At 43.8% G+C, this 66,424-nt stretch overlaps 1 protein-coding gene across 4 annotated transcripts; it reads right to left on the reverse strand.

The window, feature by feature from the left end:
* Window positions 1-36,848: 36,848 nt before the first annotated feature.
* Window positions 36,849-55,621, reverse strand: LOC132387315 (zinc finger protein 229-like). 4 transcript variants are annotated; one of them, XM_059959677.1, is made up of 6 exons: window positions 55,502-55,621; window positions 51,738-51,910; window positions 50,370-50,536; window positions 42,485-42,650; window positions 41,534-41,751; window positions 36,849-39,660 (listed from the first exon to the last, which is right to left on the reverse strand). In XM_059959677.1, the coding sequence occupies exon 6, from the start codon at window positions 39,250-39,252 to the stop codon at window positions 37,852-37,854; it is 1,401 nt and encodes a 466-aa protein (XP_059815660.1). In that variant the 5' UTR covers window positions 39,253-39,660; window positions 41,534-41,751; window positions 42,485-42,650; window positions 50,370-50,536; window positions 51,738-51,910; window positions 55,502-55,621; the 3' UTR covers window positions 36,849-37,851. The 4 variants fall into 4 exon arrangements, with proteins under 4 accessions (XP_059815660.1, XP_059815659.1, XP_059815661.1 ...); XM_059959676.1 differs by lacking the exon at window positions 42,485-42,650; XM_059959678.1 differs by lacking the exons at window positions 41,534-41,751; window positions 42,485-42,650 and having other exon boundaries at window positions 50,370-50,532.
* Between the last annotated feature and the right edge of the window lie 10,803 nt (window positions 55,622-66,424).

A 66,424-nucleotide genomic window follows, 5' to 3' on the forward strand; every position in this document is an offset into this window, starting at 1 on the left:
AGAGAGGCCATTCACCTGCTCAGTGTGTGGGAAGAGATTCACTCAGTCATCCCACCTACAGAGTCATCAGCGAGTTCACACCAGGGAGAGGCCGTTCACCTGCTCAGACTGTGGTAAGAGATTCACTCAGTCTTCCACCCTACAGTGTCATCAATGAGTTCACACTGGGGAGAGGCCGTTCACTTGCTCAGAATGTGGGAAGAGAGTCACTGATTCATCTGCCCTACAGAGACATCAGCGAGTTCACACTGGGGAGAAGCCGTTCACCTGCTCAGAATGTGGGAAGAGATTCACTGATTCATCCACCCTACAGAAGCATCAGCGAGTTCATACTGGGTAGAAGCCGTTCACCTGCTCAGAATGTGGGAAGAGATTCACTCAATTATCCAATCTACAGAGACATCATCGAGTTCACACTGGGGAGAAGCCATTCACCTGCTCAGTCTGTGGGAAGAGATTCACTGATCCATCCACCCTACTGAGTCATCAGCGAGTTCACACTGGGGAGAAGCCATTCACCTGCTCAGAATGTGGGAAGAGATTCACTCGGTCATCCTACCTACAGAGTCATCAACAAGTTCACACTGGAGAGAAGCCGTTCACCTGCACAGAATGTGGGAAGAAATTCACTTGGTCATCCACACTACAGAGTCACCAGCGATTTCACACCGGGGAGAAGTCGTTCATCTGCTCAGACTGTGGGAAGGGATTCACTGACTCTTCCACCCTACAGAGACATCAGCGAGTTCACACTGGGGAGAAGCCATTCACCTGCTCAGAATGTGGGAAGGGATTCACTCAGTCATCCCACCTACTGGAACACAAGTTAGTTCACACTGGGGAGAAGCCGTTCACCTGCGCAGAATGTGGGAAGAGATTCGCTCACTCATCCAACCTACATAGTCATCAGCGAGTTCACACTGGGGAGAAGCCGTTCACCTGCTCAGTATGTGGGAAGAGATTCACACACTCTTCCACCCTTCAGAGACATCAGCGAGTTCACACTGGGGAGAAGCCATTCACTTGCTCAGAATGTGGGAAGGCATTCACTCAGTCATCCCACCTACTGGCGCACCAGTCAGTTCACACTGGGGAGAGGCTGTTCACCTGCTCAGACTGTGGGAAGGGATTCACTCAGTCATCCAACCTACAGAGACATCAGCAAGTTCACACTGGGGAGAAGCCGTTCACCTGCTCAGTCTGTGGGAAAGGATTCACTCAGTTAACCCAACTACTGGAACACAAGTCAGTTCATAGTAGGGAATGGCCATTGTTATGAATCCCTAGGTTTCGTTTGATATGGACTGTCATTTTAAGAGAGATTTAGAAGGTGAATCAGTCTGACTTGCAGCTTGTTTACATCGCTCGCAGCTTGTTTTGTTTTAACCGAGGACACAGACACTCAGAGACAGATGGAGACGGATGAAAAATGGAAGGATTGAAACCAGGGAACTAGTGGCCAAAGGTCACTGTTTAGAACTTTCCTGTGCCCACAAGGGTGGGTTAATTATCCATTCACTGTACATCGAATGTGTGGTTGTCACCTTGTTTGATCCATAGACGTGTATCTGATTTGAGGTATCCTGTGAAGTCCACTTATGTGTTAACCCTTGCCTGGGTGTGACGTGGTCATTCATTTGAAGATGATACCCCTCATGACAAGTCACTTTCGGTGATAATTCGTATGTAGATTTGTAAAGATGATGGATAAAATCTACAGCAACTGGTCTCTCATTTTACCACTGTGGAACCTGTAGAACAGACAGACAGACAGACGTACTTTATTGATCCTGAGGGAAATTGAGTTTCATTACAGCCGCACCAATCAAGAATAGTGTAGAAATATAGCAATATAAAACCATCAATAATTAAATAATAATAAGTTAATCTTTGCAAGTGGAAATAATTCCAGGACCAGCCTATTGGCTCAGGATGTCTGGCACTCCGAGGGAAGATTAGAAAAGTTTGATGGCCACAGGCAGGATTGACTTCCTGTGACGCTCAGTGTTACATCTCGGTGGAATGAGTCTCCGGCTGAATGTACTCCTGTGCCTAACCAGTATATTATGGAGCGGATTGGAGCCATTGTCCAAGATGGCATGCAACTTGGACATCATTCTCTTTTACGACACCACCGTCAGAGAGTGCAGTTCAACCCCCGGAACATCACTGGCATTACGAATGAGTTTGTTGATTCTGTTGGTGTCTGCTACCCTCAACCTTCTTCCCCAGCACACAACAGCAAACATGATAACACTGGTCACCATGATGTCACCACAGCCTCGTAGAACATACTCACCATCGTCTGGTAGATGTCAAAGGACCTCAGTCACCTCAGGAAATAGAGTCGGCTCTGACCCTTCTTGTAAACAGCCTGTGTGTTCTTTGAGCAGTCCTGTTTATTGTCAATTCGTATCCCCAGGTATTTGTAATCTTCCACCATGTCCACACTGACCCCTTGGCTGGAAACAGGGGTTACAGGTGCCTTAACCCTCCTCAGGTCCACCACCAGCTCCTTAGTCTTTTTCACAGTAAGCTGCAGATGATTCTGCTCGTACCATGTGACAAAGATTTCCACCATAGCTCTGTACTCAGCCTCATCTCCATTGCTGTTCGACATAACTGCCTTCTCTCGACATTTACCCTGAATTACAAATATCTCTCTCATCACCTATTTTGTGGATGAACTGAACATTCATACTTTACCATCTGAAGATTTCAAGCCTTGTTTCCCCCGAGCTCAAAAGTTTGGGAGTTATAGTTACACACATATATATATATATATATATATACACATAACACTGTTAATTTTAATTTAATTTGCTTAAGTTACTATAGTATAAGTGGATACTAATAAGCATTGTGGTTTTCACATCAAAAACAGACCCCAGTAGTAGTCTGTTGCTGCTGGTTCGTTTCTGAAGCGTTACGGTTCGTAACAAAATGGGGCCTGCTTCTGGGATATGATCAAATTTGAGGATTGATTAATTATCAATTTCATTGGGGAAATCTCTTTTGATTTATTTCTGTTTGGAAAATTTGCAGCAATGGATGTTGATCGATGTCAGGAAGCGCCAAACTCTGTGGCATTAGAGGACGCCAGAAGGGTTGAGTTGTTGAGTATTGCTGAAAGGTTAAAACTTGCTAAGGTGAAATTGACAATGCGGAGATGCAGAGGATAACAGCTGAACATTATGTATCTGAGGGTGTGTTTAAAGTGGAGGAGTTGGAGGGGTTTCCTGAAAGTAAACCTAGTGAGCTTGAGCTCCAGTACAAGTGAGAAAAATTAAAGATGGAGGCTGCTGAAAGGCAGAAGCAGTTTGAGGCTAGAGAGGCAGAAAAATAGACAGAAAATTGTCTCATAAAGTGTAATAAAGGGAAAGGCTTAACATGCCTATTCTGCTGGGCTATAAATGTGCAGGAGCTGTGTGTGGTTCAGTGCTTTGCTCAAAGCCACTCACACTGCCTTGGCTGAGGCTCGAAATCATGACCTTCAGATTGCTAGTTCAACACCTTAACCAGTTGGCCACCCACCACACATTATGACGTAGTGAAGCAGGCTGTGCTCAAAGCTTATGAGTTGGTCTCAGAAGCAGACAGGCAAAAGTTTAGAAATTTGAAGAAATCTGAGCCAGACTTATATGGAATTTGCTTATGAGAAATTTGTGTGTATTGCCCGCTGGTGCACATCTGAACATGTAAATGATGATTTTAACAGCTTGAAAGAGTTGGTTTTAATTGAAGAATTCAAAAAGTGTCTCCCTGATGACATAAAGACGTATTTAGATGGAAATGCTGCTGCCACTTTGCAGGAGTCTGCTAGATTAGCAGATCAGTTTGCTTTAACTCATAAGGTTATGTTTACCCTGAATAAGAGTTTTGAAAAGAGTAGCAGAAATAACCAGGGTAAACCAGAAATTAATGCTTGGATTTGTCACACTTGTCAAGTTTTGACTAAACCTAATCAGATCATCCCAGTGGCCCCACTCCGGCCTATACCTGCATTTGGTGAACCCTTTTCCAAAGTTATAGTGGATTCTGTTGGCCCATTGCCAAAGCCTAAAGCTGGCCATCAGTATCTGCTAACTATTATGTGTACTGCGTCCAGATTCCCAGAGGCAATACCTCTCAGAAATATTAAAGCTAAAACTGTGGCGAAGGCTCTTACTGAGATTTTTTTTTACTTTATTCGATTTGCCTCAAGAAATCCAGTCTGATCAAGGAAGTAATTTTACATCTGGGTTATTCCAGCAGGTAGTTTATGAACTGGGAGCAAAACAAATTACATCATTTACATACCATCCGGAATCACAAGGGGCTTCAGAAAGATTTCACTATACCCCCAAAACAATGATTAAGACATACTGTGTTGAAAATGGAAACGACTAGGATGAAGGAATACATTTGCTTTTGTTCGCAGTAAGAGAGTCGGTTCAGGAATCATTGGGCTTTACTCCATTTGAACTCGTATTTGGACGCAGAGTGAGGGGACCTTTGACCTTGTTAAAGGGACAGTGGATTGATGGGGATGTACATGTTAACTTGTTAGACTATGTTTTAAATTTCAAAAATAAACTACACCAATTCTGTGGTCTAGCGATACAAAACTTAAAGATTTCTCAAAACAAAATGAAGTGTTGGTTTGATAAGCAGGGTTGTGAAAGAAAATACCGGGTGGGAGATAAGGTGCTTGCCTTATGTTGACGAATCCACTTCAGGTGAAATTCAATAGACCGTTTGAAATAGTCTCTCAATTTAACGATGTGAATTATGTTATTACAACACACAGCCTATGTAAACTAACACACCTGGCACACATAAATATGATAAAGCCTTGTTTTGACAATCAGGCACCATCTGTGAGTGTTGTTGTCAAAGTATATGAATCTGGCAACCCTGAGCTTGAAACAATTGACTCGTCTGAGACTTTTCACAAGCCAAACGTGGTCCCAGTTAGGCTAATGAACTCCGTTGTTCCAGAAAATATTGATAACAAGTTGGCTCATCTGCAGCCAAAGCAACAACAGCTGAAGGAATTAATTCTGAAGTTTAAAGATCTCTTTCCCGATGTTCGCAAGCAAACCACGGTCTCATTACTTGACGCAGATATTGGTCAAGCCAAACCGATTAAACAACTCCCATATCGCATGAACGTAGAGAATGTAAATTGGCTGAGCAATTGTTGTAAGCGTGGAAACAGATGCAGTAGGTCTCAGGGGCACAGATTATGGGATGGTAAATGCAGTAACAAAAACAGATGCCTATCCTATCGCTAGGATAGATGATTGCATCGATAATGTTGGAATAGCTAATTTCTTACAAAGATTGATCTGTTGACAGGGTATTGGTGTGTTCCATTGACGGACAGACATAGAGAAATTTCTGCCTTTGTGACACCATCTTGGTTGTATGAATACAATGTTTTGCCTTTTGGAAAGAAAAATGCTCCAGGAACATCCCAGAGAATGATTAATTTTGAAATTCGAGGGTTAGAACACACAGATGCCTATATTGATGACTTAGTCACAGGGAGTGACACTTGGGAAGAGCATATCTCTGATTGGTAAGAAGGCTCTCAGAAGGTTTCTGGGAATGGATGGATATTATCGTAAGTTCTGTAAGAACTTTGCTGCTCTCGCTCTTCCTCTGACTAATCTCCTGAAGATGGGTGAAAAGTTTGTTTGGACTGAACCTTGTCAGGAGGCATTTGATCGATTGAAAGATATTATTTGAGATTAGGCCAATCAATGTAGTATTCTCAGCAAATTTAATTAGCAGATTGGAGCTGTGGGTGGCAACACAAGTCATGGGTGCACAGAGAGTAAAGGAGAGGGCCAAAGAGACAACCCTGTGGGGTATGTGTGCTGAGGGTCAGAGAGACAGAGGAGATGGAGCCCACTCTTACCACCTGCTGTTGATCTGACAGGAAGTCCAGGATTCAGCTACTCAAGGCAGGGTGAAGGCCGATGTCTCTGAGCTTCTTGTCGATACTTCACGCCTTTGTATTGCTACTGCTCTGCCCATGACTGCAAGGAGCTGCAGAGAACTTTGGAGAGCAGAGAACATCAGAGAAACAAGCCTCCATCCATGGACTCTCCCAACACTTCCCCTCCCTCGGAAAAGCAGGCCATGTACACAAAGAACCTCATAACCTGGACATTCTTGTTGCAAACCCGTTCCCACATTGGCAGAGAGATACAAAAGCCTTAAAGGTGTACCTGGTGTACCACCAGGCTGAAGGACGGTTTCCTGTCTGCGGTTATAAGCCAAATGAATGATAAAATGGACTCGGCCTCACAATGTAACTAGACGTGACCCTGCACCATATGTCTATCTGCACTGCACTTTCTCTGCAGCCATAATACTTTGTTACAGTTATTTTTTTGTTGTCTATGAGCTCAATGTACTGTTGTAATGTATCGATCTGTGTGGATGGTACATCAGGCAAGATTTTCACTGTAGCTCAGTACGTGATGATAATAAACAAATACACCACTTTAATTGTGTGGAAATATTAGACAGACTGAGCTTCTGCTCCGGAACTTCAGAAGGAAACTGTCCAGTTGTCATTTCTGTGGAAAGCAAATATATGGAAAATGCTTCAATCTCACATTACAATCTGCAGTAACTGGGATCAGGTGACCGGCGGTGGGTCTCCCATATCAATATCAGAATCAAGTTTAATAGCACCAGCATATGCCATGAAATTCGTTGTCTCTGCGGTAGCAGTAGAACCTAATTCTTAACAAAAGATCTTAACAATTGTGACTTAAAATGTTTACGGTCCATCTCCCTCCACAGATGCTGTCCGACCCACTGAGTTCCTCCGGCAGTTTGCCCTTTGGTCTGTATAACCCGTGTTAATATGGGGAGCGGGATTTTACACCATATTCCAGGGTTAGGTTTAATGGACTTTTCAGTGAGACGACAACATTAATCAGGGGTTTCATCACTGAATCCAGTGTTGTGGGATGTAAAGTCCCCTGTTATGTGTACGGCTGTGCCGTGTTGTTGGTGGAGTGGGCAGCGTGGTGTTTGTCTCGATTCGGGTCACAACACCAGAATTGCCAGCGGGATCCACACACAGTGTATTAGTCAACAGAAAACCTCTCGTCCCTGCAGTCTTTGTCTCCTGGTAAACTCAACACCCTGACAGTGTGGACCATAGATACCCCTTCCTCTCAGAGTCAGGGGATCATTCAGACAGCTGATCGCTGAGAGGAATTATATTTATTGGTCATTAAAGTTCGCCCAGATTCATTTGGACGGATTTGATGTGGAGTTCGGGGTGTCACAGTGACAGGCCCGGACGGCCGAACTCTCTCCGTTGTCCAAACATGCTTCCAGGTGAGGCGACACTTCACCTGTGAATCTTCCGGGGTCGCCCGTTGTGTCCGCTGCTCCCGATGCGGCCGCCTCGACACTGGTGACACCGGCTCCTCCGCAGTTTTGTCGGGTAGGACTGTTTTTTTAACGGGTGTCGATATTTTTCTTCCATTTTGTGCGGGAGGGAGGGGTTTTGGGGGTTGATGATCGGGATGCCGTCCTTTCTGATGCGGGGGGTGGGGAGGGAGTTTCATTTTTTTCTCTCTCTGAACGACTTTCACGATTTCTTTGTTTCGTGGTTCTCTGAAGAAGGAAAAAAAAACTCAGCGTTATTTATGAATTCCTGCTTTGATAATAAATTAATCTTTCAACCATCCACTCCCAGCGGGACTTCCCGGTGTCCAAACATTTCAATTCCGATTCCCATTCCCGTTCCGACGTGTCATCCCATCCCTTGCCAAGATGAGGCCATCCTCAGGGTGCGGGATCAGCAACTTGTATTCCGTCTGGGTGCCCCCACCCACCCTGATGGCATGGATATCGATTTCCCCTTCCGGTGAACAAATTTACCTCACACCCCACCCTCCCACTCCCTCTCATCCCCTCTGTCTTTGTACGTCCTCTCACCTGCTTATCACTTCACTCTGGGTCCACTGCTCCATCCCTTTCTCAATATATTGAAGTGTACCTGTGAGTGTCGATACACAAAATATCCTCACACGTCGGGTGTTACATGGTTCGACCTTTATACATCCTGTTTAGTGTTTAAATATATAAAAAGTTAAGGAAGCTAGAATCTTTACATAAATTATTATCGCAACTATACTAATAGAAAATATTGTATTTTGGAAGTGACAAATGTTAATGGGAGGAGAGCAACCATTTGGGAGGTTTGGAAATGCATTTCATCTCGTTCATTGTCTCACTAAGTTACTCTTTTTCCTATCAACACAAAGAGAAAAAGAGCCTCTTTTCAATCAACTACAGTTGGTGGAGCGAGGCCAAGGAGTTAATCAGCTACAAATGATATGAAATGACGTAAAACTAGCTTGTAGCCTAGATTTATTTTTCCATTTGGCTTCCAAAACAAAACTAAATTTATCCAGGTGTAGAAGAGGATTTTGGATGATTAGCTTGTGTATTTTTCTTTCATTATTTTCGACTCTTAAACATGGGTTTCGATGTTCATTCCGTGCTTAATATAGCTCCTTCCTGGAATCCAATGGTATCCATTGGAAAGAGCGGAAAAATGCTTGCATTTGTGTACAGGTATTTCCCAACTTCCTTGGACAACGGTACGAGCGAGAAGGAATTTCACAAATACCTAAATAAAAAACAGTCACAGCTCCAGGATTTCACCAAAAACAATCAAATATCCTAATGTTATTAGTGGTATTTCTCCCCACCAGCCAACACCCCAGCTTCTGTAAAATTCGCTCTATTTAATATCCGGGGTTGTTAAATTCCGCGCTTGTTTATATTGACTTTTTTACAGAGGTGTCAGAGCGGCGCTGCTGTGAGCTCTTGTAGCACTGCACCCCTGAGTGTATGAGACAGTACAGTGTTAAATGTAAAACCCTGAGCAGTGTCGATGGTCAGAGGGATCTTCGACTCCAAGTTCATCGCTCCCTGAAAGAGACTGCACAGATTGATCGGGTCGATAAGAAGGCAAATGGCATGGTTGTCTTTATTAGTTGAAGCACTGAGTTCAAAAGCCATGAAGTTGTGTTGCAGCTTTGTAAAACTTGTTAGCTCACATCTGGAGTGTTTCATACTGTTCTGGTCGCCCCCATTCTCGGAAGGATGTCCGGGCTTTGGAGAGGGCGCAGAAGAGGTTTACCAGGATACTCCCTGGATTAGAGGGCATGAGCTAATTCAAGAGGCTGGAAAAACTTGTGTTGTTTTCTTCAGGCTGGGGTGAGACTGGATGGACGTTTATAATATTACAAGAGGAATAGATAGAGTGGGCAGAGGGTATGTTTTTCCTGAGGGTTGAAATGTCTGACACATTTAAGGTGAGAGGAGATGTGAGGGGCAAGTTTGTTTATTTCCACAGAATGCTAGGAAGCTGTAAACTATGCCTGGGATGTTAGACCCCACCAGTCACGTGATCCCATTTGCCCCTCCCATTTAACCATAGATGTAACAATCTCTTTGTGCATGTTCTCAATCTCCAGGTGGGTGGTCACGCATCCTCCATGTTGTGTTGGGGAAATCTGATGTTGGCCACTGAGTCCCGTTAACTTTCCCCCAACTGGCCTCGTTTCCTGAAGCTCCTCACATTTGACCTGGAGCTTTATGGGTGTTGTGTCTTCTCCCGGACTGGGGTGGGTGAGAAAGGAGAACGTCCCAGGTTGTGGGGATCTTTGATTTCACTGCCTGCTTTAGCGAGAGACTGGGAAGTCTCGGGTTGAGAATGTTTCCTGTGATGTGCTGATCTGGACACAAGGACACACAAGCAACCTCTGCCAAGGCTCGAACTAGCAACCTTCAGATCACTAGACCAACGCCTTAACCACTTGGCCACGCGCCAACACATGTGATAGTAGAACACTAAAGAAAGCACAATGTTTCCCTTTAAATTATCCTGGTACCAATTTGTTTGTTATTCCTGGAAATGTGTTCAGTACAGTTGTTGCTAACAAGGTGTACATAAGTAATCTCAGGAATGATCGGCTTTATGTATGAGGAGCATTTGATGGTTCTGGACCTGTGCTCAATGAAGTTCAGAGGGATGGTGGGGGTGGTGGAGGGATGTATGGTTAAGTAAACCTACTGAATGCTGAAAAGCCTGGATACAGTGGACATGGAGAGGATGTTTCCATTAGACAGCGAGTCTGTGATCTGACAGCACTGTCTCAGAGTAAAGATGCTTCTCTTTAAAACTGAGATGAGAAAAAATAAATTGGCCTTAAGGTGTCTGATCTGTGGAATTTGTTGCCACAGAGGTTGGTTGAGGCTCCAATTTGGATATATTTGTGACAGATTAATATATTCATGATTGCTGAGTAGCTTCAGGTTTACAGGAGGAAGACAGAGATATGGTGTTGGAATAAAAATCAGCCGTGGTTGAATGATGGGCAGACCAGATGTATCGAATCACCTAATTCTGTCTTATGTCTTACCATGACTGAATGATGGCTCCTTCTTATCCCATATCGTTCTGTGAGATGTGAGGGACAATAAAAGATTGTTCACTGAGATCATTAAATCTGCCTTCAGTGTTTAAATTTCAGTGAGTTTTGTTCTTAGTAACATTAAGCAGAAAAGTTTAGTTCTCCTTTTCATTATTAATGTGCTTCATTGTCTCTCTGGTTAAAGTTAGACCTGTGGTGAGAGATTTATTGGAAGAAAAACACCAACTGGAGGCAAACCACGACTGAAGACGAGGGAACAGCAACAAGTGTACCAGCCCGAGGACTGAGAGCACCGACTGGAGAGAAACCAATCTGACTCGGAGATTCCAGTGATTCAGTCAGGAGAATGTTTGGTGAGTCTCGTTTACTCAAACACTGGTCCTTTAGATATTACATACCTGTACAAAGGAAGGTAGGTAATAGTGGGGAGTGAGACTGAATGTGCCCAGAAGAACCAGTTATGCCTCTGTCAGACCCAGTTGCAATCAGTCCCGGTCTGGTAATGTGCTTCCAGCAGCCCAGCCCTTTGAAACCACTCCCATTCCCTCACAGTGGTCACTCAGTTCAAGATCTTACATCCTCTGATGCAGCTTTTGGTCAGTTCTGAGTGGGGAGAGGGAAAGAGAGGGGAGTGTTTATACTGACTGTCTTTCAAAAACATTAATTGTTTGAACTTGCTGCAGACTCTCTACCCATACCCTGTACTTTCTCAACCAAATTATTGACATAGATGACAAGTAGCAATGGGTGTAACCCCAGGGAACGTCACTAAGCACGGGACTCGAGTCTAAGAAACAGTCTCTCACCATCACCCTCTGATTCCTACCACCCAGCCATTCCCAGGCTCTGGGGCTCTGTAACAAACTCAATGTTAACAGGAAGATTAGTCAGTGATTAAGATGATGAGAGAATTGTGGCCTCCTGAAAGGACATGCGAGCTAAGCTGTCTGATTCATTGGACCAGATCCACCCTCGTTGACAACGTAATTTACCCCTTGCCCATCCACCCACGTCATATCACTCACAGTACCCCAACCACCCTCCGTCCCGCCAGTGGCCCCACACCCTTCTGACCATTCACCCCACACCGACACATAGACAGGCCCCCTTCACCCACGTCCACCCTCCCAGCTTGGGGAACCAGAGCAGACTGATCCTGTGATCCCGACACAGTGCAAAACTAAAACCAGGGATGTAAGACTGGAGAGCCCGGAGCCTCCAGCTATCCGGCTCGGTCCCGGCCCTTTGCCACTTGCAACCGGCCCTGGATTTACACAAACCCGAGATTAACCCCTTCCTCACCGCCACCTGAACAGGAGAAACACCCGCATCAGCTGGGGTTGAGCTGCAGTTGGTTCCGGTATGTGTTAAAGCTCCCCGCTGTCGGATATGGAGACCAGAATTGTACGCGGTAAAACCATATAACAATTACAGCATGGAAACAGGCCGTCTCGGCCCTTCTAGCCTGTGCCGAACGCTTACTCTCACCTCATTCCACTTACCTGCACTCACCCCATAACCCTCCATTCCTTTCCTGTACATATACCTATACAATTTTTTTTTAAATGACAAAATCAAACCTGTCTCTACCACTTCCACTGGAAGCTCGTTCCACACAGTTACCACTCTCTGAGTAAAGAAGTTACCCCTCGTGTTGCCCCCTAATCTTTTGCCCCTTAACTCTCAACTCATGTCCTCTTATTTGAATCTCCCCTACTCTCAATGGAAAAAACCTGTCCACGTCAACTCTGTCTATCCCCTCATAATTTTAAATACCTCTATCAAGTCCCCCCACAACCTTCTATGCTCCAAATAATGAAGACCTAACTTGTTCAACCTTTCTCTGTAACTTGGGTGCTGAAACCCAGGTAACATTCTGGTAAATCTCCTCTGTACTCTATTGACATCTTTCCTATAATTTCGTGACCAGAACTGTATACAAAACTCCAAAATCTGGCCTCGCTAATGCCTTCTACAATTTTAACATCACATCCCAACTCCAATACTCAATGCTCTGATTTATAAAGGCCAGCATACCAAAAGCTTTCTTCACCACATGGGATTCCACCTTCAGGGAAATATGCACCATTATTCCTAGATTTCCTCACACTGTCTACAAGCTTTCTCTATTTGTGAACTAACCACTTCTCTCCTAGTCTCTTCAATTTGATTCCCACCCCCCAACCATTCTAGTTTAAAGTCTCCCCAGTAGCCTTCACAGATCTCCCGCCAGGATATTAATCCCCCTAGGTTTCAAGTGTAACCCGTCATTTTTGTACAGATTACTCCTGCCCCAAAAGAGGTCCCAATGATCAAGAAACTTGAATCCCTGCCCCCTGCTCCAATCCCTCAGCCACGCATTTATCCTCCACCTCATTCCATTACTACTGTCACTGCCGCGTGGCACAGTCAGTAATCCCGAGATTACTCCAGCCCTCCCTTCTTGCTCCCTCTCTCCCTCACTCTCAATTCTCCCTCACCCCTTCCTTGTCATCACAAGGATGTTGCCAGATCTGGAGGACTTGGGTTATAAGGAGAGATTGAACAGGCCAGGACTTCATTCCTTGGAATGTGGAAGATTGAGGGGAGATTTGATGGAGGTATACTACAATTATGAGGGTTAGAGATAGGGTAAAAGCAAGCTGGCTTTTACCACTGAGATGGGGTGTGACTATAACCAGAGGCCATGGGTTAAGGGTGAAAGGTGAAACATTCAGGGGAACATGAGGGGAAACTTCTGCCGGGTGAGATTCCAAAGAGATCACCAGCTCGAAACCCAGCACGGATGGAATGCGTGCAGGGGAGCCGGCTGGATTCGAACTCGGGACCTTTCATCCTGAAGTCTGGCATTGATGCCACTATGCCACCAGCCAGGTCAGGAGATATTGACATGGCATTGAAACTGTGGCACTTTATATTAACATTACATAAAGGGAAACCCCAGCTGCACGTCAACAAAGGCTATTTACGTGAGAGGGTTTATTTACCTTGGGGCCAGACACCCTTTCAGCTCAGTGGGAAGAGGGACTAATTCAAATGGACAGAGTCAAACAGAGCCAAGTCACAGATTGGAGATGGCATAAGTGTCCCACTCTTATAGACCATCAGAGAGTTTGAGGGTCGTTCCAGATACCAGTACTGTGCCCAGTTAGAAGGTGATTTCTCTCTCCAACTTGTGTTGAGCTTCACTGTAACAGTGTGATATCGGATCACACCTTGGTAACTCAAGTGATCTCATCTCAAATGTTGTCCTTCACCCACTGATGGATTTTTAAATCTTCTCACAGGTTAAAATCGACCAGGAATTTGTCTATGGGAATTCAAACTCAACACACCAGTTGTGCTGTTTCTGTCTAGATATTTAAGGAGCAAGAGATTCAATCAGCCATCCTTCCTGCTCAGACTTTGCGGAGGGATTCACTCGGTCATCTGATCAATTGACACGTCCATCATTTTACACGGGAGAGACCATTCACCTGCTCAGACTGTGGGAATGGATTCACTCGGTAATCTCAACTGAAGCTACACACTGGGGAAGTCCATTCATCTATTCTGTGAGTGGGAAGGGGTTCAGTCGGTCTTCCCACCTGTGGACACACCAGTCAGTTCACACGGGGCAGAGGCTGGTCATCTGCTGAATTTGTGGGGAAGGATTCACTCGGTCATCTGATCTAATGGCTCACCAGCGAGTTCACACCGGGCAGCGGCTGTTCGCCTGCTCAGACTGTGGGAAGGGATTCACTTGCTCATCTAAACTGAAGGTACATCAGCGAGTTCACACTGGGGAGAGGCCATTCACCTGCTCAGACTGTGGGAAGGGATTCACTTGCTCATCCACACTAAAGGCACACCAGCGAGTACACACAGGGGTGTGGCCGTTCACCTGCTCAGAATGTGGGAAGGGATTCAGTCAGTCATCTGATCTACAAAAACACCAGCGAGTTCACACTGGGGAGAGGCCGTTCATCTGCTCAGACTGTGGGAAGGGATTCAGTCATTCATCCACCCTACACAGTCACCAACGAGTTCACACTGGGGAGAGGCCATTCACCTGTTGTGGGAAAGGATTCAGTCATTCATCCACCTTACAGAGACACCAGCGAGTTCACACTGGGGAAAAGCCATTCACCTGCTCAGAATGTGGGAGGGGATTCACTCAGTCATCTGATCTACAAAACCACCAGCGAGTTCACACTGGGGAGCGGCCATTCACCTGCTCAGTCTGTGGGAAGGGATTCACACAGTCGTCCAAACTATTGGCACACCAGTCAGTTCACACTGGGGAGCGGCCGTTCACCTGCTCAGACTGTGGGAAGGGATTCACGCTGTCATCTAATCTACTGAGACACCAGCGAGTTCACACTGGGTAGAGGCCGATCACCTGCTCAGTCTTTGGGAAGAGATTCTCTCGGCCATCTCCACCAAATGTGCATGATTGTCAAGTCAAATTTGAGTTTCAGGAAGGTATCAAGGAAGAGCAAGAATTCACTGGCAGAGAGGACGGAACCTTCTGCCTGAGGGCGGTTTCTGCCCAGAACATTTGGGCGGACCCCGCAACGTCACAGTGGCAGTCCGAGAGCAGCGTCACATCCCGCGGTAAGATGCCGAACTTTAAATAATTGTTGATACTGTTTCAGGGAAAGGAACACTGCTGTCACTGCGTTTGGTTTAACTCCGCCATCGGGATCATCGCATGCAGGCACTTCTTGAAAATGGCGCAAGGCTTAAGAAGTGCTTGCGAACCTTTGAGAGAGTTCACCCAGTTTGGAACCATAACGGTCCAGTAGAGAAACGGAGGTGCACGTCCAAAATTGTCTCCGAAGTCCGAGAGGCAGCCAGTTTTTCACCTAATCCTAATGCTGATGCTACTGCTACTGCCACTGCCTTATGACTATCCTTGACTAGACTAATGACTGACATGACTGATTATTTATGACTACTGACTAATAACTAAGAACTATGAAATGCCACACTTGTGAAAATAAAAATAAAAAATGGAAAAGAAGGAAAGTTGTTTGGTCATTGAATGGAATCCGGTTAAAACCTTCGGGTATTCAGTCCCGTTCGAGTGTGGAAGCTGCACATGTGCAAAGGGAGCAGTGAAAATACTGCTTGACAAAACTGTTTGACTCGGAAACTGGAGGACCAGGAAACAGAAATCTGTGAGCTTTGAGCTGGGACAGCAAGAGCAATAAACTGTAGTCCTGAAAAAGGAAGGAAGGAGAAAGGAGGATGCTGAAATACTAACACCAACGGCGTTGGGCTTTTCCTCTAATTTTCCCACGCCAGCCATCAGACTGAAACCGACGGCCCTTCCCAAGTTTACTGGCAGCAGACGTGATTTTCACAGGTGGAGAAAGGACTGGGAAGCACTCCAGAGGCAGGGAGAGCCGACCGGTGCAAGAGAGGTGAAAAAGATTCAACTGCTGGACAGTCTTGACCACAAAGTCAGAAGAGACCTTCGCCTCAAAACTTATAAAACTGCAGATGTCATCTTTCGTGTTCTAGAAAACCGCTATGGAAATCGAGCGTGGAAATCGGAAATGGATAGTATTGGTGCAGCATGCGAGCCAAAATGCGGGGGTTGCGGCTGCGGAAACTGCCAGCCGGGCGGCAAAGGAATGACTCTTGCTGAAGAGAGGGAACTTGTATACAAATTCATATACAAAAAAAAATCAAAGCAATAGTGATAAGGGAGAAAGAAAGGCATGAATATTGACTTCTCTAACTTCCGTTAATGCCCCTCCTCCCCTTCTTACCCCATCCCTGACATACTGAGTTGCCCATCATGCCACCTGTTCTCTATCTCCCTCTGGTGCTACCCTCCACCTTTCTTCCTCCCTAGGCCTCCTGTCCCATGATCCTTTCCCTTCTCCAGCTCTGTATCACTTTTGCCAATCACCTTTCCAGCTTTCAGCTTCACTCCACCCGCTCCGGTCCTCTCCTATCATTTCACATTTCCCCCTCCCCCACCTACTTTCAAATCTCTTAGTACCTTTCCTTTCTGTTAGTTCTGACGAAGGGTCTCGGCCAGAGCTTCTGCCTATAGATGCTGCCTGGCCTGCTGTGTTCCACCAGCATTGTGTGTGTGTTTGAATTTCCAGCATCTGCAGATTTCCTCGTGTTTGCACAATACTTCACATTATGGATCATATATACAAAAAAGTAAAATCAAAGCAATAGTGATAAGCGTGGACGCTGAAAAGGCATTTGATTCGGTTAATTGGAAATTTCTTTACAGAGTTTTACATAGATTTGGTTTCCATAACAATTATTAAAACTATACAGGCACTATATGACAACCCTACTGCTAGGATTAAAATCAATGGATATTTAATCAAATAGTCTTACCCTAGAAAGGGTCACAAGACAGGGTTGTGAATGGTCAGCACTACTCCTCGCGTTATATCTGGAACCATTAGCTCAATACATCAGACAAAATGGGGAATTACTAGTAAAGGGACAGAGCATAAATCGGCTTGTTACGTGGATGACATTTTGATCTCTTTACCTGATTGATGCAATCCTTTGAACAATATGGTCAATTATCAGGATACAAGATCAACATAGATAAAACCCAATTACTTTCATATTACTACAGCCCAGCAAGAGAAATTGAAAGTAGATAACCCCGGGCATGGCAAACAGGGTCTTTCAAATATTTGGGCATCATTATGCCAAAAGATTAGGCAACATTATCAGAATGTAATTATCAGCCTTTATATAAAAAGAACATTAAGGAATATATAGCAAGATGGAACCTGATTCCTTTCTTTTAGTTTCAGTTCAAGGAGTGAGTCTATTATAATGAATACACTGCCCAGACTGTTATAGCTCTTTCAGACCCTACCAATAGAGATTAATCAAAATCAATTCAATGAATGGAACAAGATGTTATCAAGGTATATTTGGCAAGGTAAAAGGCCTAGAGTTCATCTCAAAACTTCGCAATTAGCAAAGGAAAAAGGTGGATGTGGCCTAACTTCTCTTCGAGGTTATTATTTTGCAGCACAGTTGAGAGCTGTGATATGCTGGAGCAACCCATCGTATGACGCTCAATGGAAAAACATTGAGGAGCGGGTACTTCCCTTCCCCATACAAGCAATTTTGGCTGATAATAACTTGCAAAGGTACATAAATACTATTAATAATCCATGGGTGAAATTGACTCTTAAAATATGGAAAACTACTATAAAAGAATATAATCTCGAGGGAGATACTGCAATTCTTAAATGGTGTGCATATGACTCGGATTTTACACCAAATAAATTGGATGCTAGATTTAAGGACTGGACAGCTAATGGAATAACAGTTCTTTGCAACATAATGAAAGAAGGAACACTGTTCAGCTTTGAAATGCTGAAAGAGAAACATTTAGAAAAACAAGATTTTTATCAGTATATATAGATGCGACAGTATGTTAATAGGATGCTTAAAATTGTAACCAAGGCAAGTACGTGCATGTTAGAGCTGTTTAGAAAAGCATATAATTCAGATAGCGGTAGTAGAATTATTTCAAGCATGAATAAGGATTTGTCAAATCTTAAAATACATTTGACTTCATACATTAAAACAAAATGGGGGAAGGAAGGAGGGATAATTATATGTGAGGAAGAATGGACAACAATATGGAGGTATCAATGGAAGTGTACCAGTTCACAGAAATGGAGGGAGTTCGGACGGAAAAACTTGATAAGATATTTTATTACACCCTCTTAGGTATCCCATTATGATAGTAACCTCGCGGTTTGCTGGGGAAACTGTGGAAATCGAAATGCAAATCATTATTATATTTTTTGTGACTGCCCTGTTATCAAAGACTATTGGAGGGGGATACACAATGCCCGACATGACATCTTTAAATGTGAAATACCTTTGGGGAGTAAGACCATATATTTTGGATATATACCTCAAGAATGGTTGCAAAAATATAAATATTTAATGAATATATGGTTGGCGGCTGGTAAAAAGACTGTTACTAGGAAATGGTTATCACAGGAGAGCCCAAGGTTAAATGCATGGATGGAAATTACAATGGACATTTACAAAATGGAGAAGATAATCATAATCTGGAACAATTTGCTTCATACTGGGAAAAATGGTTTAACTACATAATGCCTCATAGGCCCGATTTTATTCTCACAAATCATTTAATATGTTGTTAAAAAAAAATCACTCCCTACTTGTACATAGTTTCTTTTCGTTTCGTTTTGCTTGTTTTTTTTTCTTTCACTCTTTTCTATAAGTGTATACCTCAGATATATTCAATGCTGAGATTTGTGACATATATGATTATATGATATATATCTACAATGTCTGAAATACAACTTCTGGAAATGTTTCTTTGACGATGAACTTCAATAAAAAACAACAAGAAAAACAGATAAAACTTTTAAGTATATATTTTCATCAAAAATGAACAGGATTCAGCACTCCATGTGTGTATATGCAATCGTGATAAGAGATACAGACCAGAACACGTACATGTGAGGCCAACTCAGAACAATAAATCATCACTCTGGAAGAAAACATTAACCAGTGGAATGAGTATGACCCTCCATGCGAGACATCCCAACGATCTGAGTAGACTAGATGGTGACAAGGAAGCCTTGAGCACCGGAGTGAGAGTTGGTGACTCTCCCCAAAAAACAAAGGGGTTCCTTGCAGAAATAAAGGACGCTTGACAAAAGGGGGAAAACATCAAAAAATACATGAAATATTAACAAACGAGGCAGTTAGTGCAGAAAATGCCAGAGAAAGCAGACACAACCCAACACATTCCAGGATCCTGCAACAGTTTTACTCAATCTGATTACTCACAAAGGTACAAACAAATGGCAAATATCATTCACCAAAATCTTGCTTTAAAATACAAACTCATGAATGCCCATCACTTCACAAAGGTACCATAAATTCAAGCCCGATACAGTTTTAGTGTCAAAATCTTACATATTATATGATAATCAATACATTATTTCAGATAGGACAATCCATAATAACCATCCAGCTATAATATTACGGGATAACCAAACACGATCAACTCCCCCAGCAGATTAAACCATTCCCAACACATACATGTTCCTCAACCAGTGGAGCACCTCACCACAGTCATTGTTTGTGCCATCAGTCAGACAACCAAATTATATTCTCTGTCAATCAGCTTCCAAATGTTGCTACTCTGTCATTCGTTGCCACGCCCCGCTGCTGCTTCCCTTCTCATCATACGTTCAGAATCCAAAGCCCCACTCTCTGCCCTGTGTAGACTTCCCTCGGGTTTCTGACCCTGCTTCGTTGAACATCCGACAGGTGGTTCCCCATTCTGCTTTCAGTCTTTAAAGGACAGGGGTGTTTTCAACAAATTTTAGAAGCAGGGAAAATGACCCATAATACGGAAATGAGTCGTGAATAAGGAGGTTAACTAGCAAAGTCATTCTTCATCAGTCCAGAGATGAGAGGGGCGAAGAACATGTTGGCGAGAACTGCAGTCAGCTCGTCTTCTTCAGTCTGCAGATAACTCAAGGGGAACCTCTTCCCCCAGAAAGTGGTGACTGCAACCCATTTCGCAGGGAGAACGAGAGGGGAACAACAGGGGAGGATTTAAAAGGAGAGTCGTGGAACAGAATCAGTGGTAGGGTTTAGCAGGCCTGAGTTGACTCTCTGCTGTACACTAGCACTGTTATAAATTCAACAGATTCCGAAGACTTACTAATGAGGCCGACATTATGCAGGTGTTCCAAACTATAAGTGTACAGAAACGGAGAAAGTGCGCAGTTGAGAGAATTCGGCCTTTTCTCCTTGGAGCGACTGAGGATAAGAGGTGACCTGATAGAGGTGTACAAGATGATGAGAGGCATTGATCTTGTAGATAGTCAGCGGCTTTTCCTCAGGGCTACAATGGCTGCCACGGGTTTAATGTGCTTGGGAGCAGGTACAGAGGAGATGTCAGGGGTAAGTTTTATACTCAAGAGTGGTGGGTGTGTGGAATGGGCTGCCGGCAATGGTGGTGGAGGCGGCTACGATAGGGTCTTTTAAGAGACTACTGGATAGGTACATGGAACTTAGAAAAATAGAGGGCTATGGGTAACCCTCGTAAATTCTAATGTCGGGACATGCTCAGCACAACTTTGTGGGCCGAAGGGCCTGTATTATGCTGTAGGTTTTCTATGTTTATTTTTTTCCTTTACCCCACTTTTGTGGAATCAACAAACAGAGAGGACTGGTTTAAGGTGAGAGAGGATTGATTTAATAGGGATCCCAGGGGAAAATTATTAATCCACTCTCCCTTCCGTTTCATTGTTTAACTAACACGATGAGTGCACTCTCAGGTTGGAGGAGCAACACCTCATATTACTTCCGGGTAGCATGAGCATCGATATCTTTAACTTCTATCTCCACCTTTTCATTTCATCAACCCACACGCCAGTCTCTTCCATTATGTCTCCTCACTTCTCTCTTCTCCACGGCGGATCGTCTCCCTCTAGTTGCCCTTTACTTTCTTCCCCATTGTCCGCTCTCCTCTCCTATCAGATTCCTCCTTTTCAGCCCTTTGCATTTTCCACCTGCCACCTCACAGCGCCTCACTTCATCTCCCCCCCCCCCCACTCACTCACCTTCACTCTTATCTGGCTTCACCTATCATCTACCAGCTTGGACACTTTCCACTCCCCGCTCCATCTTATTCCGGCTTCTCCGCACTTCCAGTCCTGATGAAGGGTCTCGGCAGGAAATCTCTGTTTTGCTTCATCCCCTCTATAGTAGCTACCAGACCTCCTGACTTCCTCCAACATTTTGTGTCTGTGACTCTGCATCTCCAACATCTGCAGAAACTCAGCGGGACAGAGTGCAGTATGCAGAGACTACATCGGGTCTCACTGATGTCGAGGAGGCCACAACTGGAAAACCGGAAACAGTGGATGACCCCAACAGTCACGATGCTGAAAAGTTGCCTCAAATGGAAGGACTGTTTGGGACCCTGACTATTGGTGAGGAAAGTGGTTTCGGGCAGGTCTGGCACTTCACCCACTTGCAGTTAGCTTCCAGTCCACTTCACTATCGTTGTAAACCTCTCCCTTCTGTGGACAACACTGCCACTTGGTGGTGATTTGCCACAATAACAGGACCACCGATTTGTGGACATCCACAGCTTATATACTGTGCACGAATTGATTGTATGTTCATAAAGTGACGCTCGGCATTGGATGCCTGCATATAAGATGACAGACGGGAAATGATAAAGCAGAGGTGTTTAGTGTTGTGGAAGGGTGGGTTAGAGGGTAGAGATATTTATCAGCCTTACTGCTTGGGAAAAGTATCTGTCCCGGAGGCTGGTAATCCTGGTAAGGATGCTGAGCATCTCCCCACCAATGAGAGTGAGATGAATCGACCATCAGTGGGATGGGTGGAGATAGATTATGAAAATTAGGTTGGTGCTTGATCTCAAGAGAGGGAAATTGGAAAATACTAATGAGGTGCTTTTAGAATTGCTTGTAATTGTGCCCTCTTGAAAAATGTTAATTCTGGAATGGGTGTTGTCCAAAGAACCAAATTTGATTAGGGAGCTTATGGTAAAGGAACCACGTGGACATTGTGATCGTAACATGTTGCAATTCACCCTGCACTTTGAGAGAGGAAAGGTACAACAAGATGCATCATTATTAGTAGGGTGAGGGGAACTACGGAGGCACGGGACAAGAGCTTACCAAAGTTGATTGGAAAGGGACACTAGCAGGGATGATGGCAGAATTGCTATGGCTGGAGTTGTTCAACTTGACAGCCTCAGGGTTGAAGAGAAACACATCATATTCCACCTGCAGAGCTCCAACAGGAAGGCATGAATATCGGTTTCTCCTTCCAGTAAAAAAATTACTGCCCACCTTTCCTTCTACATACCCCCGAGTAATGTAACTTTACACATTCTGACCACTGACATCTGGGACTTCCATATTCCTGCCAGTGTCTTCTACAGATAAGAGTGATGTACGATACTTATTCAGTTCATCAGCCATCATCTTTCACCCTCACCCCATTAATACCTCTCCAGCATCATTTTCCATTGGTTTGATATTCGCTGCTGTCTCTCTTTTACACTATATATGCCTGAAGATAAAAATAGTATCCTCTTTAATAATACTGGCTAGCTCACCTAAGTATTCCATCTTTTCCTTCTTAATGATTTTAGTTGCATTCTGTTTGCTTTTAAAAGCTTCACAATCCTCCAACTTATAGTAATTTTTGTTCTGTGCCCTCTCTTTGTTTTATATGTTGTCTTCGGTTTCCCTTATCAGCCACGGTTTTGTCAACTTACCTTTAGAATACCACTTCCACTCTGTGACTTCTGAATTGCTTCTAGAAATTCCAGCCATTGTTGCTCTGTTTCATGTTCTTTTCAAATCAATTTTGACAATTTTTCTCTCATGCCTCTCTAATTCTCTTTATTCCACATCGACTTTAGTTTCTCCTTCTCTAATATCGGGGTGAATTTGATCAGATTAAGAACACTTGCCCCTGAGTGTTCTTTGGACTCAAGTGACCTAATTAATTCCGGTTCGTTACTGCACCCAATCCAGAATAGCTGATCCCCAAGTGGGCTCAATCACAAGCTGCTCTAAAAAGCATCTTGTAGGCATTCTAGGAATTCCTCCTCTTCAAACCAACACCATCCTGATTTTCCTAATCACCTGCATGACAATCCCCATGACTATTGTAACATTGCCCGTTTGGCACTCATTTTCCATCTCTCATTGTAATTTGTGGACCACATATTTACTACTGTTTTGGGGTCACTATAAAATTCCCATCAGGGATTTTTTGTACATTTGCTGTTCCTTAATACTACCCACAGATTCTACACTGCCCAACGCTATGCCACCTCTTATCTAATGATTTTATTTAATATTTCACCAACAGAGTCACACAACCCCACGACCAGCTTGTTATTTCACTAAACATATAATATCTGGGAAACAAGAGGACTTGCAGGTGCAAGAAATCGAGAGAAATTCACACAAAGTGCTGGAGAAGCTCAGCAGGTCAGGCAGCATCTGTGGATGGGAATCAACATTTCGGGCCAAGACTCTTCTTTGGGACTCTTGATAACCACGTATCTGGGAAATCAACAAGCAAAGACAACAGAAAGTAGTGCAATATTGAGAAAACCTGTGACAAAATTTATTTCAAGGCTTTAAAATCTGCGGAACAGAGCTCAAAAATCAACAAGTACAACAAAGGCAATAAACACTTCCATCAATACCGACATTGACTTTTTTTAAATGAAAATATCTTAGTCCCATTTCGATCATAAAATTTACAAAGTTAAGTAAGAACAGAAATGACAAGTTTAGAAAAGTCTATTTACACTCAAACCCACTGAGATTAACACTACCTTGGACAGAAGGAGGAAGAAGAATAACGCACATGAGAAAAAAAATCACATATGACCACAAGACACAGGAGCAGAATCGGCCATTTGGCCCATCGAGTCTGCTACACCATTTCATCATGAGCTGATCCAATCTGCCCTTTAGTCCCATTCCCCCGCCTTCTCACCATAAACTTTGATGCCCTGACTACTCAGATACCTATCAATCTCTGCCTTAAACACACTCAATCACTTGGCCTCCACTGCTGCCCGTGGCAAAAAAATGCCACAGATTCACCACCCTCTGACTAAAAAAAATTCTCCACATCTCTGTTCTGCATGGGCGCCCTGCAAACCTTAAGTCATGCCCTCTTGTACTAGGCTCCCCCAGTCACTCCTGAAATTGCATTCAGCAATGGGGATGGACTAATATCCAGCCTGCAGCTTCTTGGAACTTTCTCCCCAATGTGAACCCAGTCGTGTGTTACAAGGTTAGATTATTGAGTGAATCCCTTCCCATATTCACAGCAGGTGAACGGCCTCTCCCCAGTGGAACACAATGATGCAGCATTCGTGGAAACGGTTGAGTGAATCTCTTCCCAAAGTCTGAGTAGACGATCATTGTATAACCGGTGTGAACTTGCTGGTGTTTTAATAGATGAGATGATCGTGTGAATGCCTTCCCACATTTAGAGGTCGACGGCCTCTCCCCAGTGGAACTCACTGGTGTGCCAGCAGATCAGCTAACTGAGTGAATCCCTTCTCACAATCTGAGCGGGTGAAATCCCTCTCTGCTGTGTTGTTACGTACTCGTGTCACATGACAGTGGAGCCCTTGTCATGTGACTGGGGTTGAAGCTGTACTGGACTTGAAGTGATGGTCTTGTGATGGTGGAATGATGTCATTTTCCCGCCAGTAGAGATCATGTGACGGGTTTTTTTTTACAGGTTATAAAAGGTAGACCCCACCCTGTGAGGAGGGGCAGTTCGTGGCTGGATTTGCCAGGTTGACTTCATGCCACTGCGTGTTTTAAGAGATGACGCAGTTTAGTTGAAGGATGAAGTTTTTATTTAATGCCTAAAGTTTAAAAGGTTATTGCCAGCAGGTTCTTTATGATTCTGTTAGTTCGAAATTAGAGGAGAGTGAAGATTCGAAGTTGGAAGTTAAAGATCGAGGAGAATCGCTTTCTACGGTGAAACGGGGGCGACCTTTGTTCGATCCTTATTTGGAAGGATTTCGTTGACTATCTTCGTGTTAATCCCTAGGTTTACCTAGAAAGGATTGAAGGTAGTGGAGAAGGAAAGGTCAGTGCCTTTAAGCCGTTCTGTTTCGTGAATTCTTCGTGGGAATTTCGACGTCGGGGATCGAAGCAAGCGACGTGAAAGAGAACTTAAATCGTCCTGTAAAGTCTCTCCTTTTAAATGGACTGTGAGCATATCGAACTTTTGGCAATACCACTTTAAAGAACTGTTTTTGGAATATCACTTTATGAACTGTTTGGGCTGCCGCTCAGCAGCTGTTTCCGGTTACGGTAGTGTTTGTTTACTTTTGGGGGGTTGGTTTTCTGTGTTTAATAAACGTGTTGTTTGTTATAAGAAACCCTTGCCGATCTCATATATTTATTGTTGCCTGAATACGTAACATTAAATATGGGGGCTGCGTCTGGATCGAATCATTTGAGTTTGAATGCTTGCTGACTTTTATATCGGTGTTTTGGAAACGGGGATTACTCGGTTCTTTTGTTTGGCTTGTTGTGGTATTCGGCAGCAATGAATATTGATGAGTTTCTGGCTTCGCCAGCTGCGGAGGTGTTGGTGAAGGCGAAAAAAACTGAGGTGTTTGAGATAGCTAGTAGATTGCGACTTAAAGGTATTTTGCAGACTACTTCTAAGGCTGTAATACAGAGGAAAATCGCGTCACACTATGTGGATTCGGGTGTTTTTGATGAATCGATTTTAGAGTCGTTTCCAATAAGTAATCTGGAGATGCAGTTGCAAATCGAACAAATGAAATTGGAGAGGTGTAAATTGGAGGCGGAACAAAAGCAGAGAGAATTTGCATATGCAATGGAGGAATTAAGGTCTGGAAATCAGTCTTCTGATTCTAAAAAAACGTTTGTTGCTAGTCAAGAAATTAAATTGGTCCCTCCATTTAGTGAAACAGAAGTGGAAAGGTATTTTCAAAATTTTGAAACTATTGCTCGGATGTCAGAGTGGCCGAAAGATAAATGGTTAGTGTTGTTACAGGGTGTAATTAAAGGCAAAGCACAACAAGTTTACACTGCTTTAACAGCTGCGCAAGCACTTGATTATGATATTGTAAAGAGGCATATTTTAAACGCATATGTGTTAGTCCCAGAAGTATATAGGGAAAGATTCAGAAGTTTGAAAAAGTCTGTGGAAAAAACTTATGTGGAATTTGCCTATGATAAAGCTATGTGTTTTGAGAGATGGGTTTCTTCTAAAAATGTAAATGGGGACTATGATACATTGAGAGAGCTGATTTTAATGGAGGAATTTAAAAGAAGCATTCCTGTTGAAGTAAGGACCTACTTAAATGAGAAGGATACTGATAAATTGCAGGACTGTGCTAGATTAGCTGATGAGTATGTTTTGATCCATAAGAACAAATTTCCTCAGGGCAGAATTTTTAAGAGGAAAAATAACACAGAGACTCCAGGTAAATCTGAAATTAAATCGGAGGTTAATGAGAAAGTTGATGAGAAAGGAAAGCCTGTGAAGGAAAGACAGTTTGGTCTTACTTGTAACTATTGTAAGAAGCCGGGCCATGTAATAGCTAACTTTTACAAATTGAAAAAGAAAGAGAAGGAAGCAGTTCCAGATGCTTGTGTGCAACATACTGAAGCACCTGTAAAGTTACAGGGTTTGATAAAAACAAATGAGGCCTTGTTAGAGTCTGACCAAGTTAGAAAGGGATATGATCATTTTGTAACTGAAGGGTTTGTATCCTTGAAGGAAGGATCTACTCTGGTGCCAATAAAAATCCTTAGGGATACTGGTGCTTTTCAATCATTGATGTTAGACAGTGTGTTGAAGTTTAATGAAGAGTCTGATACTGGTGAGGTAAATTACATAAGAGGTGTTGGAAGTGATTTTATGCCTGTACATTTACATAAAGTAAATTTAAAGTCGGGGTTAGTTACTGGATTTGTTAAAGTAGGATTACAGCATAGCTTACCTGTGAAGGGTATTTCTTTATTGCTAGGTAATGAATTGGCAGGTGGACAAGTTTTTCCTGAAGTGCATTTGACAATGGAGTCAGAGGAACCAGAGATGAATTCTAACACAGATTCTTCCTGTGTTGTGACTAGAGCTATGGCTAAAAAGATTGATGCGCACAATGAGGTTGTTATTCAGGACTGTTCAACTCAGGATTTGAGTTTTGAGGATGTGTCAGAGACTTTCTTATCTTCGTTGTTTGAACAAGATTCAGGGAGTAAGTCTGACTATAAAGATTTATCTTTGTCTCGGAAGGAGATGATAGCAGAGCAGAATAAAGACTCTGAGATTATAAAATTAAAAGAGCAGGTTTTACTAGATAGTGAAATTGATAAGGTGCCAGTAGGATATTACTTGGAAAAAGGAGTGTTGATGAGGAAGTGGAGATCGCCTACAATTCCTGCAAGTGAGGATTGGAATGTTGTTTACCAGGTAGTTGTTCCAAAAGCTTATCGAAATGAGATTTTGACTTTAGCTCATAGTGTGCCTTTAGGTGGACATCAAGGGGTAACGAAAACTGTGGACAAGATTTTAAAACATTTTTACTGGCCTGGTCTAAGAAAAGATGAGGCGATGTTTTGTAAAACGTGCCATACTTGTCAAATTGTGGGTAAACCAAGTCAGGTTACACCAGTAGCTCCATTACAACCTATCCCAGCATTTGGTGAACCATTTTCTAAAGTTATTGTAGATTGTGTTGGTCCATTACCAAAGACAAAAACTGGTTATCAGTATTTGTTGACTATTATGTGTACTTCTTCTAGGTTTCCCGAGGCAGCACCACTTAGGAATATAAAAGCTAAGACTGTGACAAAGGCCCTTATAATTTTTTTTTTACTTATTTTGGATTACCTAAGGAGATACAAACTGATCAAGGCAGTAATTTTATGTCTGGATTGTTTCAACAGATAGTTTATAAATTGGGAGCTAAGCAAATCACTTCGTCTGCATACCATCCAGAATCGCAGGGTGCCTTGGAGAGGTTTCATTCTACCCTCAAGAATATGATTAGGACATTTTGTGTGGAAAATGAAAGTGACTGGAATGAGGGTATAAACTTACTTTTATTTGCAGTAAGGGAATCGGTACAGGAATCTTTAGGTTTTAGTCCATTTGAACTTGTGTTTGGGCATAGAGTTAGAGGACCTTTAGCTTTGTTGAAAGAACAGTGGATTAATAAGGAGGTACACACTAATTTGTTGGACTATGTGTTGAAATTTAAGGACAGGTTACATAAAGCTTGTAGCTTAGCTAAGGAAAATTTAAAGTTGGCTCAGGAGAAAATGAAGACTTGGTATGATAAAGACGCTAGGATGAGGATGTTTAAGCCTGGAGATAAGGTGTTGGTTCTTTTCCCAGTGCAGACAAATCCTTTACAAGCTAGATTTCATGGTCCTTATGAAATTGTGTCTAAAATCAATGATGTGGATTACGTGGTAAAAACTCCAGATCGTAGAAGGTCAACACAACTTTGCCATATAAATATGTTGAAACCATATTTTGAGAAACAATCTGATACTGTGACTGTTGTGGTTAGTGAGAATGAGTTTGATTTAACTAGGAACATGATAGATGATTCATCTGACTTTCATTCTAAATCCAACATTGTTTCTGTTAGGTTACCAAATTCAACCATTCTGGAAAATATTGATGAAAAATTAGCACATTTACAGTTAGAGCAGAGACAACAGATGAAGGAGTTGATTTTTAAATATAGGGAGTTGTTTCCAGATGTTCTGAGAAGGTCTACTATAGCTTCACATGATGTAGATGTTGGGGATGCCAAACCTATTAAACAACATCCATATAGGATGAACATGGAAAAATGTGAACTTGCTGAGAAAGAAATTGAATATATGTTAGAGAATAATATCATTAGACATTCTAACTCGAATTGGAGTTCGCCATGTGTTATGGTGGCAAAGCCAGATGGTAGTATTAGGTTTTGTACGGATTATACGAAGGTGAATGCTGTAACGAAAACAGATGCATATCCAATTCCTAGAGTAGATGATTGTGTAGATAAAGTTGGAAAGGCAAAGTTCCTTACAAAGATTGATTTATTGAAAGGGTATTGGTGTGTTCCATTAACGGACAGAGGTAGAGAGATTTCTGCATTTGTAACTCCATCTGGGTTATATGAGTATAATGTTCTTCCATTTGGGATGAAGAATGCCCCAGGTACTTTCCAGAGGATGATTAACTTTGTGATTCAGGGATTGAAAGATACTGATGCTTATATTGATGATTTAGTGACAGGAAATGATACTTGGGAAGCACACATTATTGCGATGGAGAAATTGTTTGAAAGACTTTCAAAAGCTAACTTAACTATTAATTTAGCAAAGAGTGAATTTGGACATGCCACTGTGACTTACCTTGGTTATGTTGTGGGTCAAGGTAAGGTAGCTCCTGTTCAGGCAAAAGTTCAGGCAATTTTAGAGATTCCCACTCCAACGGGGAAAAAAAACTCTCAGAAGGTTTTTGGGAATGGTAGGATATTATCGGAAATTTTGTAAGAATTTTGCTAATGTTGCCCTTCCATTAACTAACCGTCTGCGGAAGAATGAGAAGTTTGTATGGACGGTGCCTTGTCAAGAAGCATTTGAAAAATTGAAAACAATGATATGTCAACAACCTGTGCTTAAGGCACCTGACTTTGGAAATCCTTTTTCATTGGCTGTGGATGCTAGTGATGAGGCTGCAGGAGCAGTATTAATGCAAAGGAATGAGGGTGATGAGGTTGATCATCCAGTAGCTTACTTTTCTAAGAAATTTAATAAGCATCAAAGAAATTATTCGACAATAGAGAAAGAATTGTTATCTCTTGTTTTAGCTTTGGAATATTTTGAGGTATATGTTAGTACAACTCAGAAACCACTTATTGTTTACACTGATCATAATCCGTTAGTTTTTCTGAGTAAGATGAAAAACAAAAACAGGAGATTATTAAATTGGAGTTTGATGTTACAAGAGTACAATATTGTGATGACTCATATTAAAGGTAAAGATAATGTGGTTGCTGATTGTCTATCTCGATGTTGAATGTACACTGTAATTTTTTTTATGGAGTGTTTTTTTTTTCAATTGTAACACTCCTACTGTATTGTGACTTATAAGCTGTTATACGCTGGTGTTGTGTATTGTATATGTTATAAAATTTATACCTTTGTTTTTCTTGTAAGCAATTGTAAAAATTTTTTGTTCCTGTCAGACCAAAAATGTTTTTTTGGAGGGAGGTGTTACGTACTCGTGACACATGACAGTGGAGCCCTTGTCATGTGACTGGGGTTGAAGCTGTACTGGACTTGAGGTGATGGTCTTGTGATGGTGGAATGATGTCATTTTCCCGCCAGTAGAGATCATGTGACGGTTTTTTTCTACAGGTTATAAAAGGTAGACCCCACCCTGTGAGGAGGGGCAGTTCGTGGCTGGATTTGCCAGGTTGACTTCATGCCACTGCGTGTTTTAAGAGATGACGCAGTTTACTTGAAGGATGAAGTTTTTATTTAATGCCTAAAGTTTAAAAGGTTAATGCCAACAGGTTCTTTATGATTCTGTTAGTTCGAAATTAGAGGAGAGTGAAGATTCGAAGTTGGAAGTTAAAGATCGAGGAGAATCGCTTTCTACGGTGAAACGGGGGCGACCTTTGTTTGATCCTTATTTGGAAGGATTTTGTTGACTATCTTCGTGTTAATCCCTAGGTTTACCAGAAAGGATTGAAGGTAGTGGAGAAGGAAAGGTCAGTGCGTTTAAGCCGTTCTGTTTCGTGAATTCTTCGTGGGAAGTTCGATGTCGGGGATCGAAGCAAGCGACGTGAAAGAGAACCTAAATCGTCCTGTAAAGTCTCTCCTTTTAAATGGACTGTGAGCATATCGAACTTTTGGCAATATCACTTTAAAGAACTGTTTTTTGGAATATCACTTTACGAACTGTTTGGGCTGCCGCTCAGCAGCTGTTTCCGGATACGGTAGTGTTTGTTTACTTTTGGGGGGTTTGTTTTCTGTGTTTAATAAACGTGTTGATTGTTATAAGAAACCCTTGCCGATCTCATATATTTATTGTTGCCTGAATACGTAACAGTGTGAACTGACTGATGAGTCACCAGGTGAGATGATGTGGTGAATCTCTTCCCACAGTCTGAGCCACACAACCCCATCAGTTCCATTATCCAAGTCATTGACAAACTATGTAAGAAGTAGCGGTCCGAATACTGACCCCTGAAGACCACTAATCACCGCTGGCCAACCAGAAAAAGGCCCCTTTTATTCCCACTCGCTGCCTCTTGGCTGTCAGCCATTCCTCTATCCATGCCAGTATTACTTCTGACATTTATCCTGTTAAGCAGTTTCATGTGTGACACCTTATCAGATGCTTTCTGAAAATCCAAGTAAATGATATCCACTGCCTCTCGTTTGTCCATCCTGCTTATGACTTCCTCGAAGATCTGTAACAGACTTGTCAGGCAAGATTTCCCTGTACAGAACCTATGCTGGCTTTGACATTATATCATTCGTCTCCTAGTACCCCAAAACCTCATCTGTTATCATGACTCCACAATTTCCCAGCCACTGAGGTTAGGCTAACTGGACTATAATTTGTTTTACTTTGCCTTCCTCCCTTCTCAAAGAGTGGATTGGCATTTGCAATCTTCCTGTCCTCCGGGACCATGCCAGAATCAAGTGATTCTTGACGTGTCATGACCAATGCATCTGTTATCTCTCCAGCAACCTCTCTCAGGACTCTGGGATGTAATCCATCTGGTCCAGGTGACTTATCCACTTTAAGAACCTGAGTTTGCCTAGCACGTTTTCCTTTGTAAAAGCAATGGCACTCACTCCTGTTCCCTGACACCCATGGATCTCTGCCACACGGGTGGTGTCTTCCACAGACAAGACGGATGCAAAGTACCTATCAAGTTCATCTACCATCTCTTCCCCATTTGTACCCCATGAACATCATTTTCCAGTGGTCCAATATCAACTCTCGCCTCCCTTTCGTATATTTTATAACTGGTTGATATTATTGTATAGTTTGCTGTCTTATTTCACCTTTCCCCTTATAGCTTTTATTTTAAATTTGCCTGTTGTTGGATATTAAAAGCTACCCATTTATCCAACCTACTACTCACTTTTGCTACCTTATATGCTTTTATACAGTCCTTAACTTCCTTTGTCGGCCACGATAGCCCAGCCCCGCTGTTTGAGAACTACGTCTGTGGGACATATCTATCCTGTACATTATGAACTATTCCCAGAAACGTCAGCCATTTCTGCTCTGGCGTCATCTCCACCAGCATCCTCCAATCCACCTGGGGAATCACCTCTCTCATGCCTCTGTAATTCACATTCATTCCATTGAGATATTACACATGTGACCTGTGCTTCTCCCTCACAAATTGCAGTAGGAATTCAATCATATTATGATCACTGCCTTCTAATGGTTCCTTTACATTAACCTGCCTAATAAGATCTGGGTTATTACACAACACCCAATGTAAGATAGCAGTTCCCCAAGTAGGCTCAACCATCAGCTGCTCTAAAAAGCCATTTCGTTAGCATTCAATACATCCCCTCTTTTGCGATCTCACGCCAATCTGACTTTCCCGATCCTCCTGCAGATTGAAGTCACCCACTACAGTTGTGTCATTAAATTTATTACATAAAAGCCAAACATTCAGCAGTACCTGGGGCAGAAGTGAGGATACATGCTTTTACCAAGGAGAGGAGGTGTTTTTGAAGCTGAAAGGCCTGAAGGTAGATAAGACACCGCAGAGTTCAGAAAGAGGTAGCTGAAGAGATTGTGAAGGCATTAGAGTCATAAAACACTACAACACAGGAAAATGCCATTCGGCCAGTCTAGTCCGTGCGAAAGCATTAATCTTCCGAGTTCCAATAACTTCCACCTGGACCATCGCCCTCCATATGCTTCTCATCCAGTGACCTAAGCAAACTTCTCTTAAAGATTACAATCGTCCCTGCACTTGCTCAGCAGCTCGGTGCACACTCTCCCCGCCTCTGAATGAAGAAGTTCCCCCTTAGTTTTCTCTTCAAGTGATGAGTAATGATCTATCACAAATCACTAGATTTTGGAACGGTTCTGGTGGACCAGAAATTTGCAAATGTCACTACACAATTTAAGAGGAAAATTATTGGACAGTTATTATTGTTGGACAGTTATTATTATTGGACAGTCTGACCTTAGTGGTCAGGAAGATGTTAGAGTGTGCTAAGAGTGTGTTTTTTGGGTACTGTAATTGGGGAAACATGATGAAGTAGGCCAAAGTCAGCCGGATTCCTTCAAGGAAATCTTGACTGACAAATCTCTTGGAATACTTTGCGGAAATAACAGGCAAGGTAGATAAAGCAGAGGCAGTGTATGTTGTTTGCTTGGATTTTCAGATGATCTTCAACAAGGTACCCCATGCAAGGCTTATTGAGAAAGTAAGGAGGCATGGGATCCAAGGACACATTGCTTTGTGCATCCAGAGCTGCCTTGCTCACAGAAGACAAAGAGTGGTTGTATACTGGTCATATTCTGCATGGAGGTCGGTGACCAGTGGTCTGCCTCAAGGATCGGTTCTGGGACCCCTACCCTTCGTGACTTTAATAAATGACCTGGATGAGGAAGTGGAGGTACGGGTTAGTAAATTTGCTGATGACACAAAGGTTGGGTTAGGTTGCAGGGGGATATTGATAGTCTGCAAACCTGGGCTGAGACGCGGCAAATGGAGTTCAACCCAAAGAAGTGTGATGTGTTTCATTTGCTTCGGTCAAATATGATAGCATATAGTATTAATGGTAAGCCTCTTGGCAGTGTGGAGGAACAGAGGGATCTTGGGGACGGAGTCCACAGGACACTCAAAGCTACTATGTAGGTTGACTCTGTGGTTAAGAAGCCATACTGTGCGTTGGCCTTAATCATCCGCAGGCTTGAGTTTAAAAGCCGAGATGTAATGTTGCAGCTATATAGGACTTTGGTCAGACCCCATTTGGAGTACTGTGCTCAGTCCTGGTCGCCAAACTACAGGAAGGATGTGGAAGCCATAGAAAGGGTGCTGAGGAGATTTACGAGGATGTTGTTTGGATAGGGATAGGTTGAGTGAACTCAGTCTTTTCTCCTTGGAGTGATGGAGGATAAGAGGTGTCCTGATAAAGGTGTTCATGAAAATGAGAGACATTGATCGTGTGGATAGTTAGAGGCTTTTTCCCAGGGCTGAAAGTGCTAGCACGAGAGGGCATGGTTTGAAGATGCTTGGAAGTAGGTACGGAGGAGATGTCAGGGGTATGTTTTTTTTACATAGAGAGTGGTGAGTGGTTGGAATGGGCTGCTGGCAATGGTGGTGGAGGCGGACATGATAGGGTCTTTTAAGAGACTCCTGGGTAGGTACACGGAGCTTAGTAAAATAGAGAACTGTAGGTAACCCTTGGCATTTCTAGAGCAAGGACATGTTCGGCATAGCTTTGTGAGCCAAAGGGCCTGTAACGTGCCGCAGGTTTTCTATGTTTCTAAGGTGCTGCACGTGAGGCTGCTTAACAGGATCACAGCTCATGGAATTACAGGGAAGAAACTTGTACTGACAAGGGAGAAAGAGTCAGAATAATGTGGGCAATTCTGTTTTGCTGTCGGTAACTAATGCTGTTCTGTAGGGGTCAGTATTGAGACCGCATCGTTTCATGTTAAATCTGAATGTTATGGATGACGGAATTGATACCTTGGTGACGAACATTGCAGTTGATCCAAAGATCAGTACGGGACAGGTAGTTTAGAGCAAAGCGGGAGTCTGCAGAAGGACTTCGATAGGTCTGGAGAATGCCAGCAAAGTAGCAGTTGAAATACAGTGTATGCAAGTCATGTACATTTGGTAGAAGTAATTGGGCGTAGAAAAAAAATAAATGGGAGAAGCTTGAAAAAATTAGAGGTGCATAAGTGCTTGTAAGTCCTTGAGCAAGAGGCCCTAAAGATTTGCTTGTAGATTGAGTTGATTAAGGATGACAACTGCAATGTTAGCAATATAAGAGCAAGGATGCGATACTATAGCTTTATAACGCATTGGGCAGATCACTGTTGGTGTATTGTGAGCAGATTCCGACCTGTACTTCCGACTTATTATCTGAGCAAAAGATGTGTTCGTATTGGAGTGGGTCCGGAGAAGTGTCAAAGAATGATTCCAGGAAGACCAAGTGTGGATGACCTGGATGAGGAAGTACGTGGGAAGGGATTCACTCAGTCATCCAACCTACAGAAATTTATCAATATTCACTGCTGCTGATTTCCACACACAAATAAATCAAAAGGGTTATGCCCAATCAAATAGATAATTAATCGATCAATAGCCCCCAAACAACACGGCCTAGCCGGACACATAACAGGGAACTTTACATCTCACAACACTGGATTCAGTAATGAAACCCGTGATTAATGTTCTTGTCCCTCTGAAATCATAAGAAACGCACATTGAGGTGCATTTTAATACGAGCGCTTCCCCACAGGTGATGTCACACAGACCCCCCTCGTGGCTGACGTCACGCATGGGCTTCACACACTGGGATCTGCCCTTACGTGCACAGTGTCTTACGTCATCCATGCGCTGCTGAGCTCGGGCTTTAACAGTTTAATAGCTGGGCTAATAGTCACGTGATCAGCCGTCCCCCACAGCTGTCAACTGAGGATTCAGGGGCTGCGCTATTCCCTCTGATCCAAAGCGATGTCAATCACTTGTTACCACCAGTCGCAGAGGTGGACAAGTCCAGAGGGTGTTACCCCCGCTGAGATAGCCTCCCGCTCCGGCCTCAAACTCCACATCACAGTGGAGTAAATGTCCGTTTTTTGATTTATTTCCATTTCCCTCCAAGGGAAGTTGGGGTGTTTGTGAAGCGTCTGCTGCGGCCGGAGTCTGATGTGTCGCCGAGAGGTAGGAGGAGACCACTCGGCCCATCGGTTTGATGCCAGTTCCCTGGGGAGGGAGAGGAGGGATTTTATTGAATGGAAAAAGATAGTGTGAGAGGGGGCGGGCAATATGTTTGTCCCGGTGGAAATCTGTGGAAATATCTGAGCCCACAGTGGAGGCGAACAGAGGGATTTACATTGGGGGGGGGGGAAACACCAGCAGACGGTTGACCTGCAAGTGGGGCCAATGACGGGGGTAGGAGGTGAGTGTTTGGGGCAACACGGGGCTGCTGAAGATGAACATTTTTTGCACAGATGATTAACCAAGTGGTTAGAGAGTATTTGTTATAGAGTGTGCAATAAAGTTTCAACAGACTCATCCCTGAAATGGTTGGGTCATCATATGAAGAAAGATCAAATGTGATAACCCTTTCATTTAGAGAATCGAGGACTGAGAGGTGAACACATTGAAATGCCCAACATCATTACCGGTAGAAACAGGGATCCCAGTCTCTGAAAAAGGGGGTGGATGCCGATATTTTATAATAAAACCCCTATTGTTTTACCTTTACCTCCTCTCCCATTTTATGGTTGCCTTGGTCCTTCACACCCCCTTACCTGCTTAAGATTCAGCCCATTAGCAACAGTCAGCAATTCATTCTTTTTGGCTTTTCTTAATGCCTCAGGGGTTGGCGCTTCCAGAAATTTATAAATGTCCATTGCTGCTGATTTCCACACACAAATAAATCAAAAGGGATTTCCCCAATCAAACTGATAATTCATCGATCAATAGCCACCAAATGTGTTCATATCCCAGACGCAGGCCCCAAATTTGTTATGAACCACAATGCTTTAGAAACAAGCCAGCAGCAATAGACTACACCTGGAGTCTGGTTTTGATGTTAAATCTGTCTTTATTAGAATCTACTTGTAATATTGCAACTTAAACAAGATAATCAGAAGTTAATAGTGGTACATTTATAAATGTGTGTAAATATAACTCCCAAACTATTGAGCTCGGGGGGAAACAAGGCTCGGAGTCTTGAGAGGGTAAAGTATGAAAGTTCAGTTCAACTACAGAATAGGCGATAAGAGAGAGAGATTTGTAATCCAGGATAAATGGCAAGAGAAGGCAAAAATGTCGATATTATGTAGATAATATGTAGATATGTAAATGTGTACATTCCTCAGGTTCCATGGTGGTAAAATGAAAGAACAGTCACTGTAGAATTTATCCGTCATCATTCCAAATCCACATACTGATTATCACCGAAAGTGACTTGTCACAAGGGGTATGTTTTCAGGTGAACTACCACACCACAGCCAGTCAAGGGTTAACACATAAGTGGTCTCCACAAGATATCCCAAATGAGATCCACTCCCATGGATCAAACAATGTGACATCCACACATTTGATGTACATGAATCGATAATTAACCCAACCTTGTGGGCATAGGAAACTTCTAAACAGTGACCCTTGGTCACTAGATCCCTGGTTTCAATCTTTCCATTTTTCCTCCTTCGTCTCCATTTGACTCTGAGTGTCTGTGTCCTCGGTTAAAACTTAACAAGCTGAGCGATGTACACAGGCTGCAAGTCAGACTGATTCATCTTCTTAATCTCTCTCTCTTAAAATGAGAGTCCACAGCAAAGGAAACCCAGGGATTCATAACAATGGCAAGTCCCCACTGTGAACTGACTGGTGTGCCAGTAGTTGTGATGACTGAGTGAATCCTATCCCACAGTCTAAGCAGGTGAATGGCTTTTCCCCAGCATGAACTCACTGATGATTCTGTAGGTGGGATGACTGAGTGAATCCCTTCCCACAGACTGAGCAGGTGTATGGCTTCTCCCCAGTATGAACTGACAGGTGTGCCAGTAGTTGGGATGACCGAGTGAAACTCTACCCACAGTCTGAGCAGGTGAACGGCTTCTTCCCAGTGTGAACTCGCTGATTCTGTATGTGGGATGACTGAGTGAATCCCCTCCCACAGACTGAGCAGAGGAACGGCTTCTCCCCAGTGTGAACTCGCTGATGTCTCTGTAGGTGGGATGACCGAGTGAATCTCTTCCCACAGACTGAGCAGGTGAATGGCTTCTCTCCAGTGTGAACTCGCTGATGTCTCTGTAGGTGGGATGACCGAGTGAATCTCTTCCCACAGACTGAGCAGGTGAATGGCTTCTCTCCAGTGTGAACTCGCTGATGACTCTGTAGGCTGGATGAATGAGTGAATCCCTTCCCACAGTCTGAGCAGGTGAACGGCTTCTCCCCTGTGTGCACTCGCTGATGTACCAGTAAGGTCGATGACAGAGTGAATCCCTTCCCACAGACTGAGCAGGTGTATGGCTTCACACCAGTATGAACTGACTGGTGTGCCAGTAGTTGGGATGACCGAGTGAAACTCTTCCCACAGTCTGAGCAGGTGAATGGCTTCTCTCCAGTGTGAACTCGCTGATGACTCTGTAGGTGGGATGAATCAGTGAATCTCTTCCCACAGACTGAGCAGGTGAACGGCTTCTCCCCAGTGTGAACTCTCTGATGTCTCTGTAGTGTGGATAACTCAGTGAATCCCTTCCCACAGACTGAGCAGGTAAATGGCTTATCCCCAGTGTGAAATCGTTGATGTCTCTGTAGGTAGGATGACAGTGTAAATCCCTTGCCACATTCTGAGCAGGTGAATGGCTTCTCCCCAGTGTGAACTTTCTGATGTCTCTGCAGGTCAGATGACTGAGTGAATCCCTTCCCACATTCTGAACAGGTGAATGGCTTCTCCCTAGTGTGAACTCGCTGATGATTCTGTACATGGGATGAATGAGTGAATCCCTTCCCACAGACTGAACAGATGAATGGCCTCTCCCCAGTGTGAACTCGCTGATGACTCTGTAGTGCGGATGAATCAGTGAATCCCTTCCTACAAACTGAGCAGGTGAACGGCCTCTCCCCGGTGTGAACTCGCTGATGTCTCAGTAGGTGGGATGACTGAGTGAATCCCTTCCCACAGACTGAGCAGGTGAATGGCTTCTCCCCAGTATGAACTGACTGGTGTGCCAGTAGTCGGGATGACCGAGTGAAACTCTTCCCACAGTCTGAGCAGGTGAACGGCTTCTCCCCAGTGTGAACTTGCTGATGACTCTGTAGGTTGGATGACTGAGTGAATCTCTTCCCACATTCTGAGCAGGTGAATGGCTTCTCCCCGGTGTGAACTCGCTGATGTCTCTGTAGGTTGGATGATGCAGTGAATCCCTTCCCGCAGACTGTGCAGGTGAATGGCCGCGCCCTGGTGTGAACACGCTGGTGTGCCATTAGGTCAGAAGACCGAAAGAATCCCTTCCCCGAAATTCAGCAGATGACCAGCCTCTGCCCAGTGTCATCTGACTGGTGTGTCCACAAGTGGGTTGCCCGACAGAATCCTTTCTCACACACAGAACAGGTGAATGGCCTTGCCCATTGTAAACTTGCTGATATACTTTCAATTGTGATAACTGAGTGAATCCATTCCCACTGTCTGAGCAGGTGAAAGGCCTTTCTCCTGTGTAAAATGACGGGCTTGCTAGATGTTCAAATGACCAAGTGAATCCCTCCGCATAGTCTGAGCAGGAAGGACGGTTGATTGAATCCCTTGCTCCACCTCTTAAATATCTAGACGGAGACAGCAAAACTGGCGTGTCGTGTTTGAGATTCCTGGAGACAAATTTCTTCTCATTTTTTATCCTGTAAAAGATTGACAAAATCCATCAATGGGTGTAGGACAACATTTCAGATGAGATTACTTGAGTTGCCAAGGTTTGATTTAGTATCACACTGTTACAGTGAGGTTAAACTCAAGTTGGAAGATAAATCATCTCCTGACTGGGCAGAGTGCTGCTATCTGGAATGACCATCTATTCCCATATGCATTTCAAGTTCCAACTCCTTACAGTGCAGGGTTACAAACTGCAGCTGGATGCACATCTTGGGAGTGAGGGCATCAGGGACACTACAGGTCTTCCCATCTACCCTCCATACCCTCCAATACACCCTCTAACTTGTAATAACCAGTGTGTACATAAATCTTGCACTGTGCATTTTTTTTTTACCCAGTGACAAGATGTGCACAGTGAATTTTTATAGAGAGGTATTCATTTTAAGAGCTGGCAAATCACTGTCAATAGGAACATTGATCTCCTCTGGGTTCGATCCAGTTCATCTGCACTCTCACACAACCTATGTAGCTGGCCTGTAATGGGTAATGAAGGATTTTCTCACCAAAATTTTTTGCATATTGTCCATATGAGGTTTGCTTGCTAAGTTACACTTTAAAAAGTCAGATTTCCAAATATCACTCCACTTCTACCCATTTGCAAATTCTCCAGCAACTACTGCAACACCAGAATACACACGAGTATCACCAGTATTCCCCTGAAGCCTCCCCCATTGACTGACAGTGGTGAACTCAGTGATGGCAATGCCAATGAATATGAAGGGAAGGACAGGAGTCTGTCTCATTGGAGTCTGGCACATTTGGGATGTGAAAGATACTTGCTGCCCATGACAAAGGTGTTTGATATCATTACATACCCAGAGAGAATGGGACAAAACATGTTCTCACGGATAGAAAAGTCCAGAACAAGAGGAGGTAGAACAAGCAACAGACACAAAATGCTGGAGGAACTCAGCAGGCCAAGCAGCATCTATGGAAAAGAGTACTAATGCTGAATTCCTCTAGCATTTTGTGAGTGTTGCTTGGATTTCCAGCATCTGCAGATTTTCTCTTGTTAGTGATTGGAGGTAGAACAAAGGTGATTTTCTCAACTGGTGATGTAAAAGATTTTGTTCCCTTTCTCTGAGTTGCTAATCCTTGCCTTTATTATAGCTGGAGCTCAGCTCTATCTGAGAGATCCATCGGTTCCCATTCCCTCAGCAGCCGGAAGCTCCCCGGGGCCCATGTATGGATTGTGGTGCTGAGAGACAGGGACGAGAGCAGGACTGTCCCGGGATTGTTGGCCATGGTGTCCGGATTTCACAGGAATTGTCCTGAAGTCAGTGTTTAAGATAAAAACACAGAGAATTGCTCTTATCTGTACCCGACATTTTCAAGGCCTTCTGTGTACTGCACGCATACGTGATACTCAGGGATGGCCTCAGCCTGACGCCTGCATATTTCATCTGCACTTTAGAGCCAGCAAAATTCTTAACGCATGGCCCTCTGACACATCACGGTGCCATTAAACATTTCTGCAAGCACTGGTTCAATGACCATACCTCATTTTTTTTTATAGTGTGTGTAGAAAAAATCTGCAGCTGTTTTAACACAGAAAGTGGCTCCCATAAACAATATACTCAATATCAACGTGTATCTAATGCCAAAGTACAATGCTGTTATAAAACACAGGAGATTCTGCAGTTGCTGGAAATACAGAGACACACACATGCACAAAAAGCTGGAGGAACTCTGCAATTCAGAGAGCAACTAAGCAGCGAAGTACACAGGCTAGGCATGCTGAAGGGGCTCGGCCTAAACATTGTCTTTTTATTCCTCTCCACATTTGCTGCCTGAAATTAACCACCATTTTTTTCGGTCAACCAGTTTCCAAATGTTTCTGACCTTTCTTTTGTAGTCACATCCTGCTGGTTCCTCCTGATTCCTCCTCCTCCTCGTAAACACTGGACCCCATCTCTCTCTGGAGCAACTTTAGGTTTTTGACTCTGCACCATCGAAGATTCACTCGCTACTCTGCTGTCAGACTTTAGAGGTGCATTGTGTTTCGAGACCCCAGGTTCACTTATAGTGAGTGTCGCTTTAAGTGCTTCACTGAGGTGGGGCTGTGACATCATTCACAAGGAGAGAGAGAGAGAGAGAGAGAGAGAGAACGTCAAAACCACAGTGAGCTCATCGTCTTTTTCACCCGGGACAAAATCATGCAGGTGTATAAGATGATGAGAGGCATTGGTCGTGTGGATAGCCAGAGGCTTTTTCCCAGGGCTGAAATAGCTAACATGAGGGGGAATAGGTTTAAGCTGCTTGGAAGTAGGTACAGGGGAGGCGTCAGAGCCAAGTTTTTTAAGCAAAGAGAGGTGTGTGTGTGGAATGCACTGCCAGCGACGATGGTAGAGGTGGATACAATAGGGTCTTTTAAGATACTCTCAGATAGGTACATGGAGCTTAGGAAAATAGGTAGCTATGCGGCAGGGTAATACTAAGCAGCTTCTAGAGTAAGATACATGGTCGGCACAGCAATGTGGGACAAAGCATCTGTAATGAGTTGTGCATTTATATGTTTCCATGCAGTTCACGGGAAATCTCCTATCCCACAGAGTGGTGACTAGTTGCAACCTGTCATCTCAGGGAGAGTGAGAGGGGAACGGCAGGGAGAGATTTTGATATACGGATATGGAACAGAAACATGGGCAGGAACCAGATGGGCTGAGTGGCCTTTTTAGAGTACATTCTGAGTGTGGTAGAGACAGTAAGTACCTGAGACACGGGATTTGATACAGAACTGATTTATCTTTCACAGATCCACAATATTAAACACCAATCTAGATTAAGACTAACATCAGCAGAACGGAGTCCTCCAATGCTCAGTGACCAGGGTTCAGTCCTGGGTGCGACGAGCAGCCACAAGAACTTCAGAATCAGAACCGTCCCTCATGATCCTGCAGCTGCCTTCAGTCACCGTGATGGCTAAACTTTTAACACAGAGATGACTTGAACATCCTCCCTGATGTAGGACCGCTCAGACCGATGATGTACGGGAGAAGGAAAAAAAAGAGATAATAAAGTTGTTTGCACCGTTAGGGATAAACAGAGAGGAAAAGGTGGAATGTTTCTTGAATGCATCTATTTTAATGCTGGGAACATTGTAAGAAAGGTGGATAAGCTTAGAGTATGGATTGATAACTGGAAATATGATGTTGTATCTATTAGTGAAACATGGTTGCAGGAGGGGTGTGATTGGCAACTAAATATTCCTGGATTTTGTTGTTTCAGAAGGGCAAGGGGGGAGGTATTGCAATGCTTGTCTGAGAAAATATTGCAGCAGTGCTTTGACAAGATAGATTACAGGGCTCATTTAGGGAGCCTATTTGGGTGGAATTGAGGAATGGGAAAGGTATAGTAACACTTATAGGGGTGTATTGTAAACCACCGAATTGGAGGAGCAAATTTGTAAGGAGATAGCAGATATTTGCAGTAAGCACAAGGTTGTGATTGTGGGAGATTTTAAATGTCCACACATAGAAACGTAGAACATAGGTGCAGGAGTAGGCCATTAGGCCCTTCAATCCTGCACCGCCATTCAGTATGATCATGGCTGATCATCCAACTCAGAACCCTGTACCTGCTTTCTCTCCAAACCCCTGATCCCTTTAGCCACAAGGGCCATTTCTAACTCCCTCTTAAATATAGCCAATGAACTGGCCTCAACTGTTTCCTGTGGCAGAGAATTCCACAGATTCACCACTCTGTGTGTGAAGAAGTTTTTCCTCATCTTTGTTCTAAAAGGCTTCCCCTTTATCCTTAAACTGTGACCCCTCGTTCTGGACTCCCCCAACATCGGAAACAATCTTCCTGCATCTAGCCTGTCCAATCCCTTTAGATTTTTATACGTTTCAATAAGATCCCCCCTCAATCTTCTAAATTCCAGCGAGTATAAGCCTAGTTGATCCAGTCTTTCTTCATATGAAAGTCCTGCCATCCCAGGAATCAATCTGGTGAACCTTCTTTATACTCCCTCTATGGCAAGAATTTCTTTCCTCAGATTAGGGAACCAAAACTGCACACAGTACGCCGGCTGTGGCCTCACCTGGGCCTTGTACAACTGCAGTAGAACCTCCCTGCTCCTGTACTCAAATCCTCTTGCTACGAATGCCAACAAACCATTTGCCTTTTTCACTGCCTGATGTACCTGCATGGCCACTTTCAATGACTGGTGTACAATGACACCCAGGTCTCATTGCACCTCCCCTTTTCCTAATCAGCCATTCAGATAATAATCTGTTTTCCTGTTCTTGCAACCAAAGTGAATAACCTTACATTTATCCACATTAAATTGCATCTGCCATGAATTTGCCTACTCACCTAACCTCACCAAGTCACCCTGCATCCTCTTAGCATCCACACAGCTAACACTGCCACGCAGCTTTGTGTTATCTGCAAAATTGGAGACGCTGCATTTAATTCCATCGTATAAATCATTATTGTAAACAACTGGGGTCCCAGCACAGAGCCTTGCAGTACCCCACTGGTGACTGCCTGCCAATCTGAAAAGGTCCCATTTATTCCCACTCTTTGCTTCCTGTTTGCCAACCAATTCTCTATCCACTTCAATACCATACCCCCAGTACCGTGCGCTTTAAGATTGCACACTAATCTCCTGTGTGGGACCTTGTCAAAAGCCTTTTGACAATCCAAATATACCACATCCACTTGTTCTCCCCTATCCATTCTACCAGTTACATCATCAAAAAATTCTTTAAGATTCGCCAGACATGATTTTCCTTTCACAAATCCATGTTGTCCTATTATTTCACTTCTTTCCAAATGTGCTGTTATTACATCTTTCAAAACAAACTCTAACATTTTACCCACCTCCAATGTCAGGCTAACCAGTCTATAATTCCCCGGTTTCTCTCTCTCTCATTTTTTAAAAAAAGTGAGGTCACATTAGCCACCCTCCAATCCTCAGGAACTAATCCAGAATCTAAGGAGTTTTGAAAAATTATCACTAATGCATCCATTATTTCTTGGGCTACTTTCTGAAGCACTCTGAGATGCAGACCATCTTGCCCTGGGGATTTATCTGCCTTTAATCCCTTCAATTTATCTAACACCACTTCCCTACTAACATGTATTTCCCTCAGTTCCTCCATCTCACTAGACCCTTGGTCCTCTACTATTTCCAGAAGATTATTTATGTCCTCCTTAGCGAAGACAGAACTAAGGTAGTTATTCAATTGGTCTGCCATGTCCTTGTTCCCTATGATCAATTCACCTGTTTCGAACTGAAAGGGACTTACATTTGTCTTAAACAATCTTTTTTCTGTTCACTTATCTATAAATCATTTACAGTCAGTTTTCCACTCTCGATCAGGAAATAGTATCGGAAAAGGGATTCCAGCTATCAGACGCTACAATCACTCTGTTAGGGTTCGAAGGCACGGAACGTACATATTCACGTACCCAGCCTCTGCAGGTGGAATTCCAGGGGAGCCAGTGTGAGGTTTCATTTACAGTCACCACCAGACGGGGGGTGTAATCTCGCAGGGAGAGACTTGCTCTGTCCGTTGGAAGTCGAGATTCTTTGCACAGTCAATGCTGTCACCCTTGTCAGGTGAACAACCGACAGCTTCCCCAGTTTCTGACCCCCAGGAGGAGGGCAATTAAATTGGACTCCACTCCTTCTGCCAGCAGCCAACCCTCATGTGACTCTGCGCTTTGACCCTACGGGGTGCGCCACTGAGGAAAGCCAATATTATGCATCCCCCGAGGGACAGAAGTTCCCAGTCACGGTGATTAGAGAGGTTAAAGAAAGAGACGGTATTGCATTACTGGCCGAATTTCCGGATTTCCTTTGGCGACAGGCAGAACTGGTAGTTGCCCATACTGTGGCGACCCATTTCCTAGCGTATCCGAACCGACTCACAATTAGATAGCCTACGGGGGTTTGCGAGCACAGAGCTTTGGAGCCTCTGCGCCATGGGGGGCCGGTTGACAGAGGCTTAAAAGTGAGGCTGAAGTTTTCGAATAAAGTTTTTTCCTTCGACTGCAGTTACCGACTCCGTGTCGTAATTTTAGCGCTGCGTGTAGCACACCGCTACAATACCACCATTAGGATTTGCACTGGGTTCAAGCCAAAGAGCCCAGGGTTCCTGCCCTACACCCTAACAAAACAAGCCTTCAGCACCGAGGGAGACTGTGGGTCGAGTCCAGGGGTGCGCAAACTTTTTGACTTGTGGGCCACAAAGGGTTCTAAAATTTGACAGGGGGGGCCGGACCAGGAGCAGATGGACGGAGTGTTTTGGTAATACACCTCATAAGAGAAAATAAAATATCATGGGATATGTAGACAACATGTGCTTTAATTTCAATTGAAAATGCATTACAACAAAATATCTGTCTTTGAAGTCCCATGGTATTTAGCTATTTATTGAAATGACTTTTAAAACACTGAAAATTAAATGAATAAAATACAGCTTTTTTAAATAGTAACAGTTACTATTTTAAAGCACTGAAAATTCTGTTATCCTTCAAGATAATATCATCATCACTCTCCTCCTGCCTGTCTTTATTTCAAAAACGGTAGGAGATGCAGGTCTACTTGTCCTGCTCCTTCTTATTCAATAGTCCCCTGTGCCAAAACTCAACAATGACCAGCACAAGGACAGAACAATGACAGCGCGCCAGTATGCAGAGCGCGTTATTTGATCTGGAGCGCATTTTTTATCTTGAGAACGTACGTGCACCTGCACACTACTCATGTCCATCACTTAACAGCAATGACGTAGCATGTAATGCTTATTGAAAAAAATATTTTCAAATGCATTTTTTACATAACACAACGAAGAAACTTATTTTTAATTTCAGTGGGAACAATGTTGTTGGTCTCCCTTTTTAGCCAGCGCATCAAAGTCTGGATTTAGTTTTGTTGTGGCGATTCTCAGGATGGATCTGAGGTGTTGGTCAGTTAACTTGGATCTGTGGCTGGCTTTGTTGATGTTCATGACGCTGAACGCCTGTTCACACAAATAGGTCGAGCCGAACAAAGAGTAAAGTGCAAATCTGGAGTAATACGCTGCACCTCAACAAAGGTCAATGTGTAGTGGTGTGCTACATGCAGCGCTAAAATTACGACACAGAGTCGGTAACTGCAGTCGAAGAAAAAAAACTTTATTCGAAATCCCCAGCTTCACTTTTAAGCCTCCCTCAACCTGCCCCCCGTGGCGCAGAGGCTCCAAAGCTCTGTGCTCACAAATCCCCGCAGGCTATCTCCCTTAGCCGGAACGCTGGCTAATTGTGAGCCGGTTCGGATGTGCCAGGAAATGGGTCGCCACAACTGTATATAGAGTGCGTCGTCTATTGGGAAAACACCAGAATTGCGGGGAAAAAACGTTAACAAGGCTTATTAATATAATTTCATCAAGTTCTGCGGGCCGGATTAAAAAGCTTAACGGGCCGCATATGGCCCCCGGGCCGTAGTTTGCCCATGCCTGGTCTAGTCCAATATAGGAAGGAGTCTATGGTGAAGACGGGATATCTGGTAAGAAAACCTTTTAATGGTGGCCAATCCCATGCTGTACCCCATCTCTGTGCAATTTCAGGCCAAGAAGTCTGTCGCACCAACTGCCCCCCTGTCTGGATCACCATGAAAGAAGGACAGACTCTCCCATCCATTTAGCAATATCCCCTCAATCCCGAGGCAAATTTTTATGAGAATAGAAGCTCTTTTGTGGATCCAGCAGGATAACAATATTCTGACTATGCAATAGTGATGGGCAGTGAAGTAATTGAGCAGGCCTCTTTTGAAGCAGCTGTCTCCGCCCAGAAGGCTGAGCTGTTTGCTCTGACTCGTGCCTGTATCCCAGCAACAGACTAAAGTGGGAACGTTTACACAAACTTCCATTATGCATTTGGAATTGTACATGACTACTGGGCTCTCTGGGAATGTGGGGATCCCTGACTTTCTCTGCCCACCCCATTAGTAATGCCACCTTTGTAAACAACTTACTCACCGCTCTACAGCTACCTCGAGTTTTGTTTTGTTTTTTCTCTGAGGAGAAGCGAAAACTGTGGTCCCAGATGGGGTGCCAGAAAGACCCCGACCTAGGTTTTTGGATCACCCAGTGGGACAGGTTTGTGTTCCTACACAGTTTTTACCAATATTGGTCGATTATATATGTAATTATACACACCTGGGAAAGGAGGGAATGGTTGGTAACCTGTACCCTGCACACTGGGTACGAGTCCCTTGCCAGGTGGACCTTTTCGTGTCTACAAGTTGATTTTATTGAATTGCCTAGAGTACATTGCTATAGATACTGCATAGTTATTATAGATGTGTTTAGTAGATGGGTTGAAGCTATTCCAACTACCAACAATACTGTTATGACTGTTGTGAAGGTATTATTACAGGATATAATTCCCAGGTACGGCCTGCCAGAGATGCTGAGCTCTGACAATGACCCACACTTCGTGATGAAAGTAAACAAAGGCGTATGTAATGAACTAGCTATCCAGCAACAATTCAACTTTGTACACCACCCACGGGCCGCTGGCACAGTGGAGAGAGCCAATGGCACTCTGAAGAGTAAATTGGCCAAACTAACAGTGGAGAATGGACTCAGTTGAAAGTCCTACCAGTTCCATATGAGGGTTACTCCACAGGGGAAAACAGATTTTTCACCAGCTGAAATTATTTATGGATGGCCCATGAGGACACTCTGGGGACTAAGACCTTCTGTACCATTGCTCCCAGAAAGTCTACCAACAAAATTGGATATTCATACCCAAGGGGAAGACATGGGGAAATTTATATGCCAACTATCCAAAATTTTCCAAGCATACATTCACAGGTACGACAGACTTACAAGGAAGAGAATTACTCTGCAGAGAGGAGTGACTATCCTACCATGGAACCTGGGATACTTTTTTCCTGACAAACAACTGGGATTGAGGGAACCTTGGACCTCGGTGGAGAGGACCATATTAGGTGTTGCTGACCACTTACATGGGTGTGAAACTGAAGGGGCAATCTCGGTGGATACAGCAATTAGGTGCCAAACATGTTACTGAAGGAACTGTGTAGAAGGTCTCTCTTAGACTAATGGAAAACGTATTGGTTGTTAGTGGTGTTCATGGTTATGTCTTTGAGAGGGCTCACCCCAGCATCCGGGGGCACCCATGTCAACATTTCCATCTTTCTGTCATACCTATGCCAAACAGGTAGAACTAGGTGCCTGCTGGGTTTGTGCTGAAATTCCACAGCATGGTAAAACTGTGGTTCCAATGTCAGTAATCCTGCTCAACCAGAGTGAGGAACTCTCAGCCCGGGCTTTTTCAAATAACTTCCAGGGAAGTGAGATGAGGACCTGTGGTCCAGTCAGAGATAACTGCGGCTGTCAGTGTTTTCAGGGATGGTGTCTCTGGCCCCCATCAAATGGAACTTCCAATACTGGGAAACATGCATCCTGGCCATACTTGCAGGCGCCCAGCAGCCGAGAGGAACAACTGAGTCTGCTTGATTTTGAATGATTACTTTTCTCTCCTATGGAGTAGCCAGGAATTCATTAGAGATAATCAATTTGTATACAGCACTTGAGGAGCTGGCCACAATACTGCAGGGGCCCTGAGAGAAACACAGGCCCAAGTAATGGAAATATCCACTGAAATGATTGCAATCTGGCAAACAGTCGTACAGAATCGTACGGCTTTAGAGTTTATCCCAGCTGAGAAAGAGGGAACCTGTGCTGTCATTGACACAGAATGCTGCACGTATATCCCCTAATGAATCTACTAACATTACACCCCTCTCCGAGCACACTGAACAGGAGATTGACAGCATCAAGAAAGTAGGGCAGGATTTACACAGGTTCACCGATTACACGGGTGATCTTTGAAGGCCTATTTGGTAATATGTGGGGAATAAAACTGCATTATGGCCTAATATTTGTATATATCTTTATTGTAATTACTGTTGTACACTGCCTTTACCCACTGATAAGTCAATGCTGTCGTCAGATGCTTTCTCTGTAAAAAGTTACTGCATTGTTGATAATGTAATGATCAAAAGGAGGGAAGGATAAAGTGTGTAAAATGGTTAACACTTTGTTAAACAATAGCAGCCTGTTTTTCTGAAAGAAACTGCTGATGATCAATAGATGTACTAAGCCATGCTGAGCCATATTTCTTCTTGAGGGTAGCTAGCTAGGGTTTCCGGATGCTTATCTCCTTGCGCATTCACATGTAGAGATAGGATAACTTCAGTCTGTTCAGTGTGGGTAAACCATTATGACTATTTTGTAGTTTGTCTTTAGGGGCTCCAGCCTGTCATGTAGTACATAGCCTGTCTTGTGGGGGTATCTGGATGGATATATCTGTGGTGTAAGGGGAATTGTTAGTCAGTTAGTGGATTGGGTGGGAACAGTCACAGACTGTTCCTGTTTGAGCAACTAAGTAAGCAAGCCCCGGGTGCTTGGAATAAAGAGTTTGTACCGTACGGTCTCTGAGTGACTTTATCCGGATTCGACTTCCACAGAATGGGAATGGTTTTAAAGGGCTGCGCTGCTGGAAGCTCATTACCAGACCTGGAGTGATTGCAACTGGGTCTGACAGAGGCATAACTGGTACTTCTGGGCACATTCAGTCTCCCTCCAACTATCTCCAACTTTCCTTTGTACAGGTATGTAATATCTAAAGGACCAGTGTTTGAGTAAATGAGACTCACCAGACTTTCTCCTGACTGAATCAATGGAAACCCTGAGTCAGATGGGTCCTCTCCAGTCGGTGCTCTCAGTCCTCGGGCTGGTTCACTTGTTGCTGTTCCCTTGTCTTAGCCGTGGTTTGCTTCTAGTTGGGGTTTTTCTTCCAAGAAACCTCTCACCGCAGGTCTAACTTTAACCAGAGAGACAATGAAGCACAATAACAATAAAAAGGAGAACCAAACATTTCTGGTTAATGTTACTGAGAACAAAACGTAGAAAGCTGATATAATGATCTCAGTAAACATTTTTATATTGTTACTCACACATCACAAAACAATACAGGATAAGGAGGAGCCATCATTCAGTCAGGAACAGAATTATGTGATTTGGTCCAACTGGTCTGCCTCACCATTTAACCATGGCTGATTTTCATTCCAACACCACATTCCTGCCTTCCTCCTGTAACCCTGAGCTGCTCAGCAATCATCAATATGTTAATCTCTGTCATATGTATACCCAAATGGCAGCTTCAACCACCCTCTGTGGCAACAAATTCCACAGATCAGACATCTTCTGGCTGAATTTTTTCCTCCTCTCAGTTTTAAAGGAAAGCTTCTTTATTCCGAGACTGTGCCATCAGATCACAGACTAATGGAAACATCCTCTCCATGTCCACTGTATCCAGGATTTTCAGTATTTGGTAGGTTTATTTAACCAAACATCCCTCCACCATCCCCACCATCCCTTTGAACTCTGTTGAGCACAGGTCCAAAACAATCAAATGCTCCTCATACATAACGCTGAACATTCCTGAGATTATTCTTGTAAACCTTGTTCACAACAACTGTACTGAACACATTTCTAGGAATAACAAACTAATTGGCACCAGGGTAATTTGCAGGGAAAAGTTGTGGTTACTTTATTGTTCAACTATCAAAGAGTGAGCCATTTCCACTTCCACATTAAAACTGATACATTTTAGGAAACATAAACCAATCCAGAGTGAATGTAATAAAAAGAAATTGGAATGACCAAACTGCTCAGCAGGTAAGGAACAGCTGTGGGGAGGGGGACAATCTTTACAATTCAGGTTAATAACATTTTGTCAGGATGACTTCAAACATTTTCAGTTTTTAGTGCAGAGCTCCAGCAACTTAAGATTGTGCCCGATTTCCACCACTTCATCCAGATTTGACTTCCACAATATGTGAGTGATTTTAAAGGGTTGGGCTGCTGGAAGCACATTACCAGACCTGGTGTGATTGCAACTGTGTCTGACAGAGGCATAAATGTTTCTTCTGGGCACATTCAGTCTCAACAACTGTTTCCCATCTTCTATTGTACAGGTATGTAATGTATAAAGAACCAGTGTTTGAGTAAATGAGACTCACCAAACTTCCTCCTCACTGACTCACTGGGAACTCCAAGTCAGCTGATTCAGTGTTGTTCTCTCCAGTTGATGCTCTCAGTCCTCGGGCCAGTTCACTTGTTGCTGTTCCCACATCTTTAGCCATGGTTTGCTTCCATTTGGGGTTTTTCTTCCAATAAACCTCTCACCACAGGTCTAACAGTAACCAGAGAGATAATGAAGCACAGTAACAATGAAAAAGAGAACCAAACATTTCTGCTTAATATTACTAAGAAAAAAACTCACTGAAATTTAAACGTTGAAGCCAAATATAATAATCTCAGTAAACAATATTATATTGTCCCTCACACATCAAAAAACAATATAGGATAAGAAGGAGCCATCATTCTGTCATGGTAGTACAGGAACAGGATCAGGTGATTTAATCCATCTGGGCTATAAACATGTAGGAGCAATGTGTGGTTCAGTGCCATGCTCAAGGATACAACACACTGCCTGGCCTGAGGCTCAAACTCATGACCTTCAGATTGCTTAACCACTTGGCCACATGCACATCACAGAAACCACTCTCCCCCCTAGACTTCCCAGTCCCTCGGTAAAGCAGGCAGTGAAATCAAAGATCCCCAAAACCTGAGACGTTCTCCTTTCTCAGCCACCCCAGTCCAAGAGAAGACACAACAGTCAGAAAGCTCAAGGACAAATGTGAGCAGCCTCAGGAAACGAGGCGAGTTGGGGGAAGTTAACGGGACTCAGTGACCAACATCAGATTCCCCAACACAACATAGAGGAAGTACCCTGACCCATCTGGGGACTCTGAGCACACACCACGTCATCTTGCATTACAAAGTGAAGGGTAGGACAGATCGACAGTAAACAGACTCACGTGACCTGTCAGTGGGTCTCCCTTTTCAACTCTGTGGAAGACAGCCTGGGCTCCAGGTTTGGATCGTTCAATGCAGATTAAGTGAAGTCTACACATTTTTGCCCAGCCCAGATAATCGGAAAATAAATGAGTAATTGGTCCTCAGTTCGGGGCTCACGGCCAACGTCGGATCTCCCCGCTCGGGATCGGTCTCAATACTCCCCGATGGGAACGCAATATCTTCAGCCCACAGACAGTGATTCCAACCCCTGGCTCCCCCACCCAGGAGGTGAGGAGCCTTCCCTCGATCCCACAGGTGATGCACTTCAGCACTGAGCGGAAAAGAAAACACCGCCCAGACGGAGACATTGAACATGCGCGAAGTGAGTGTCACATCATCCGGAGGGCGGGTCCTCGGAAACAGATGCACAGGTGCTGCCCATCTGCTGTTAAATGGGAGGGGCAACGGGATCACGTGAACAGTCGGGTCTCCCACCCCAGGCAGAGTTCTCCAGCTACCCACCACTCTGTGTAAAGAAACAAACTTGCTGCTTACATCTCCTCTCACCATAAATATATCAGACATTTCAACCCCCAGGAAAAATAGATTGTCTGTCCACTCAGAATCCGAATCAGGTTTATTATCACCGGTGTGTGTCATGAAATTTGAAAACCGTGCAGCAGCAATTCAATGCAATACATATTATAGAAGGAAAAAAAAAACAAAATAAATTAATAAAAATAAACAACTAAATCATTTACAGTTCATCTGAGACCCTTACTCTTTGTGATTTTGATAAATGACCTGGATGAGGAAGTGGAGGGATGGGTTAGCAAGTTTGCTGATGACACAAAGGTTGGAGGAGTTGTGGATAATGTGGAGGGCTGTCCGAGGATTCAGTGGGACATTGATAGGATGAACAAGTGGGCAAAAAAGTGGCAGATGGAGTTCAACCAGGATAAGTGTGAAGTGATTCATTTTGTTAGGTCAAACATAATGGTAGAATATAACATTAATGGTAAGACTCTTGGCAGTGTGGAGGATCAGAGGGATCCTGGGGTCCCAGTCCATAGGACACTCAAAGCTGCTACGCAGGTTGACTCTGTGGTTAAGAAGGCATATGATGCATTGATCTTCATCAATCGTGGGATTGAATTTAGGACCTGAGAGTTAATGTTGCAGCTATATGTGATGCTGGTCACACCCCAATGTGCTCAATTCTGGTTGCCTCACTACAAGAAGCATGTGGAAACCATAGAAAGGGTGCAGAGGAGATTTACGCAGATGTTGCCTGGATTGGGAAGCATGCCTTATTAGAAAAGTTTGAGTGAACTCGGCCTTTTCTACTTGGAGCAACAGAAGATGAGAGGTGGCCTGATAGACGTGTATAAGATAATGAGAGGCATTGATCATGTGGATAGTCAGAGGCTTTTTCCCTGGTCTGAAATGGTTATGGCAAGACAATACAATAGGTACCTGGAGACACTGGAGAAAAATAAAGAAATACTAGCTTAGAACAATAGAGGGCTATGGGTAACCATAGTAATTCCTAAGTTAGGGTCATGTTGGCACAACTTTGTGAGCTGAAGGGCTTGTATTGTGCTGTAGGTTTTCTATGTTTCTGTGAATCAATTAAAAATCGTGCAACAAACAGAAATACTATATATTTTAAATGTGAGGTAGTGTTCAAGGGTTCAATATCCATTTAGCAATCGGATGGCAGAGGGGAAGAAACTGTTCCTGAATCACTGAGTGTGAGCCTACAGACTTCTGTACCTCCTACCTCATGGTAACAGTGAGAAAACGACATGCCCTGGGTGCTGGAGGTCCTTGATAATGGACGCTGCCTTTCTGAGACATGGCTTCTAATCGTCTGGTAATCTTCTAAACGTCTATCCAGTCTCACCCCAGCCGGCAAGGCTCCGGAGAAAACGACACAATTTTGTCCAACCTCCCGTTACAGCTCAGGCCCTCTAATCCAGGCAATATCCTGGTAAACCTTTTCTGCGCCCACTCCAAAGCCCCGCTATCCTTCCGAGAATAGGAGAGACCAGAACTGTATGAAACACTCCAGATGTGGTCTAACTAGTTTTATAAAGCTGCAACGCAACTTCCCGACTTTTGAACTCAATGCTTCAACTAATAAAGACAACCATGCCATTTGTCTTCTTAACCACCCGATCAATCTGTGCAGTCTCTCTCAGGGAGCGATGAACTTGGAGTCTAAGGTCCCTCTGATCATCGACACTGTTCAGGGTTTTGCATTTAACAGTGTACTGTCGCATACATTCGACCTACCGAGCTGCCAAGATGATCATCACTAATCAAATCTCACTGAGATTTCTCAGGTCCTGTTGAATTTATTGCCAAGTGCACAAGTACGGGAAGGTACAGGGACAGAGAAACACTGACTTGTGGCAGCATCACTGGCAAGTACATTCAGATAACACACAGAACAGCAATTTTACAATTCTCTGTCAGTAACAAGATAGAAACATGTTTTACGTCATCCTGCTAATAGGACCAGAACAACGGGCTGAGCGGCGGCTCATCTCAGACGGTTCGGTGTGAAGGTCTCACAACCCGGACCGATCCCGGCAGATTCTGTGAAGGAAGCGAGGCGAGGCCGCCAGTTCGGGAAAGTTCATCCCCTCCCCCTTCAGGTTTCACCGATCACCTTGTGTTTCTCTCTCCCTTCCCCTCCCCCACCTTTTATTCTCCAGTCCTGCCGAAGGGCAGTAATGTCGGTAATGTCGACTGTATTCTTCCCCTAGATGCTGCCCGGCCTGCTGAGTTCTTCCGGCATTTTGTGCGCGTTGTTCGCATTTCCAGCATCTGCAGATTTTCTCTTGTTTGAGTTCGGGAAAGTTAACTCACTACCCAACGTCAGACCACCCCGCTCGGGACCGGCTTCAATACTCACTGAATGGAAATTGTTGGTGTTGCCCCGCAGAGAATAATCCGTCTCCGGCTCCCCGTCCAAGGGGGCGAGGACCCCCTCCTGATCCCGATCCCGATCCCGAACCCGAACCCGGACCCGCCGCTGACCCACTTCCACAAAGAAAAAAAAATCACTGCCTGGCTCGGCACTGTGAGCATGCGCAGTATGCTTCTTTTTTGCGTTACAGGCGATGGGCGGAGCCACGGAAACAAACCTGCAAATGCTGCCGATCTGCGGTAAAACACGATCACGTTTCGCTGGAGGGTCTCCCATGTGACCGGTGACTGTTCCTCGCCATTCACATACTGCCCTACCCACCGCCGCATTTCCCACATTATTTCATTATTTCCCTATATCATTTCCATACGTATTTAGATTTCCCCACCATATCTTCCCCGATCCCTTTCCCTCCAGCCCCAGGTCACAGAGTTCTCAGAGTTATAGTCTCGATTCACTTCCCATCCCGACACACAGTTCAGACCCACACAGAAAATGAGCTGGTTTCTTTTAAATCAGTGAACACACACAAAATGCTGGTGGAACGCAGCAGGTCAGGCAGCATCTACAGGGAGAAGCGCTGTCGACGCTTCGGGCCGAGGCCCTTCGTCAGTCCTGAAACGTGGACAGCGCTTCTCCCTGTAGATGCTGCCTGACCTGCTGCGTTCCACCAGCATTTTGTGTGTGTTGCTTGAATTTCCAGCATCTGCAAATTTCCTCGTGTTTGTCATTTAAATCAGTCTATGTTTATAAACACTCATTTCTATTCACATTTCTCTGGCCTCACTGGACAGGAACACTGAAACATTAAGTGAGAAACAACAGGAGGAGGCCGTTCGGCCCCTTTAACCATCAGCAAGATGGAGGCTACTCTCCCATCTCAGCCACATGCTTCTACCGATCTTGATTTTCTCGATCCCTTGGCTCTCCACAAATCTGCCAGCCTCTGTTTTATGTGAGGACGATCACCGAGTCTTCAACACCCTCTGTGGTGGGGATTTACCGACATTCACCACCCTCGGAGTGGAGACATTTCCCCTCATCTCAGTCCCGACATTTTAACTGCCATCATATTTGACCTACTAAAATGAACCACTTCACACTTACCAGGGCTGAACTCCATCTGCCACTTCTCAGCCCTGTTCTGCATCCTATCAATGTCCCGCTGTAAAGTCTGACAGCCATCCACACTATCCACAAAACATTCAACCTTTGTGTCATCAGCAAACTTACCAACCCATCCCTCCACTTCCTCATCCAGGTCATTTATAAAAAACACAAAGAGTAAGGGTCCCACAACAGATCCCTGAGGCACTCCACTGGTCACCGACCTCCATGCAGAATATGACCCATCTGCAACCACTCTTTGTCTTCAGTGGGCAAGCCAGTGCTGGATCCACAAAACAATGTCTCCTTGGATCCCATGCCTCCTTACTTTCTCAATAAGCCTTCCATGGGTTAACTTATCAAATGCCTTGCTGAAATCCATGTACACTGCATCTACTGCTCTTTCTTCATCGATGTGTTTAGTCACATCATCAAAAAATTCAATCGGGCTCGTAAGGCACGACCTGTCCGTCACAAAGTCATGCTGACTATTACTAATCATATTATACCTCTCCAAATGGTCATATCCATAGCGACTTATCCAACTTGATGCTTTCCAAAAGCTGCAGCACATTCTCTTTCTTAATATCTACATGCTCAAGCTTTTCAGTTTGCTGCAAGTCATCACGACAATCGCCAAGATCCTTTTCCATAGTGAATACTGAAGTAAAGTATTCATTAATTACCTCTGCTATTTCCTCCGGTTCAATACACACTTTCCCACTGTCACACGATATTTCAGGGTGAAAGGTGAAATATTTTTGGGGAATCTGAAGGGGGATTCTTCACTCAGAGGTTGGTGAGAGTGTGGAATGAGCTGCCAGTGGAAGTGGTGGATGTGGGTTCTAGTTAGACACTAAAGAGAAATTTGGGTAAGGACATGGATGGGAAGTGTATGCAGGTTGTTATTTCCACAGTCATGTGCTTTGCTGCTAATTACCGAACCCAGTAATTTACAGAATGGGTGTAGAGGCTGCCCAGTGACTGTTCCTGTGATCAAAGTCACTGAGACGTCTCATCACTGAGCAGATAATGTCTTCTCCATTCCCTTTCACTCAGTCCATCACTCAACACCTTCCATGTTTACAGGAAATCACAGAACTCACAGAGAAGGAAACCGTGACAGAGGATTCCCTGCTTTTCCTCAGACCTGGTGATGGGGAAAGGCTCCCAGTCGCAGAGAGTGATGTGGGAATCAGGAATGATTTGGCAAAGTTGGACAAAATGCTGAAAAGATTTCTGCAGCTCGGTATGGTAAAACAATGCACCGAACTGAAAATAACATTGAAATATTGCTGACGTAACAAAGAACGTCAACAAACTAACCCTGCAATATGGTGTAAAATCCCGCTCCCCATACTAATACGGGTTATACACACCAAAGAACAAACTGCCGGAGGAACTCAATGGGTCGGACAGCATCTGTGGAGGGAAATGGACCATCAACATTTCGGGTCGAGACCCTCCCTCTGGACTGAGAGTGGACGGGAAATAGTCAGAGAAAAGAGGTGAGGGCTGGGGATGGGGCAAGAGCTGGGGAGTGAGAGGTGGATCCAGGTGGGGGGGAGGTGGAAGGTGGAAATAGTGACAAGGGTGGGACGTCAGTAGTTGGGGCAACACAGGGCTGCAGAAAGTTTAAATTAATTCCATAGAGGATGAACAAAAAGGTTAGAGAGTATTTGTTACAGAGAGTGCAATGAAGATACACCTAACTGATCTCTGGAGTGGTGGGGTCATAACTTGAAGAAAGATCAAATGTGATAACTCTAAGTGTCATTTAGAGAATCGAGGACTGAGATCTGAACACATTGAAATGCACAACATCATTACCGGTTGAACCAGGGACCCCAGTCTCTGAAAAAGGGGATGGAATCGAGCCCGTGACTCTGTGACCTGGGGGTGGAGGGAAAGGGATCGGGGTAGATATGGTGTGGAAAAGTAGACATGTATCTGGTATAAATATGGAATAATGTGGGTAATGCGGCGTATGGGTCGGGCAGCGTGTGAGAGGGAGAGGAGCAGAGACACCGGTTCAGGAGGGAGTCCCTCCACCGGTTCCTGTTCACGTTTTTCTGCAGATCTGCAGCATCTGCGAGTCACAGCTCTACGTGTCCGTGCAGCTTCATCTTTTACCCGTTCAGTCAAGTCAGTGAGATCCGGATCTGTCACATCCTCTCGTTGTGGGTGGACAGTGTTTTTTTTCCCTGCAATATTTTCTGCATGTTTCATACACAGTTTCGACGTGCTGAAGTGCTGCCGACGTTTCTGGGTGTCTGACCCATTGATGTGAGAATTTAGCCATTTGTATTTATCTGAGCTTCTCATAAATGTGTAAAGTTTAATTCAGCTTCACTTCAGAATTTCCAAAGCAACAACCCAGTCAGTCAAATAGTTCCACAGAATTAAAAGTTTATTAGATTTTTATTTTTTCTATTTTTGAACTATATATATATTCTTATTTTAAATCACAATTGTTAAAATCTTTTGTTAAGAATTAGGTTCTACTGCTACCACAGAGACAATAAATTTCATGGCACATTTCCCCTTTCATGAGTTATATTTCATGGGTTGAAATTCCCCTTGGGGATGAATAAAGTATCTATCTATCTATCTATCTATATGCCGGTGCTATTAAACCTGATTCTGATATTGATATGGGAGACCCACCACCGGTCACCTGATCCCAGTTACTGCAGATCGTAATGTGAGATTGAAGCATTTTCCATATATTTGCTTTCCACAGAAATGACAACAGTTCAGTTTCCTTCTGAGGTTCCAGAGCAGAAGCTCAGTCTGTCTAATATTTCCACAGAATTAAAATGGGGAAATTTGTTTATCATCATCACGTACTGAGCTACAGTGAAAATCTTGCCTGATGTACCATCCACACAGATCGATACATTACGACGGTACATTGAGCTGATATACAACAAAAAAATAACTGTAACGAAGCATTATGGCTGCAGAGAAAGTGCAGTGCAGATAGACATATGGTGCAGGGTCACGCTGAGTTATATTGTGAAGTCGGGTCCATTTTATCATTCATTTGGCATAACTACAGACAGGAAGCCATCCTTCAGCTTGGTGTTACGCACTTTAAGGCTTTTGTATCTCTCCGCCAATGTGGGAGCGGGTTTACAGCAAGAATGTCCAGGTTGTGAGGGTCTTTGAGTACATGGCCTGCTTTTCCGAGGCAGGGGAAGTGTAGGAAGAGTCCATGGAGGGGAGGCTTGTTTCTCTGATCTTCTCTGCTCTCCAAAGTTCTCTGCAGTTCCTTGCAGTCATGGGCAGAGCAGTAGCCATACGAAGGCGTGAAGTATCGACAAGGAGCTCAGAGACCTCGGCCTTCACCCTGCCTTGTGTCGCTGGATCCTGGACTTGCTGTTAGGTCGCCGCAGGTGGTAAGAGTGGGCTCCATCTCCTCTGCCTCTCTGGCCCTCAGCACACATAACCCAGAGGGTTGTCTCTTTGGCCCCCTCCTTTACTCTCTGTGCACCCATGACTTGTGTTGCCACCCACAGCTCCAATCTGCTGATTAAATTTGCTGACAGCACTACATTGATTGGCCTAATCTCAAAAAATAACTTTCAATCGATCAAATACCTCCTGACAAGGCTCGGTCCAAACAAACTTTTCAACCTTCTTCAGGAGATTAGTCAGAGGAAGAGCGATAGCAGCCAAGTTCTTCCAGAACTTAAAATAATATCCATCCATTCCCAGAACCCTTCTAAGAGCCTTCTTAGCAGTCAGAATAGGAAGTGACGAAATTGCCTGGACTTTTGCCCGAACAGGAGCAAACTTGCATCGACCTACAACATAGCCAAGACAGGTCACAGTGTCATGGCCAAATTCACTCTTAGCTAAGTTAACTGTAAGGCTGGCCTTGGAAAGCCTGTCAAACAGCTTTTCTACTTCAGAGATATGCTCTTCCCAAGTGTCACTCCCTGTGACTAAGTCATCAATATAGGCATCTGTGTGTTCTAATCTCGAATTACAGAATCAATCATTCTCTGGAATGTTTCTGGAGCATTTTTCTTTCCAAAAGGTAAAACATTGTATTCATACAACCCAGATGGTGCCACAAATGCAGAAATATCTCTACCTCTGTCCATCAATGGAACACACCAGTACCCTTTCAACAGATCAATCTTTGTAAGATATTAGCTATTCCAACCTTATCGATGCAATCATCTATCCTAGGGATAGGATAGGCATCTGTTTTTGTTACTGCATTTGCCTTCCTATAATCAGTGCAAAATCTAGCACTGCCATCAGGTTTGGACACAATAAAGCAGGGTGAGCTCCAATCTGATGCTGAAGGACTAATAATACCATTTTTCAGCATATATTCAATTCCTTGCTCAGCCTATTTACACTTTTCATGTTCATGCAATATGGGTGTTGTTTAATCGGTTTAGCTTGACCATTATCTATGCCATGTACTGCGACTGTGGTTGTTTGGGAACATCGGGAAAAAAATCTTTCAACTTCAGAATTAATTCCGTCAGCTGTTGTTGTTGCTTTGGCTGCAGATCAGTCAACTTGTTATCAATGTTTTCTGGAACAACCAAGTTCATTAGTCTAACTGGGACCATGTTTGGCTTGTGAAAAGTCTCAGACGAGTCAATTGTTTCATTCTCAGGGTTACCAGATTCATATGTTTTGACAAATACACTCACAGATGATGCCTGCTTGTCAAAATAAGGTTTTATTATATTTATATGTACCACCTGTGTTAGTTTACGTTGATCAGGTGTTTTAATAACATAATTCACATCAATAAGTTGAGAGACTATTTGAAATGGTTCATTGAATTTCACCTGTAGTGGATTCATCAACATTGGAGATAAGGTAAGCACATTATCCCCCACCTGGTATTTTCTTTCGCAAGCCCGCTTATCAAACCAACACTTCATTTTGTTTTGAGAAATCCTTCAGTTTTGTCTTTCTAGAATACAGGCTTCGTGCAGTGTATTTTTGAACTTTAAAACATAGTCTAACAGGTTAACATGTACATCCCCATCAATCCACCGTTCCTTTAACAAGGTCAAAGGTCCCCTCACACTGCGACCAAATACAAATTCAAATGGACTAAAGCCCAGTTAATCCTGTACCAACTCTTACTGCGAACAAAACCAAATACATTCCTTCATCCCAGTCTTTTCCATTTTCATCATGGTATGTCTTAATCAGTGTTTTGAGGGCAGAATGAAATCTTTCCAAAGCCCCTTGTGATTCCAGATGGAATGCAGTTGATGTAATTTGTTTAGTTCCCAGTTCATAAACTACCTGCTGGAATAATCCAGATGTAAAATTACTTCCTTGATCAGACTGGATTTCTTTAGGCAAACCAGATAAAGTAAAAAACTTGGTAACAGCCATTGCCACAGTTTTAGCTTTAATATTTCTGAGAGCTATTGCCTCTGGGAATCTGGATGTATACCCTACTGGCACTTTCTTAATCTCATCATCTGAGAGAGCTGTTTCTTTTAAAGCTTCAAACTCAGGGTCTCGGTTCTGTTCTGCTATAATCTCCTTCCTAGACAGGGATAAATCTTTCTCATCAGACTTACGACCTGAATCCTGATGAAACAATGAAGGCAGAAAAGTCCCTGACGAGTCATCATAACCGGAATCCCGATTTTGGCTATCATGGGTATCAGAATCATGCTGCACAGAACTCTCTGCATTGGCAGACTTTTTAGCCATACCTTGAGTTCCTGCGTAGGAAGGATAAATGTTAAAATCCATCTGTGGGTCATCAGTGGTTGGCTTAGTAGTGAACTGCACTGCAGGAACAACTTTACCATCTGCCAGGTCATTCCCTAACAGCAAAGTAACATCTTCCACCGGTAAACTAGAGCACAATCCGATCTCAACAGGTCCTGAAACCAATCCTGATTATAAAGTTACCTTGTGCAACGGCACAGAAACCACACCGCCCCCAAGGCCTTGAATAAGATTTACCTCACCAGTGTTAGACTCATCACCAAACTTTAGAACACTGTCTAATGCAAGTGACTGAGAAGCCCCAGTATCTCGAAGAATTTTCACTGGTACTGGGGTTGATTCTTCATTTACTAATACAAACCCATCTGACATAAAATGATCGAACACCTTCTTAACTCGGTCAGACCTCTCAGTCCTTAACTGAGCCTCAGCAGAATATTCAGAACCCTGTGGGTTTATAGGTGCTTCAACATACTGACCACGGGCATTTGGGACTGCCTCCTTTTCCTTTTTCTTCTTCAGGATAGAACAATTAGCCATCACATGACCAGCTTTCCTACAATAGTAACAAGCAAGACCAGAATATTTCACCTTCAACTGTTTCCCTTCATCCTTACTCCTGTCACTAGTCCCAGCTTTAATTTCTGGTTTACCCTGGTGATCCCTGCTACTCTTTTGGAAGCTCTTATTCGGGGTAAACTTAACCTTATGAGTTAAAGCAAACATCTGCTAATCTAGCAGACTCCTGCAAAGTGGCAGCATCATTTTCATCTAAATATCTCTTTATGTCATCATAGACGCACCTTTTGAATTCTTTAATTAAAACCAACTCTTTCTATCTGTAAAAATCATCATTTATATTTTTATATGTGCACCAGCGGTCAAAACACACAAACTTCTCAGAAGCAAATTCCATGTAAGTCTGTTTCATAGATTTCCTCCAATTTCCAAGCCTTTGTAAGCTTCTGGAACCAACACATAAGCTTTGAGCACAGCCTGTTTCACAATGACATAATCAGCTGCATTTTCAATTGATAGGGCAGAAAAATTATACTTTGTAACTAAAGAGTCCAGCTTCCTTTCGGCCTCTTTTGACTTCCAGCCACTTTCTCAAAAGGCTGGAAGTATTTACCTACGTCAGTTTCATCAAATGGAGGGACCAATTTAACTTCCTGGCTGGCAATAAATGGTACAACCAACTCCTTTGAGACAGCAACTTCTTTCTTGAGCCTTAACTTATCTGTCAGAACATGCCTCTGTCTTTTTCCTTCTTCCCTCTGTTTGTCTGCTTCCTCAGCTTCAAAACACCTTTTTATCTGCTTCTTCCCTCTGTTTGTCTACCTCTCTAGCATCAAACCCCCTCTGTCTCTTTTTCGTCAGCCTCTAATCTAAGTACATCAGTCCACAATTGTTCTAGTTGTAACTGGATCTCCTCTTTACTCACAGGAAACCTCTTTAACACTTCCTTATCAAATACCTTCATAGATATATAGTGCTCAACTATTTTCCTCTGAATTTCTGGCTTTCTCATAGTCCCCTGTGGCGTCTGCAATTCGCAGCCGCACCATCAGCCGGGCCTATTAAAGTGTCCTGTAGCCGACCGTCCCCCTGATAACCTGGGAAACGACTCAGGGGCTGCATGACACCAGCCTATGTAGATGGGGCTGGATAATTGGATTCTGCTACAGCCAGAGGGGTGTTCTCTGGAGCTACGTCATTTATGGCATATCTTTTAAAGGAGAGGAATGTTTTCTGTCCCATGCAATTTACTATTGAATGGCCAGCATCCAATATAAGCCCACAGCCAGGAGCTGAGTGGTGTCTCCAGGTCTGAGGAGTATTTCGCTGCATTGTTGTAACCCAGTTTTGTTCTGTTTAGCTGATTCAAGTTTAGCTGATTCAAGTTTAGACTCTAGAACAGTTCTGTTGAGTTTATAAACATTTTGGGTAATAAAACCCCTATTTTTTTCACCTTTACCTGCTCTCCCAGTTTTATGCTTACCCTGCTCCTTCACACCCCCTTACCTCATTGAGGTTCAATCGTCAGCAATTCATTCTTTTTAGCTTTTCCTAATACCTCAGGGGTTGGTGCTTCCAGAATTATATAAATATCCATTGCTGCTGATTTCCACACACAAATAAATCAAAAGGGATCACCCCAATCAACTCGATAATTAATCGATCAATATTTCCCCAAGTTTGTTCATATCCCGGACGCAGGATGCAATTTTGTTATGAACCGTAACGCTTTAGAAACAAACCAGCAGCAATAGACTACACCTGGAGTCTGGTTTTGATGTTAAAACCACTATCTTTATTAATAACTACTTATAATATTGTAACTTAAACAAGATAAACAGAAGTTAACAGTGTTATGTGAATAAATGTGTGTAAATATAACTCCCAAACTACTGAGCACGGGGGAAACAAGGCTTGGAGTCTTGAGATAGTAAAGTATGAAAGCTCAGTTCATCCACGGAATAGGTGATGAGATATTTGTAATCCGGGGTAAATGTCAAGAGAAGGCAATTATGTCGAATTCCACAGGTTCCATGGTGGTAAAGCGAGAGAATAATCGATGTAGATTTTATCCATCGTCATTCCAAATCCAAATACGAATTATCACCAAAAGCAAATTGTCACAAGGGGTATCGTCACCACACCCAGGCAAGGGTTAACACATCAGTGGTCTTCACATGATACCCCAAATCAGATCCACTCCTATGGATCAAACGAGGTGACCACCACACGTTCGATGTACGATGAATCGATAACTAACCCACCCTTGTGGGCATAGGAAAGTTCCAAAGATTGACCCTTGGCCTCTAGTTCCCTGGTTTCGATCCTTTCATTTTTCCTCCTTCGTCTCCGTCTGACTCTGAGTGTCTGTGTCCTCAGTTAAAACTAAACAAGTTGTGAGCAATGTAAACAAGCTGCAAGTCAGACTGATTCACCTTCTTAATCTGTCTCTCTCTTAAAATGACAGTCCACAGCAAACAAAACCCAGGGATTCATAACAACAGCCACTCTCCATTGTGAACTGACTGGTGCGCCAGTAATTGGGATGACTGAGTAAATCCTTTCCCACAGACTGAGCACGTGAACGGCTTCTACCCAGTGTGAACTCGCTGATGATTCTGTAGTTTGGATGACTGGGTGAATCCTTTTCCACAGACTGAGCACGTGAACGGCTTCTCCACAGTGTGAACTCTCTGATGTACCTTCAGTTTTGTTGAGCAAGTGAATCTCTTCCCACAGACTGAGCAGGTGAATGGCCTCTCCCCAGTGTGAACTCGCTGATGTACCAGTAGGTTGGATGATTGAGTGAATCCCTTCCCACAGTCTAAGCAGGTGTACGGCTTCTCCCCAGTGTGAACTCTCTGATGTACCTTCAGTTTAGATGAGCAAGTGAATCTCATCCCGCAGTCTGAGCAGGTGAACGGCCTCTCCCCAGTGTGAACTCGCTGATGAATCTGCAGTATGGATGAATGAGTGAATCCTTTCCCACATTCTGAGCAGGTAAATGGCTTCTCCACAGTGTGAACTCGCTGGTGTCTCTGTAGGTGGGATAACAGTGTAAATCCCTTCCCACATTCTGAGCAGGTGAATGGCTTCTCTCCAGTGTGACTTCGCAGATGTCTCTGAAGGTGGGATGACAGTGTGAATCCTTTCCCACAGACTGAGCAGGTGAACGGCTTCTCCCCAGTGTGAACTCGCTGATGTACCAGTAGGTTGGATGACTGAGTGAATCCCTTCCCACAGACTGAGCAGGTGAATGGCCTCTCCCCAGTGTGAACTCGCTGATGTACCAGTAGGTCAGATGACTCACTGAATCTCTTCCCACAGACCGAGCAAGTGAACGGCTTCTCCCCAGTGTGAACTCGATGGTGTCTCTGAAGGTGGGACGACAGCGTGAATCCCTTCCCACAGTCTGAGCAGGTGAATGGCTTCTCCCCTGTGTGAACTCGCCGGTGACTCTGTAGGTTGGATGATTGACTGAATCCCTTCCCACATTCTGAGCAGGTGAATGGCTTCTCCCCAGTGTGAACTCGCTGATGAATCTGTAGTGTG

The sequence above is a fragment of the Hypanus sabinus genome, unplaced genomic scaffold, assembly GCF_030144855.1.
Source record: "Hypanus sabinus isolate sHypSab1 unplaced genomic scaffold, sHypSab1.hap1 scaffold_1738, whole genome shotgun sequence".
Taxonomy (NCBI): domain Eukaryota; kingdom Metazoa; phylum Chordata; class Chondrichthyes; order Myliobatiformes; family Dasyatidae; genus Hypanus; species Hypanus sabinus.

Bases quoted from the DNA above. Each gene is read 5' to 3' on its own strand.
- LOC132387315 (XM_059959678.1), bottom strand. From the start codon at position 39,252: ATGGCACACCAGCGTGTTCACACCAGGGCGCGGCCATTCACCTGCACA.